Source organism: Vipera berus, assembly GCF_964194415.1.
Source record: "Vipera berus genome assembly, chromosome: W".
In the NCBI taxonomy this organism is placed as follows: Eukaryota; Metazoa; Chordata; class Lepidosauria; order Squamata; family Viperidae; genus Vipera; species Vipera berus.
Genome location: NC_138210.1, coordinates 50900330 through 50964562, shown reverse-complemented (window position 1 = coordinate 50964562; position 64233 = coordinate 50900330). Strand labels below are relative to the sequence as shown.

General features: G+C 44.6%; 2 protein-coding genes across 2 annotated transcripts in view; one reads left to right on the top strand and one right to left on the bottom strand.

Annotated features, from left to right (window-relative positions):
* Positions 1-3759: 3759 nt before the first annotated feature.
* Positions 3760-42510, top strand: LOC308676287 (matrix metalloproteinase-25-like; the record flags this gene model as incomplete). Its single annotated transcript, XM_081342100.1, has 10 exons — positions 3760-3879; positions 14117-14249; positions 15896-16040; positions 17768-18063; positions 18174-18347; positions 28895-28997; positions 32591-32673; positions 33510-33662; positions 37919-38179; positions 40944-42510. The coding sequence occupies 10 exons, from the start codon at positions 3760-3762 to the stop codon at positions 41189-41191; spliced, it is 1716 nt and encodes a 571-aa protein (XP_081198226.1). The 3' UTR covers positions 41192-42510.
* Positions 42511-45543: 3033 nt separating this feature from the next.
* Positions 45544-64233, bottom strand: part of LOC308676286 (integrin alpha-X-like) — a 72714-nt gene continuing 54024 nt past the window's right edge. Inside the window, exons 18-30 of the mRNA XM_081342099.1 lie at positions 64084-64215; positions 62030-62103; positions 60532-60673; positions 58517-58627; positions 56993-57075; positions 56823-56906; positions 56227-56299; positions 54230-54337; positions 50378-50455; positions 49228-49350; positions 48628-48726; positions 47120-47230; positions 45544-45862 (exon numbers count right to left, since the gene is read on the bottom strand). Coding sequence (XP_081198225.1) covers positions 45761-45862; positions 47120-47230; positions 48628-48726; positions 49228-49350; positions 50378-50455; positions 54230-54337; positions 56227-56299; positions 56823-56906; positions 56993-57075; positions 58517-58627; positions 60532-60673; positions 62030-62103; positions 64084-64215 — 1320 coding nt within the window. The 3' untranslated portion in view covers positions 45544-45760. The remainder of the gene's footprint in view (positions 45863-47119; positions 47231-48627; positions 48727-49227; positions 49351-50377; positions 50456-54229; positions 54338-56226; positions 56300-56822; positions 56907-56992; positions 57076-58516; positions 58628-60531; positions 60674-62029; positions 62104-64083; positions 64216-64233) is intronic.

Genomic DNA, 64233 nt, shown 5'->3' with positions numbered 1-64233 from the left:
ACATTCCAGGGGGTGCGAAAACTTGGGTTTTCAAAATTATAGTTGTATATAGTTGTATTCGTTTCCGTTATTTTGAACTTTTGTAAGGGGTGCAAGAATACATCAGAAGCGTTTTAGGGGTGCGGGGTATAGAAAAGGTTGGGAACCGCTGATCTAGCAGGACCAAGAAGGAGGGCCGTGGTGCCCCCCATTCCCTATGAAGCATCATATCCATGGAGATAAGATTAGCCCCCACTTTGACACTCTTTTCAAAAGCCCTAAAGACTGCGGACCTGGAGACCCCTGAGTGAAATGGAACCCTAGCAAGTGGTTGGTTTGATCATTGTCCCCCGAGGGTTATGTGGGTTTTGTATCGGAGTTTTTGTTTTTGTAAGCTGCCTGGAATCACCATGAGTTGGGTAGCCATATAAATTTCCTAAATACAGGTAGTCCTCGACATACGACCAGAATTGAGCCCAAAATTTCTGTTGCTAAGTGAGGCGTTTGTTCAGTGAGTTTGGGCTTGTTTTACGACCTTTCTTGCAGAATCACTGCAGTTGTTAACAACATGGTTGTTAAGTGAAACTGGCTTCCCCACTGACCGTTTGTCAGAAGGTTGCGAAAGGTGATCACCAGGACACTGCAACTGTCATAAATAGGAATCAGGTCCCAGGCACCTAAATTTTGATCATGTGACCACAGCGATGCTGCAATGGTTGTCAATGTGAAAAATTGTCATCGGTCACTTTTTTCAGTGCCTTTATAACTTCAAACGGTCACTAAACAGTCTGTTGTAAGTTGAGGACTACCTGTAAATCAATAAGCCTGCCTTTCCTCCAGCCTTCATCTCCCTTCCCCCCAACCATTTCCCAACCTGTGAGATCTGGCCTTCAGTCTCTCACCTTTCACCTTCAGCTTCCTCAAGAGGTAGCCACGTGTCAAGCCGGAAATTAAACAGGCAGGTTTGAAGGAATGCAGGTAAACAGGAGCTGTGTTGATGCATCCACCCACCCCCCACAAAAGGGAAGCAAAGTTAAACGGTCTACAAAGAAAAAAGAAAAAAAAACTTGGTTGGGCATAAGCTAAATCCCAAATATGGTATAGTATTTTTTAAAAGCATGTTTATTTACTAAACTTTTACAAAGAAAGACAAAAAAATACAACAGTGGTAGTACAATCAAAGCAAAGTAAAATGCACACAGTGGTAGTGAATGAAATGAACTCAAAAGGGTGGGTGAGAAAGATTTATACAGGATTAATATAGAAGTAGCCAAATTCTTCAATGTAATATTAAATCGGTACTATTAGGAAACTTATTTCTCCATCTTCTCATTTTTAAAACGTAAATGGATTTCAATTATTGGTAGGAAACACATTTCTTGGATCTACTTTTTAATATTTGGAGCACTGATTGTTTTGTACCTTTATAATTTCCTTTGAAAAATTCCAGCCCTGATAGAGGTAGAAATCATTTTTTAAAAAATGAAATTCCATGTTTTTATAGTATCATTCATGATTGCATTTCATGTAACTGTTTTCCCTAAAGGCTGTTCTAATATAAATTATGACTTACCGGTAATCCAAAAAGGATCCATAAAGGAGCTTAACTAAATCATCTGCATCAAAGAGACTCCAACTTTTTTATACCAACCACAGAAAAACCCTGATTCTCATCCTATTTAAAACATTATTTGAAGAACCTTGTAAACAGTAGTAGTACAATCAGAGGAAAGTAAAATACATACAGTGATAGTGAATTCACTCCAGGTAATTCACTCCAATCCTAAGAAATATATTTTAGGTTTCTTAAAATCTTGGGCCCACTGACTTTCCAAAATTGGACATTCAAATTCAATTTTTCCATGTATCATACGTATTATCCATATTAACGTTTGTCTTTTTACTTTCAAATAGAATTAAATTGTTGATTTTATTTCAACTACATGTCTTAAACATCCAAATTTTCCATGTACCTTTAAAAATGCTAAAACGTCTGAGCCATATTTGTTACCATATTTACATGTTTTAACTGTATTACACTGTCAAGCAAGTTATAGATAGTATGAACCAGTTGCCAAGCACCTGAATTTTGATCACATGATCATGGGGATGCTACAAAGGTTGTAACTGTGAAAAAAGGCCATGTCACTTTTTTCAGTAGCATTGTAATTTTGAACGTCATTAAATTGTTGTAAGTTGAGGATTATCTGTATTGATATAAGCTACATTCAGAACATAGCTTCTGAAAAAGCTTATAATACTAATCAGTTGCATTAAGGCCTTAATTGCTTGACTTCCAATGAAACATCTCCCCCATTTTCAAATTAGGATTAGTCCAATGTCATTAAGCAGCAGGAGTGACAGACTGGTAAAAAACGGCATCCACATGCCAAAAAGGGGTGGAGCCTATTTGACAATGCTGCTTTTATCCTTCTCATAAGGGTTTTCATGAGATTCCAGATCAGAATTTAATGGCTTTCCAATTAATTAATGCCCAGTTGCATCTAGCAGCTTTCAACGCTGGGAAGATCAGCTTCTGATGGTTATAAGTTAACCGAATAACTTGTGAAGTATTCAAAGGAGCAGTGTTTCTCAACCTTGACAACTCTGAAGATAGGTGGACTTCAACTCCCAGAATTCCCTGCCAGCATGAAGCACCCATTGACACTCTACACAGGATAAGTCTCTTCAATTCACTCTGGCCAAATTTCAATTCATTTTAGCCAACTGACTTTTCTTTTAATGTCTCCATGTTTGTGGAATGCAAATTTCTTACTCCTCTCTTGTGTAGAATCTCAACGGGTGCTCCATGCTGGCAGGGAATTCTGGGAGTTGAAGTCTACCCATCTTCAAGTTGTCAAGGTTGAGAAACATTGCTTTAGCTTAGGAGGAAGAAGCCCTGTTGTAAAAATCCAGGTATTTGGAGAATGTGCTCCAAAATGTAGTTTGAACCCATATCAAAACCCTTTTTAGTATCTAGCACAAGGCTTAGTGCAATGTACGAGCCAAGTCAGGGATAGAGGCGGTGATGGGGAAGGAGATTCAGATGTTGTAAACCGATTTACCAGACTGCATGGGTGAAATGCTGGTTTAAGGTTAACAGCTTCTAACCACTGTCCCTCCCACAACTTAGGCTGCAGAAGCAAGAATCCAGCAGTTTGACTGGCAGGCTTCTCTTTCACATCCTGCATTAATTTTGACTCGATGTTAAGACCCATAGAGTCTCTAATAAGACATTTTAAGTAGTAATAAATACTGTAGGAGGAAAACCATGTGAGTCTATGGTAGCCAAAAAACCCAGGGCAGTCTGGTGGCACCTTAGAACAGTACATTTTATGAAGACATAGTGTATTTGCCTTTTAATAGTATTTGTTTGCCTGGAAAGGTGCAACTGGACTTTCAGCTTTCTCAAATCTTCCTCTGTCTTCCTTTCCAGCTTTCTGACAGGCAGAAGTTCAGTAGGTAGTGAACATACCTAAGCTTCATCTGCTGAGCTCTGCCCTATAAACAATTAATCTACCAACCAGCTTCATCTTACATGCTCTGTAAATTCTGTATCCCTATCAACATTTGTTTTTGCCATTACAACCCATTCTCACTGACTAGAAAATCTGGGGGGTGGGGGGGTGTCTACTTCCCATCTTTCTCACCCCATCTTAAATTGACTAGCAGGGCGGAGAGAAGAGAGAGACAGGAAGGAGGGGAGGGGAGATAAGGGGGGGAAGAGGAGAGAGACTATATAGGACCTCCAGGCTGTGCCCGGAAACCTCACTTGCCAAGATGCTTCTACTGCTTATTTTCCTGGCATCGCTCTGCCACATCCCTCAAATCAAGGCAGGACCATCTAGAGTCCTACGATCTAGTTCCCGATCTAGTTCCCGAGACAAGATAAAAGGGCTGGTGAGTACAGATACTCTCAAGAAAGCAGGAAAAGTGGGGAAGGGTCCAAAGAGTTAGGATAAATGGTTGGGTAGTTGAGAATAATCTCTCCCCATTTCTCCTGCCCAAAGGGAGGTGGGGGAGAAGGCTGAATGTGAAGGAAGGGGAACAATATTTGGGGGAAGATGATTGGGCTTTGGGAGGCTATCATAAGGCAGAGAGGACAGATCATGAGTTGGGGAAAGAAATTGGTGCCTGGGCTTAAGAGAGGTAGGAAAAGGCAAAGGTTGCAAGATAAATATAACTCACCTGGAGGATTATAACAAAGGCTGAACGGGATTCACAGATTTGTTGTGCGTCTGTCTTTGGTAGCATTTTGTTCCTCTTTCAAGAAAGATCAGATTGACTCTTTGGAGTTTCAAGTTACAGACTGCCTACAGGCAGGAAATCATTGATCCCTAACATCATTTTCTTTCCTTTCTCTCCCCCTGTAACTCGGTGATAAATTGTGGGAAATTGGGGGCCCTGAGTGCAGTAATGTATTATCAGATTTACAGATCTTTTTGATCCTCTTTCTCGTCCAGAGGATCATAATGAGATTCAGCAGTATATGCATCTGTTTTTTCAGTACTGGCAGGGTTTGGAAATACCTGAAGCATTTGCAGTGTTTCACATCTGCAAATGTGATTTACAAACACACAAAACCTTAATAGGATGTGGTTTGATCCCGACTTAGCATCTTGCGTGAGTCAGCTGCAATTTATTCAAAAATTTAACAAACCATGGTTTTTAAAATGCTTTGGAAGCTCCCAATAAGCTCCCTGACAATGTTAAGTTCATTCAGAACCAAGTTGCCTTTCAGATCTGGGATTTGCTGACTTCCAGACTTTGGCCACGGGGAGGAGACATCTGTTAGGCTCCCAAATTCTTTGAACAGACCCTTTCACCTGTGAAAATTGCCATCATCTTTTTCCTGATGGCATATTTGGTTCTTGAAGAATTCTGATCCTCACATAGCCACTAATTTTGATCATGGGGAATGGTGATTCTTGAAACACTTGCTTGCTAAGCAACTAATAAAGGTAAAGGGATTTTGTGAAAAATTTTAGGAAGTGTACATTATGTCCTTGCCATTACTTGGAAACACTGAATGGGTTACAAGACTCTATGCCACCAACATTATTATTATTATTATTATTATTATTATTATTATTATTATTATTATTATTATTATTATTATTATTATTATTATCATTATTATTATTATTATTATGATATTATCATTATCATCACAGTCAGACAGATGCTCAGACTGGATTTGGCATTTTTGTCTACCTATCAAGTCCTTATCAAGGACCTGGGAGAATGGTAATAATAATAATAATAATAATAATAATAATAATAATAATAATAATAATAATAATAATAATAATAATAATAATAATGATGATGATGATGATGATGATGTTTCTACTGCCTTAATTGTACCGCCATTCAGAAATCCAATTTTTTATTGCTACTATATTTTAGTGTCTTTAAATATATCTCATTTTCTGTTCTTTTGGAGAAGTAGAGAAAGCTACAAGTAGGTCTTCAACTTACAATCATTTATTTAGCGACCATTCAAAGTTACGACGGCACTGAAAAAAATGACTTATGACTAGTGCTTGCATGTAAAATCTTGCAGCATCCCCATGGTCCCGGGATCAACGTTCAGGGGCTTGGTTTCTCTTCAGATCATATAAATGTTTCACCTTTTATTGAAAATTCAGGTGCTGGGCAAGTAGCATTTATTTACAAGGTGGAAATATACCTGCTGCTTGGTGCCTGAGCTATTATTGCACGGACTCCATAGCTAGAATGGAATTCCTTTGCCTTCCTAGCTTCAAGCTGAGTTGATTGCTGCTTCTCGTAATGTATAATTTGGCTCATTTGCTCGAAGAAGCCATTCTCCGTAGAAGCGCTATCAATTTTGCAGCGTACTTCATTTAGCAGGAGTGGAGGGTGGCTAAACTAGGGATAAAGAGTTTTACTTTGGGTTAATGAAACATATTTAGCCACTAAAACCTATGGTTTCCTCCCACGATTCCTAATGAACTTGCAGAATTCACTTAAAAAAAAACACCTCCTGGAAGTTGCAGCTTGGAATAATTCAGGAGCTGCTAATCACTGAATAGAAGCTGGAAGAAGAAATTATGGAGTGGATAAGTAAATAAATACTTACGATCCTGTTTTTCTATACTTTAAAAGCGCTCTTCTCTTCTACTCTCCTCGCCGTAAGAAACAGAGAAAAAGCCAGCCCAGATTTCAAATCTATTTGGAGGACAAGAGCAATAAATACTGCAAGTGTTTCAAAAGTGCCTTCTATGAAAGATTAATAACCTACTTTAGAGCTGTTGTTTTTTTTTTGTTCTGCAACCTTGATGGAAAGATAATAGAAACTGTCTCCTACCTGCCACTCCTAAAATCTCAGCCTCTCTGTCCTGTGCCTCATTTCCTTCACTTTTTTCCATTCTTTGAGAAGAGGCCATTCAAAAAAAAATTAGTATCTTTGGAAAAAATCCACTGTTTCCAGGCTTGGACTATCTTTCCCGATAACTGCAGCTGCATTTCTGTCTTTCCTTCCGGTGGAATGTAATATTGACTAGCTGCTTGACCTTTTCTTTTCTTTTCTTTAAAAAAAGACAGCTAACCCAACCAGCTGCAAACAGCAGGGGTTGTGTGCATGGATGTTATACATCAATGGATAAGATACACTGGGGGAAATTGACCCGTCCTGGAAACTGAGGCAAAAGGGTAGTTGTAGTGAGGTCACGGGGGTCTCGAGAAACCAGGGGGCGGCTCCTGGATTCTCCAGAAGCCTCCATGGAGTCAGACAAAGGAGGCTTTCAACTGGCCGGGGGGCTGTGGTAAATTGGGAATGTGTTAAACTCCCTCAAAAGCTGTTCAGAGCCACTTAGAATAGAATAGAGCTGAAAGGGACCTTGAAGGTCTTCTAGTCCAGCCCCCTGCTCAAGCAGGAGAACCTGTCCTATATCATCTCAGACAAGTGACTGTCTAGCCTCTTTTTAAAAAAAATCTCCAGTGATTTCTGGAGGCAAGCTGTTCCACTGGTTAATTGTCCTCACTGTCAGGAAGTCTCTCATTAATTCCAGGTTGCTTCTCTCTTTGGTCAGTTTCCAACCATTGTTTCTTGTCCTGCCCTCTGGTGCTTTGGTGAATAATGTGACCCCCCTCTTCTTTGTGGTAGCTCCTCAAGTACCGAAATACTGCTATCATGTCTCCCCTATTTCGTCTTTTCTTTAGACTAGCCCAGACATGTCAAACTCTCAACGTCACGTGACGTCGCGCAACGTATCGGAGCTTTTTTGCCATTGCCGGCAATGGGGTGGGCGTAGTTTCCCGATGACGCGTCCGGCCCGCGGGCCAGCAGTTTGACACCCCTGGACTAGCCAAACCCAAGTCCTGCAGCTTTTCTTTGTATGTTTTAGTCTCCAGGCCTTGGATCATCTTAGTTGCTCTTCTCTGAATTTTTTTCCAAACTCTCAACCTCTTTTTTGTGATATGGTGACCAAAATTGGCTGCAGTATTCCAGGTGTGGTCTTACTAGGGTTTTATAAAGCAGTACTAATACTTTGTGTGATATTGATTCTATGCCTCTGTTTATACAACCCAGGATTGGATTAGCTTTTTTGGCTGCTGCTACACACTGCTGGCTCATAGTCAAGTGATCATCCACTAGCACTCCAAGGTCCTTCTCACAATTTTTAAGCCAGGTCTGACCCAATCTGTACTTGTACCTTTGATTTTTCCTACCTAAATGTAAAACTTTTCTCCACACTGAAACTCATTTTGTTGGATAGGGGCCGGGCCCATTGTTCAAGTTGGTCAAGATCTTTTTGGATCCTGGGTTTGTCTTCCAGGGTGTTGGCTACTCCTGCCAGTTTGGTGTCATCTGCAAATTTGATGAGTTCCCCTTCAATTTCCTCATCTAAGTCATTGATGAAGATATTGAAGAGTACTGGGCCTAAGACAGAACCTTGTGGTGCCCCACTGCTTATTTCTCTCCATGTAGTGCCATTAAGGACTACTTGTTGAGTACAGTTTGCCAGCCAGCTACAGATCCATCTGGTGGTGATGTTGTCTATTCCACCTTTTTCTAGCTTGGCAAGGAGTAGGTTGTGGTCTACTTTATGAAATGCCTTACTGAAGTCTAAGTATATTATGTCCACAGTACTTTGCTGGTCTGTTAGTTTAGTCACTTTGTCAAAGAATGAAATAAGATTGGTTTGGCATGATCTGTTTTTAAGAAACCCGTGCCAGCTACTAGTTATAACTGTATTTGCTTCTAGTTGTTCGCAGATGTGTTTTTTGATTATCTTTTCTAGGATCTTCCCAGGTATTGATGTTAAACTGATTGGTCTGTAGTTCCCTGGGTCCATTTTTTCCCCCTTTCTTGAAGATGGGAACCACATCAGCCCTTTTCCAATCCTCAGGTACTTCCCCGGTGCGCCAGGATTTTTGAAAGATGTGGTGCAGTGTGTTGTGATTCAGGGTCAGCCTGTGGGTTCGGCAGTTGGGTCGGACGATTCAGAAGAGGAGGAGGGGGGTGTTGGAGAGCCTGCAGAGGACAGCCCTGAGGCTTTGCAGAGCCCTCAGCCAGGCCCCTCTCATCTGGTCACTACGCAGACCCAGCTGTGTGAGCCTGACAGCGTGGATGAAGATGACCCACAGCTGGCCCTGTTCAAGGACGCCCGACGCAGGAGGCAGTCAATCATTTGTAAACAGAGGAAGGCAGTGGGGCACCTCGGAAGGAGGCAGAGAGAAGCCACGCCTTGAACTGTTTAAAAGGGGAATGTGTGGGAGGGCTGGTTTTCTGAAGGCAACCGTTTGAATAGCTCCTGTTTCATGGTTCGTGTTTTGGTTTTGCTCTGTTTGCTCTGTTTTGTGTCAATAAATTTGGCAGGCTTAGTTCCAGCCTCTTGCCTTTTTGTAAAGGGGTTGTCCCTGCCTTTTCTGCAGGGCCGGTAGTAGGCTGGTACAGAACACAGTGGTTCTGAGATAACATCTGCCAGCTCCTTCAGAACTCTGGGGTGTAATCCGTCAGGCCCCGATGATTTATATTTGTCAAGGTCGGATAGGTGTTCTCTTACCATTTTCTTGCTTATTTTTAATTTTTGTTTCTAATTTGTCTTTTGCAGTGGTTTTTTGGTACGTTGGGCTAGTTTCTTTTTGTGTGAAGACTGATGCAAAGTATGAGTTAAGCAGCTCTGCTTTCTCCCTGTTGCCTGTTATTTCCTTGCCATCTTCTCTCTTTAGTGGACTTACAGTTTCCTTGACTTTTTTCTTGTTGTTAATACAGTATGTTGGAAGAAACTTTTTTTTATTATGCATAATTTCTGTTGCAAGTTTTTGTTTGTTCTGAGCCTTTGTTTTCCTGACTTCATCTTTGCATTTTCTGGCTGTCTGCTGATAATTGGCCTTAGGTATGTGCCCCTCATTACATTTTTTGTGTTTGTCCTTTTTGTCTTTCAGTTTGTCAGAGACATCTTTGTGCAGCCATGCTGGTTTCTTCTTGAATTTCTTGTTTTTCTTTTTCAGTGGTATTGTGCTGGTCTGGGCTTTTATGATCACATTTTTCAGAGTTTCCCAAGCTTCTTGGGTGTTTTTCCCCGTTAGGATTTTCATCCATGGGATCTTTCCTAGGTTCTCTCTGAGTTTGTTAAAGTCACTTCTTTTGAAGTTCAAGACACTGTTTGAATTGTTTTCGGTTGCTGGTGTTTGCATTATATTAAATTCCAATATGACATGGTCACTTTTGCCCAAGCTTCTGGTAACTTCAACTCCCTCTATCACTTCTTTTCTATTAGTTAGAATTAAGTCCAGTATAGCTTTACATCTAGTTCCCTCCTCCACCTTTTGGATGACAAAGTTGTTGGCTAGGTTGGTTAGGAATCTGTTTGAGCTCCTGCTCGCTACAGAGTTTGTCTCCCAGTTGATATCTAGATAGTTGAAGTCTCCCATTACTGCTGTGGTATGCTTCCTACATAAATTTGTTAGCTGGTTTGCAAAGAGTTTATCTATTTCTTCTGATTGGTTGGGTGGCCTGTAATATACACCTATGGTAATGTCATTTTTTCTCTCTTTTATATGGACCCATATACATTCTGGAGAGATTTTATCGTGGATCATGTGCATTTCTGTAGATATGTAGTGTTCTCTTACATATAGTGCAACACCCCCTCCTCTTTTTGTATTCCTGTTTTTTTAAAACAATTTGTATCCATCCATCAGTCCATTCCATTCATGGGTTTCGTCCCACCAGTTTTCTGTAATGCCAACTATGTCATATCCTCCCTTGTGTACTACTGCTTCTAGTTCACCCTGTTTGTTTCCCAAGCTTTGAGCATTTGTATATAAGCATTTAAAACTTTTATACCTGTTCATGAGCATGTTTCCTGCATCTCCTGATTGTTGTTTGGGTTTTTCTTTTCTCTCGTCTCTGCCTACCTCATTGTCTGATTTGTTTTCTTGGGATTTATGATTGGTTTTGGGTTCTAGAGATTCTAAATTGGTCACCCTTCCCTCTCAGTTTTAGTTTAAAGCCCCTCTGATGAGTTGGGCCAGTCCTTTTTTTTGAGTACATTTTTCCCTGTTTGCATGAGGTACAGCCCATCCCTTGCCAGGAGTCCTTCACATAGGAAATGCAGTCCATGATCCAGGAAACCAAAGTTTTCTTGGCAACCACCTTAAGCCAATGGTTTATTTCTAGAATTCTTTTTTCCCCTCAATGGGTGTTAGCCTTTCGTTCGGAATACAGATGAGAACACTACTTGTGCTACTAGCTTCTTAATTGCCTAATTGTTTGCAATCTCTCACTATTGTACTCAGGTTCTTTGTTGTGTCATTCGTCCCAATGTGGTGGAGGAGGAAAGTCAGCTTTCTTTCGTAGATTGGGGTTTGGCTAGAGTTGCCTTACTTCCTAGAGTGCTGTCTGCTGGTCATAAAGAGAGATGCAGGCAGAGAATTACCTCCAACTGTGAGTGAGTTGTTCTCTATACGGTGTATCTGGGATTATTACCTAAAGCTAAAGCATTGTCCCAAAGGTGCTTTTTAGCACGTATTATTGTGGTTTGATGTAATATGCAAACCACTTTGAATGTAAGGGTTGGCTGCACTTTTATACTTTTTTCTACCCAGTCAAATCACCAGTTGAGATTTGCAGCCGTTTGCAGGGCCCCAGAGTCCCATGACCATAGTTTATGATGTTTTTGACATATGTTTCAACCTATGCTGGCTGAGACGCCCTGAGAGTTGTAGTCTTAAAGTTGCTGAGATTGAGAAATGCCGTCACACAGAATGCTCTTGCTTTCTGTTCCCTAATGTTGGAAAGAGGCTTTGAGGAACAGCTCGTCTGGATTCTTCTGAAAGCTGAAGGCATCAGCAGGAGCCATCTCTGTCCCAAAGCAAATGGGAAGCCGTTTTAAGGCTTCCCCTCCATGCTTCTGCATCTCAGTTCTCAGTTCTTCGTAAAGAAGGAGGAACCATTGCTCTAATCTAGAGAAACAGAAGGAGAAGCAGTGATGAATCCTCTTGAGGGACAGCCCCCCAGGCAACTGGGGAGGAAAAATTGCTGTCCTGGCCCAGCCTCAAAAGGGAATCCCCAGGTGAGAACAGAAAGACATAGTAGAAACGAGAACAAGATGCTCCTTTGGGGATTTTTTTGGCTTGAATTCCCCTAGAGCAGCTTGCTTCAACTGAGCATGCTCCAGATCAGGGGTAGGCAACCTCGGCTCTTTTATGACTCATGGACTTCAACTCCCAGAATTCCTGAGTCAGCTGACTCAGGAGTTCTGGGAGTTGAAGCCCATGAGTCATAAAAGAGCTGAGGTTGCCTACCCCTGCTCCAGATAGATTGGAACTGCTACTCCCAAAATGCACAGCTAGCACGCGAGCCAGGAACTGTATTGTAGATACAGGGAATTGTAGATCCGCGGCACTGGGAGCATCCTCAACTGGAGAAGAATAACCTGTTATTTGCTAGCCAATCAAAGTAATAGAACTAATAATTATTACTACTAATGCAGTAGTAATAATACTAGTAATATAATAGTAATAATCTAGTAACAATATATATATGTGTGTGTGTGTGTGTGTCTGTATATATATATGTGTGTGTGTATATATGTATATATGTGTGTGCGTGTGTCTATGTATGTGTGTGTATGTGTATGTGTATGTATATATATGTGTGTATGTATATATGTGTACATGTGTGTGTATGTGTATGTGTATGTATATCCAAAATAGTCCTAAAAATGTGAGTCTCGGGTATATTCATATTTATTTTATTTTATTTTTATTTATAAAATAAAATAAATAAAAATATTCATATTTAAAACTAGAAACACGGATCACCAAGACTGAAAACGTATTAAAACTGAGCTTTCATCTGTGCCTGATGACATCGTCAGAGTGTAAGCCAGGATTGGGAAGTGCGTTCTTATAGTCTCTGTGATGCTAGCAGTTTAGCTAATGAGCTTGTTACGGGTCTGTTCAGCTCCCGCCCTTCCGTAATCAATTGCATCATTCCTATTTCCATCGGACTCTGTTTGAGTTTTGGTGCTCTGCCTCTCTCCACTCGTCCCGCCTGCTGGGAGCATTCGTCTTGCCACCTGCAGTCCTCTCGCTGCTCGTCTGACACTTTTGTATCGGCTGATCGTTCCTCTCTAGTGCTGGCATCGCTGTCCACGTTGGTCAAATCTCAGTGATGGACATAGCACAGAAGCGTTGTTTAAACAGGGTCCATAACATTATCTGTACTCATCCTCTTCACAACCTATTTTCCTTGTTACCTTCTGGGAGGGGGCTTCTTGGTATCCATAGCAGAACATCCAGATTCAACCATAGTTTCATTCCATACAGCATTAACCTTGTGAACTCTCAGTGTCACTGCGTGTTTTTTTAGTTTTGCCAGCTTCGCTCACACTAAAAGCATGAAGTTATTGTTAGAACCCACACATACTGACTATGCAGAGTTATGTTGTTATGCAGATTCTGATTGGGCGAGTGACAAGCAATCACGTAAAAACACTTCAGGTTATATGATGTTTTTAAATGGATGTCCTGTTTACTGGCACGTGCGTAAACAGAATTTTGTTTCTTGTTCATCTACTGAAGCTGAATATGCTTGTGTTTCAGATGCATGTAACTCTCTAACATGGTTTGATGCTTTAGTCACAGATATCTGGACACACCCGATTCGACCGATCACTGTGATGGAAGACAACGAATCTGTGGTTTATATATCGGAGAATCGCTTTACAGGTTCCAGGTCTAGACACATTGACATCCGTTACCAAAATATAAGACAAGTAGTTAAACAAGGTTTTGTTAAATTGCAGTACGTGCCTACACATGACCAGATTGCTGATATGTTGAACAAACCACTTCCTACAGCCCAACACGAGTATCTGCGCCAAAAGATGTGCCTTATCTGAGTTCTGCTTCGCTGACAAAAGAAGGGGATGTCACTGCGTGTTTTTTTAGTTTTGCCAGCTTCGCTCATTTCTGTCTGTACATTTTCCCCTGCTCTCTGCACCTGTGTTACTATCTTATCATGTAACCATAGTGAATGTCACATGTGCAGCCATGTTATGGTTTTACTCTGTCTTGTCCTACTAAGTGCACATGGCTAGAAAAAGTTTTCTCACTTTTACTTTGTATTCTGCCTGATGAGAGATGTAGTCAGTTAGGTCTTTTGTTTTCTCATTAAAGGTTTTACAGTAGAATATGCCTTGGATTTCTTTCTTTGATGTTCACCATGCATCAAATGAACCACGGTTCGTCGCCCTCTGATAGGGGAGTAATAATCCTCCCCTGTCACTCAGGCTTCTTCATTCCCTTATATATTCAAGATGGACAGTATTTAATATTTATTTGTTATGTATATGTAGGGATGTGGGTCTATACATACGTTGTATGTAGTATATTTTAGGTGTGTGTCATGTATGTGTTTCACTTTGAGAGCGGGCAACTAAATTTCATTTTTGATGTGTGCCGTTGTGCCCACAGTAAAAAATGACATTATTATCTTATCTTATCTTATCTTATCTTATCTTATCTTATCTTATCTTATCTTATCTTATCTCATCTCATCTCATCTCATCTCATCTTATCTTATCTTATCATCTTATCATCTCATCTCATCTCTGCCTATCTGCTGACTTGATGTACCATGTGAATTGTGTTCTCACAGGAATGGCTGATGCGCTATGGCTACCTCCCCCCACCGGATCCCAGAGCAGCAACTCTTCAAAGCCAAGAGGAGTTATCCGTTGCTGTTAAAACGATGCAAAGGTTTGCAGGTCTGCCTGCAACTGGGAAACTGGGTAGGTGTCTCTGTCCACTGAAGGATGCCGGCATGAATGTAGGATTACTAGACGGCTGACACATGTCCTTTTTTTGCTCTCAAGTTTTTATTATTTTTTATTTCTGTCTTGCCTGTATTGTTTTTACAAATAACTCAAGGTTGGCAAACATATCTAGCACATCTTCCTCCCCCTATTTTTCCCACAACAACAACCCTGTGAGGTGGGTTGGGTTGAGAAAGAGTGACTGGCCCAAGATCACCCAGCTCGCTTTCATGCCTAAGGCGGGACTAGAACACGTGGTCTCCCAACTTCCGATTTGCCATCGTGGATGCCGCAGACACTGGAAGGCGAGCTCCGTCTTCCGCATTCAATGTCACACCACTGGGGGACCCTGGAAAGGGTCGAAGGTCACCCTGTAGGGACGACAAACAAGGAGGTGATCCCCACTTGATCGCAGGAGGGCAGTGGCCCTTCCGCTTGATCCGGGGCAGCCCTCCAAACTGGCGACTTTTGACCAGCCATAGAAATATGGCCCATCACTAGGCTGCAGACAGCCGAAGTCAAACTTACCACCAGGCACTTCCAAAGCAGTGCGGATGAGACTGGGTGAGATCTGAGCCTCTCTTCAATCCTAACTATCTTTTTTTACCTGTATAAGCTGCCCAAAGTAGTTTCCCCCCTGTGGAGAGAGGGAAGGGAAATTCTATCCCACCCTCTAAGAGCAGCAGCGGCTGACTATACAAGGGAGTTTAAAACGCTGAAAGAATAACCTTATTTTAACTGGATTTATATATTTCTAAAATTTGGGGACCAAAAGATTTCTTACCCCTATTGAAGATTTGGGTTTTTACTTACAAAAAAAGAAGTAAAATTGGAAAAAGAATTATAAAAATTTTGGACTTAAAAAACCTTAAACAGCATTGGTGATATCTTGTGGCTAAATCTGATACTACAACCAGTTATTGTTTAAAAGAGACTTGGCTTGAAGCCCAGACTACAGATAAGACTCCTTCAACCTTGGCACATATCAGTTGTGAGAAGCTCAGCTGTGTTCTATACTCAGTGATAAAATTATTTTTATCCCCTGATTGTAAAGCTTTTAATCTAATACACCACTAAGAGAATATGGATGAAGATCAGGAACAGATTCTTTCTATGTTGAAAGCAATTCATGAAACTATTTTTACAGCCTCCGATGAAATAAGATGCTATAGAAAAGAACAAGATGTCAGCCTTTAGTGACTGTTCAACATTATACCAGCAGGGGGGAAAAGTAATTCTTGACACTTACAATGGTTGCAGCATCCCTATGGTCACGTAATCAAAATCTGGGCGCTTGGCAACTGGCTTGTATTTATGACAATTAGAGTGTTCCTGGGGTCATGTGATCCCTTTTTGCGACCTTCTGACAAGCAAAGTCAATGGAGAAGCCAGATTCATTTAACAACCATGTTACTAACTGAACAACTGCAGTGATTCGCTTAACTGTGACAAGAAGGGTTGCAAAGTGGGGTAAAATTCACTTAACAACTGTCTTGCAGAGCAACAGAAATATTGGGCTCAATTCTGGTCCTAAGTCGAGGGCAAATTGGAATTTCACATCGGAAAAGAGAAAGGGACCTTGAATTAAAATCAAAACATGGAAATTCCTCTCTCCTTTGCAGATCGTGAGACTTTGAAAATGATGAACAGGCCTCGCTGTTCTCTCCCTGATTTCATTGGCACCTCAGAGTTGATGCGACGGCGACGTAGGAAGAAACGCTACGCTCTCAGTGAAAATACCTGGAAAAAGACCGACTTAACATGGCAGTAAGTCCACTAATCCCATCTCTTTTGAAGGAGGAGTCCTGCGAATGCAGAGTTAAGCTAACCACTTCTTTGCTTCAGTTTTTGTTTTCCTGTGATTTCCAGTTCTCACAAGAATCATAATTCAGCATCTCCTCTAAATTGAAGAATGATACTTTCAGTGTGCAGGTCGTCCTCAACTTACGACAGTAATGGAGTCTGCCCACTACTTTGTAAGTAGTGACGGACATAAAGCAGATCAATCACATGACCAACCCAATTTTATGAGCTGTTTTGCAGTGGTCATTAAGCGAATCCATGGTCATTAAGTGAACAATGTGGTTTTTAAGCAAACTCATTGTTTGCTATGGGGTATTTGGCTGAAAAACAGAAATAAAAGCCATTTGGGGGCAAAAGTGTTGTAAATAGTGATCATGTGGCCGCAGGACATTGCAAATGGCTATAGGTGCAGATTGGCTGCCAAGCACCCAAAATTGCAGTCATGTGACCATGGAAAGCGGCAGCCATTGGAACTTTGCAAGTACCTTTTGAAGGGGTCCACCATAACTTCAGACAGTTGCCAAGTGACTGAACATAAGTTGAAGATTACCTGAATACACTCTTGTTAATTTCTTCTCTGCTCACTTTTGTTATCTACTTCTCATTACATAACTTACTGACTGGGCAACTGGTGGAGTTACAGGTAGTCAATGACTTATGACAAGGGTCTTCAAACTTGGCAACTTTAAGACTTGTGGACTTCAACTCCCAGAATTCCTCTGCCAGCCGGGTTGCCAAGTTTGAAGACCCCTGACTTACGAGCACAATTGAGCCCAACATTTCCACTGCTGAGCAAGATAAGTGAGTTTTGCTCCATTTTACGACCCTTCTAGCCACCATTGCTAAGTGGAGTACTGCAGTTGTTAAGTTAGTAACACGGTTATTAAGTGAATCTGGTTTCCCCATGGATTTTGCTTGTCAGAAGGTCGCAAAAAAGTGAGCACATGACCCAGGACATTGCAACCATCATAAATATGAGCCAAATGCCAAGAGTCCAAATTCTGATCACGTGACCACAGGAATGCTGCAATGGTCGTAAGTGTTACATGGTCATAAGTCACTTTTTGCCATGCCATTGTAACTTCAAAGAGTCACTAAATGAATGTCTATAAGTTGAAAATTACCTATACTCTATCAGAGCTGTTACACCCATTTGGAAAAAAGGTACTACAACTTACTGCTTCTTTTTCATTCTTTTCTTATGTCTCTCTTGTTCCTGCACCTTTATTCACTTTGCCATCTGTAATTAATTTTCATTATTCTTTTTTTCTTGTGACACTGAATATCACAAGCTGGGTAACAAAAGTGTCCTGTAAGAGGATATTGCCTACATATCCTGTTTCTGGGCTTCCAGTAAATCTTTCGTTGGACATCTTGCAAAACAAGATAGTGAACCACACAGGACTTTGTTATACTCTCATCCAGCGAGACTCATCTGGCCTTACCTTATTCCAGGGGTTCTCAACCAGGGGTGCTCGCACCCTCTTGGGGGGGTGCAAGACAATATTCCAGGGGGTGCAAAAACGTGGGTTTTAAAAATTGTAGTGTATATGTATAATTCGTTGCTGTTATTTCGAACTTTTGTAAGGGGTGCGAGAATATATCAGAAAGCGTTCTAGGGATGCGGGGTATAGAAAAGGTTGGGAGCCGCTGCCTTATTCTTTCTTTCTGTTCTTTGTTTCCCGCTCCAGCATCCGCTCCTTCCCTCATTCCTCGCAACTGTCCCGCGATCATGTCCGGAATCTCATTTTCTACGCTTTTCGAGCTTGGAGCAATTCTTCAACCTTGACCTTCAAAGAAGTGTCTTCTCAGCAAGCGGACATTGTGGTGGATTTTACGACCTCTTATCATGACGACACATACCCCTTTGATGGGCCTGGAGGCACCCTGGCCCACGCCTTCTTCCCTGGAGACTATCCCATTTCAGGCGACACCCATTTTGATAATGAAGAGACCTGGATTTATGACCCACAGAATGAATCACCAGGTATCTTCAGGATTACGACACACCACACTACGGGACTTCAGTATCTGCTAAAAATATTGTCCAAAGAACCTCAAATCTTGACTAAAATGTCCTTTTTCTCCTGATTTCAGGCCGTGGTACAGATCTATTTGCTGTAGCAGTGCATGAGTTTGGCCATTCCTTGGGACTGTCTCACTCTTCTGTTAAGGAGTCCATCATGATGCCATATTACCAAGGTCCTGTCGGTTTGCCCCACCTCTATCAACTTTCCATAGATGACGCCATGGGAATTCAGCAAATCTACGGTGAGAGGCTTTGGTCTTACCAAAAACACAATTCTTTAATGCCATCCTCTTTCTTTCTGCCTTGACTGATATTTCTCCTCCTTCTGGAGCATTTTACATGTACCAATCACTGTTTCTCTATTGCTTTCCTCTTGTGCTCTGCAATAATATGATGATTAGGAATCATGGATGTTGTACAAAACAAGTTTACGAAAACACAATTCTTTTTTTTTTTTTATTGAAAAGTTTTAAAATACAATTTTCCTTTAAAAAACCCACCTTCCCCCTCCCTACTCCCCCCCCTACCTCCCCCCAACCTCCCTCCCTCCTCCCCTCCCTCCATCCCCCCCTCCCCCCCCCGACTTCCCAGAGCTAAATACAAGGTATATATCTATAAAAAGGCAATCATAAGCAACCATATACTACCCACTATAAAATCTAAAATCCATTACTCTCTAGCTTATATAGGATAAGACACACCTTAACAATATTAACTATATATAAAAAACTAAAAGAAAAAAGAAAAAAAACGAAAGAAGACTTATTCGAATGCTACATAAAACTTCTTAACCCTATACTTGTTCTGGATAAACTCAATCCATTTTCTCCATTCCATAATATAGCGTTCTTGCGAATGATCTTTCAAATAGGCCGAAATCTTCGCCATCTCTGCCAGGTCGGAAACCTTCAAAGTCCACTCTTCTATGGTCGGCAATTCCTCTTTCTTCCAATATTGGCCTATCAAAAGTCTTGCTGCCGTAATTAGGTTCAACATCAACTTAGTGTCCACAACTGTAGCGTCTGCAATTATTCCCAACAAAAAAAGTTGCGGACAAAACTTTATCCTCTGTTTAAAAATCTTCTGCATATTCCACCAGACTTTTATCCAAAAAGCCTTGACCTTCTTACATGTCCACCATATGTGAAAATATGTTGCATCTTCATCACCACATCTCCAACATTTAGGCTGGTAATTCGGATACATACTTGCAAGCTTTTTAGGATCTAAATGCCATCTATAAAACATTTTATAAAAGTTCTCTCTTAGATTTTGAGCTTGAGTAAATTTTACGTTCCTCACCCAAATCTTTTCCCACATGTCCATTGTGATAACTTCTTGGATGTTTTGGGCCCATTTTATCATACAATCCTTAACAAGCTCTGTCTCTGAATCAATCTCTATCAATGCAAGATATATCCGTTTGATATGTGCTGATCCCTGATTTCTAACTTGCTTTATCAAATTTTCATCAGTCATTGTAAAACCATTTTTCTGGTCTTCTTTCCACCTGGCCCGTAGCTGAATATATTGAAACCAGTTTTGAACAACCTTCTCTTCTCGCAAGAGGCTATATGATTTCAAGCACCAAACATTTCTTTCCAAAGTTAAAATCTCCTTGTACGTAGTCACATCATGTTTGAAGCCAGCATGAATATTTTCTATTGCGTGTTTTGGAATTGCCCACAATGGTATCTTGCAACTCAACTTATGTCTATACTTCTTCCAAACTCTCAGCAATGCCTGTCTTAAAATATGCACCCTAAACACATTGTCTACCTTCTTATCATACAACAAATATGCATGCCAGCCAAACCACAAATCATGGCCCTCAAGATTTAATAACCTCCCTTGCGTCAAATTAATCCAATCACTTATTCCTACTAATGCAGCAGCTTCATAGTATAATTTAAAATTAGGCAGTTTAAGACCACCTCTCTCACGAGTATCCTGCATAATCTTAAGTTTAACTCGTGGTTTTTTCCCTGCCCACACAAATTTATTGATACCACGCTGCCATTCCTCCAAATTAGAATCTTTCTTAAGGATCGGTATCATTTGAAACAAAAATAAAAATTTGGGCAGGACATTCATTTTCACTGCTGCAATCCGTCCCAACAAAGACAATTGCAATTTTTGCCAACTCTCCAATTCTTTTTGAATTTTCCCCCATAGTTTTTCATAATTATTTTTATATAGCTTTGTATTAGAGGGCGACAAAATCACCCCCAAATATTTAACCCTCTTAACAATCTCAAATCCAGTTACCGTATATACTTGAGTATAAGCCGACTCGAGTATAAGCCGAGACCCCCAATTTCACCCCCAAAAACTGGAAAAAGTTATTGACTCGAGTATAAGCCGATCCGCCGTTCTGCAACCCTCTGCCGCCAGCAGAGGCTTGATCCGCCATTTTGCAAGCCTGAATACACAGGAATACCCTGTGTGTCTCCGTTCCTCCTGCCGACGTTTGGGGAGGTTTGGGCGCCTCCCCAAACCTCGGCAGGTCTCCGTTCCTCCTGCCGACCTTTGGGGAGGTTTGGGTGCCTCCCCAAACCTCCCCAAACCTCGGCAGGTCTCCGTTCCTCCGCACAGACCTGCCGACCTTTGGGGAGGTTTGGGCGCCTCCCCAAACCTCCCCAAACCTCGGCAGGTCTCCGTTCCTCCTGCCGACCTTTGGGGAGGTTTGGGCACCTCCCCAAACCTCGGCAGGTCTCCGTTCCTCCTGCCGACCTTTGGGGAGGTTTGGGCGCCTCCCCAAACCTCCCCAAACCTCGGCAGGTCTCCGTTCCTCCGCGCAGACCTGCCGACCTTTGGGGAGGTTTGGGCGCCTCCCCAAAACTCCCCAAACCTCGGCAGGTCTCCGTTCCTCCTGCCGACCTTTGGGGAGGTTTGGGCGCCTCCCCAAACCTCCCCAAACCTCGGCAGGTCTCCGTTCCTCCGCGCAGACCTGCCGACCTTTGGGGAGGTTTGGGCGCCTCCCCAAACCTCGGCAGGTCTCCGTTCCTCCTGCCGACCTTTGGGGAGGTTTGGGCGCCTCCCCAAACCTCCCCAAACCTCGGCAGGTCTCCATTCCTCCTGCCGACCTTTGGGGAGGTTTGGGCGCCTCCCCAAACCTCGGCAGGTCTCCGTTCCTCCTGCCGACCTTTGGGGAGGTTTGGGCACCTCCCCAAACCTCCCCAAACCTCGGCAGGTCTCCGTTCCTCCTGCCGACCTTTGGGGAGGTTTGGGCGCCTCCCCAAACCTCCCCAAACCTCGGCAGGTCTCTGTTCCTCCTGCCGACCTTTGGGGAGGTTTGGGCGCCTCCCCAAACCTCCCCAAACCTCGGCAGGTCTCCGTTCCTCCGCGCAGACCTGCCGACGTTTGGGGAGGTTTGGGCGCCTCCCCAAACCTCCCCAAACCTCGGCAGGTCTCCGTTCCTCCTGCCGACGTTTGGGGAGGTTTGGGCGCCTCCCCAAACCTCCCCAAACCTCGGCAGGTCTCCGTTCCTCCTGCCGAGGTTTGGGGAGGTTTGGGCGCCTCCCCAAACCTCCCCAAACCTCGGCAGGTCTCCGTTCCTCCGCGCAGACCTGCCGACCTTTGGGGAGGTTTGGGCGCCTCCCCAAACCTCCCCAAACCTCGGCAGGTCTCCGTTCCTCCTGCCGACCTTTGGGGAGGTTTGGGCGCCTCCCCAAACGTCCCCAAACCTCGGCAGGTCTCCGTTCCTCCGCGCAGACCTGCCGAGGTTTGGGGAGGTTTGGGCACCTCCCCAAACCTCGGCAGGTCTCCGTTCCTCCGCGCAGACCTGCCAAGGTTTGGGGAGGTTTGGGCGCCTCCCCAAACCTCCCCAGGTCTCCGTTCCTCCTGCCGATCTTTGGGGAGGTTTGGGCGCCTCCCCAAACCTCCCCAAACCTCGGCAGGTCTCCGTTCCTCCGCGCAGACCTGCCGACGTTTGGGGAGGTTTGGGGAGGCGCCCAAACCTCCCCAAAGGTCGGCAGGAGGAACGGAGACCTGCCGAGGTTTGGGGAGGTTTGGGGAGGCGCCCAAACCTCCCCAAACCTCGGCAGGTCTGCGCGGAGGAACGGAGACCTGCCGAGGTTTGGGGAGGTTTGGGGAGGCGCCCAAACCTCCCCAAAGATCGGCAGGAGGAACGGAGACCTGGGGAGGTTTGGGGAGGCGCCCAAACCTCCCCAAACCTCGGCAGGTCTGCGCGGAGGAACGGAGACCTGCCGAGGTTTGGGGAGGTTTGGGGAGGCGCCCAAACCTCCCCAAACCTCGGCAGGAGGAACGGAGACCTGCCGAGGTTTGGGGAGGTGCCCAAACCTCCCCAAACCTCGGCAGGTCTGCGCGGAGGAACGGAGACCTGCCGAGGTTTGGGGAGGTTTGGGGAGGCGCCCAAACCTCCCCAAAGGTCGGCAGGAGGAACGGAGACCTGCCGAGGTTTGGGGAGGTTTGGGGAGGCGCCCAAACCTCCCCAAAGGTCGGCAGGTCTGTGCGGAGGAACGGAGACCTGCCGAGGTTTGGGGAGGTTTGGGGAGGCGCCCAAACCTCCCCAAACCTCGGCAGGAGGAACGGAGACCTGCCGAGGTTTGGGGAGGTTTGGGGAGGCGCCCAAACCTCCCCAAAGGTCGGCAGGAGGAACGGAGACCTGCCGAGGTTTGGGGAGGTTTGGGGAGGCGCCCAAACCTCCCCAAAGATCGGCAGGAGGAACGGAGACCTGGGGAGGTTTGGGGAGGCGCCCAAACCTCCCCAAACCTCGGCAGGTCTGCGCGGAGGAACGGAGACCTGCCGAGGTTTGGGGAGGTTTGGGGAGGCGCCCAAACCTCCCCAAACCTCGGCAGGAGGAACGGAGACCTGCCGAGGTTTGGGGAGGTGCCCAAACCTCCCCAAACCTCGGCAGGTCTGCGCGGAGGAACGGAGACCTGCCGAGGTTTGGGGAGGTTTGGGGAGGCGCCCAAACCTCCCCAAAGGTCGGCAGGAGGAACGGAGACCTGCCGAGGTTTGGGGAGGTTTGGGGAGGCGCCCAAACCTCCCCAAACCTCGGCAGGTCTGTGCGGAGGAACGGAGACCTGCCGAGGTTTGGGGAGGTTTGGGGAGGCGCCCAAACCTCCCCAAACCTCGGCAGGAGGAACGGAGACCTGCCGAGGTTTGGGGAGGTTTGGGGAGGCGCCCAAACCTCCCCAAAGGTCGGCAGGAGGAACGGAGACCTGCCGAGGTTTGGGGAGGTTTGGGGAGGCGCCCAAACCTCCCCAAAGATCGGCAGGAGGAACGGAGACCTGGGGAGGTTTGGGGAGGCGCCCAAACCTCCCCAAACCTCGGCAGGTCTGCGCGGAGGAACGGAGACCTGCCGAGGTTTGGGGAGGTTTGGGGAGGCGCCCAAACCTCCCCAAACCTCGGCAGGAGGAACGGAGACCTGCCGAGGTTTGGGGAGGTGCCCAAACCTCCCCAAACCTCGGCAGGTCTGCGCGGAGGAACGGAGACCTGCCGAGGTTTGGGGAGGTTTGGGGAGGCGCCCAAACCTCCCCAAACGTCGGCAGGAGGAACGGAGACCTGCCGAGGTTTGGGGAGGTTTGGGGAGGCGCCCAAACCTCCCCAAACCTCGGCAGGTCTGCGCGGAGGAACGGAGACCTGCCGAGGTTTGGGGAGGCGCCCAAACCTCCCCAAACCTCGGCAGGAGGAACGGAGACCTGCCGAGGTTTGGGGAGGTTTGGGGAGGCGCCCAAACCTCCCCAAAGGTCGGCAGGAGGAACGGAGACCTGCCGAGGTTTGGGGAGGTTTGGGGAGGCGCCCAAACCTCCCCAAACGTCGGCAGGTCTGCGCGGAGGAACGGAGACCTGCCGAGGTTTGGGGAGGTTTGGGGAGGCGCCCAAACCTCCCCAAAGGTCGGCAGGAGGAACGGAGACCTGCCGAGGTTTGGGGAGGTTTGGGGAGGCGCCCAAACCTCCCCAAAGGTCGGCAGGAGGAACGGAGACCTGCCGAGGTTTGGGGAGGCGCCCAAACCTCCCCAAACGTCGGCAGGTCTGTGCGGAGGAACGGAGACCTGCCGAGGTTTGGGGAGGTTTGGGGAGGTGCGCGCGCACCTCCCCAAACCTCCCCAAACTTCGGCAGGTCTCCGGATGGTGGTGGCTTGGGAGAGGTGCGCGCAATCCCGGAAGCACCAAAGCCTCGGCCGCGCACAAGTCCTCGGTAAGTTTTTTTGTTGACTGGAGTATAAGCCGAAGTGGAATTTTTCAGCCCAAAAAGTGGGCTGAAAAATTCGGCTTATACTCAAGTATATACGGTAATCCTTCTAAGAGAGCCTTCTGTGAAACTGTCATATTTTTAGCCAAAATTTTAGTTTTCTGTGTATTTACCTTAAATCCAGAAACCTTCCCATATTGTGTTATTATCTCCATCAGGTCCACAACAGAGTGCTCTGGCTGGGTCACTGTAACAACCAGATCATCTGCAAATGCTCTCAATCTATAGTCCTGATCCCCAACTTGTATCCCCTTAATTTTTCCCGAACTCCGAATCTTAACCAATAATATCTCTAATGTTAACACAAATAACAAGGGCGATAACGGACACCCCTGCCTTGTGCCCTTCTCAATGTTACATGCTGCTGTCAGGCTATTGTTAACTATGATTCGGGCAGTTTGTTTTTGATATAATGCCCTAATCGGCTGTAAGAAATTTTCCCCAAAATCCATTTTATCTAAAACTTTCAACAAAAATTGCCAATTCAATTGATCAAAGGCCTTTTCAGCATCTAAAAAAATTAGCGCTGCAGAGATCTGGTTGTGCCTTTCCAAAAACTCTAAAACATCAACTATATGTCTCACATTATTTTTCATTTGCCTACCACTAATAAACCCCGTTTGATCCCCATGAATCACCTGTTGCAGAACCCTCATCAGTCTATTAGCCAAAACCTTAGCAAATATCTTATAATCTGTGTTCAAAAGCGATATCGGTCTGTAATTTTTAACTTGAGTAGCATCCTGGTCTTCCTTCGGAATCAAAGAGATAAAAGCTGTTCTCCAAGACGGTGGCACCTTTCCCTCCCTCTGAATTGTCTGAAACAGTTCCTTTAACGGCTTTATCATCTCAAATTGTAAATTCTTATAATAGGCTGCAGTCAAACCATCCGTACCTGGCGCTTTATCCAACTTCAGTTCCTTAATTGCTGTAAGAATTTCTTCTTCTGTAATCAGTTGATTAATCCCCTCTTTTTGTACTTGCGTAAGAACTGGGATGCTAGCATTCTCCAAATATATATCAATATCTTTTACATTAATTTCCTCTTTAGTATATAATTTCGAGTAAAAATCCACAAAAGCATCCTTAATAAGATTCTGTTGAAACACAACCCTTCCTTTATACTCAATCTTATCTATATTAGAGGCCCTTTGTTTTTTCCTCAGTCTATAAGCTAACCATCTGCCTGGCTTATTAGCGTTGCAAAAAGTATTATGCTTAGCAAACCGCAGATTGGTTGCCACTTGATCTGCCATTAATTTATCAAATTGTCCTCTTAGCAGTCTAATAGCCTCCTTAACCTTCACATCCTCTGGATTCAGAATCAAAGCCTTTTCTTTTTCCTTTATTTCATTCTCCAGTTCTTTCCTTCTAGTTTCCACTGCACGTCTATGTCTATTATTCATATATATCAACACCCCTCTCATGTATGCCTTGCTAGCATCCCAAACCATATCCATAGAGGTACCCTTATTCATATTAATCTCAGAAAAATCCTTCATCCGCTGTTTGCATTCTTCCACATTTCTCTGATTTCTAAACAAATTCTCATTTACACGCCATGAGCGCCTGTCTCTTTTCTCCTTATCAATCTCCAACCAAACTGGACTGTGGTCAGAAATAATTCTTGCACAAATCTTCACCTTTTTAGTTCTCAAAAAAAAATCATTAGTCAACAAAATAAAATCAATCCTCGAAGAAGATTGGTGTCTATCAGAATAAAAAGTATAATCCTTCTCCTGCAAATGCCTCTCACGCCAAATATCTCTCAATTCCAGGTCGTCCTTCATTTCAAAAAAAGATTTAGGCAATCTAGCATGACTTGGAATGCGCTTAAAAGCTCCAGCCTTGTCCAACTGTGCATCCAAGACACCATTCCAGTCTCCCATAAGAATAAAAGATTTATAATCCAACTGGGTAAGCTTTGTATGGAGTAAGCTAAAAAAATCCGCTTGTTGTTGATTAGGTGCATATAATCCAACTAGAAGCGTCTTTTTGCCTTCTAACAACAGCTCAATCATAACATATCTTCCATGCTTATCTACTTCAATTAAGTCTGCTGTTAAGGCACTTTTAACATAAACAACCACTCCATTTTTCTTATTCTCTGCAGAGGCAACAAATTGCGTACCCAGTCTCGAGTTCAGTAAATACTTTTGATCCAAAACTCTAATATGCGTTTCTTGCAAACATATAACATCTATCTTAAATTGTTTTAAATATTGAAAAACTTTCTTCCTCTTCTGCGGTGAATTTAGTCCATTAACATTCCAGGTTAGAAATTTAGTTGCCATGCATATCCTCCCAAAGCTCTTGGAGCACAGCTTTGATAGGGCTAATTTCTTTAGGCCGTGCTCCTCCCACAGCTTGCGTACGTTGTGAAGAATCTGAAGACTTTTGCTGATCTTGTTCTTTTATTTTCTTTGCTCGTTTTAAAGCAGCACGCGTTACTCTTTGCTCTCTAGGATCATCCAAAGAAGTTGTATCTTGATCTACTCCAGGGCCACTTTCCTCTGTTTCATCCTCTTGATGTTCTCCTTCTCCCGATCCCTTTCCAGCTTCCAGAAGTGTTGATGGGGTTGCTTTTAAGACGTTATTGTAGAAATCACGCGCTTGCTTCACAGTAATCAGCCGATACCTTTTACCTTCATGCATCACCATCAGCCCATCTGGGATCTCCCATCTGAACCTTATATCTCTTTGCTTAAGCTCATGCACGAGAAATGTATAGTCCTTCCTTCCCCTTAAAATCCTTGGAGGAATTTCTTTTAAAACCAAGACTTCTTGTTCAGCAATCACCACTTTAGCATCATAGGCAGCTTGTATAACTTGATCTCTAATCTCTCTTTTTGCAAAGTAAACCACCACATCTCTAGGCAATTTTCTCTGTCTGGCAATCCATGAATTCACCCGAAACACTTTATCCATAGCTGCTCTTATTTCAGATGCTGGCTGGTTTAATACCACTTCAAAAGCCTCAGAAATCAGCTGCTTTAAATCTTCTTTAATGTTCTCTTTTAACCCTCTGATTCTAACAGCAAACTGCATCTGGTAATATTGGGCTAGGCTTAACTCCCTTTCCATTTTGTCTCTTGCATTTTCATTCTCCCGTGCTTTTACTTCTAATATAGCGTTCCTTTGAGCCAGATCATCCATTTTTTCATCTAATTCTTCCACACATCCCGCCACTTTATGCACTGAAGACAAAATGTCTACCTTCATCACGCTGTACTTCTGTTCCATCCTCTCTTCCATTCTCTCCTCCAATTTCTCCAATTTCTCCTCCATCTGTGCAAATTTATCACCGATTGATTGATTGATTGATTCCAAAAGTTTATCCAGAGCATCTCGTAAATCCTTCGGTGTCAGCACTTCAGAAGGGTGCAACGCCTGTAGTGATGATTGTTGCACCGGCGAAGATCCACCGCTCCGAAGAGTTTTAGGGGGAGGTTTCGCCGCCATCTTTTAGTCCTCAATTATGACGCACTTTCACTTAAAGTTTAAAAAGTCCAAAAAGCTAGAAAGTATAGTAAAATAATCCTCTTCACCTTTCCCTCTTGCACCGCTCTGCCTGCTCCTTTAAATCATAGTTCTTTCCTCAGGCAGGGATGGTTCGCAGACGCCTGGCTCTGCTCCAAAAAGTTCGGAGCAGAGACGCCGGCCAGCTGGGAGCAACCCAGGCTTCGGGGGAGTTCAATCCTTCAGCCGCCCAAGCTCCAAGCTCAGGCGGCCCCGGAGAACTCTACCCCTACCTGAGACCTCACCCCCTCCTCTTCTCCCGAGGAGGGGGCTTCAATTTCGCCCGAACAGCTGATCAGCGCTGTTTCGGGCGAAAAAACAAACAGCTGAGCCGCGGGCAGCCGGGGAAGGCTGTCTTCGGCGCCGCGCCGCCACCGGAAGCGAAAACACAATTCTTTAATACTACCCTCTTTCTTTCCACCTTGACTCGTATTTCTTCTCCTTCCTGAGACATTTTACTTGTACCAACCACCGTTTCCTCTCGTGCTTTGCAATGACTATGATGATTAGTGAGCATGGATGTTGTACACAACAAGCTACTAAGTGAAGTTGAGGAAGTTGTTCTTTTCTTTCATCTTTTGACATATAGAGGTAGTCCTCGACCTACAACAGTTCATTTAGTGACCATTCAAAGTTACAATGTCACTGAAAAAGGTGATTTATGACCGTTTTCCACTCTTATGTCCATTGCAGCATCCTCGTGGTCACGCGATCAAAATTCAGACGCTTGGCGACTCCCTCATATTTATGACAGTTGCAGTGTCCCGGGATCACGTGATCCTCTTTTACAACCTTCTGATCAGCACAGTCAATGGGGAAGCCAGGATTCACTTAACAACTGTGTTACTAATGTACCAACTGCAGTGTTTCACTTAACAGCTGTGGCAAGAAAAGTCATAAAATGGGACAAAACGTACTTTCACTTAGTAACCAAAATTTTGGGTTCAACTACCTGTACATTCCTTCTCCTTTCTCATGTCAGGAAATATCTCATACTGTCTATTGCTCCATTTGATCTGTGGCCACCTCATTCTTTCTCTCCTGTTTGTAGGTAGGCGGCCTCATGGTTCATATCCAGATCAAGACATTCCGGTGCCACCGGTTCCCACAGCGCCCCCGATCCCAGGCATACCACCAGACAAGCCGAAAGAAAAGTGAGCCTCTTCTCTGATTGGTTGAGCCTACTAAGTCTCCCTTTCCTCATTGGCTCTTGTAAATGTGATGCAGCAAGAGTCCTTTCCATAGAATGGCAGCCACTGAGCCAAATCAGAGCACAATTCAATGCAGGTGGTCCTCAACTTACAACCATTTAGTGACTGTTCAAAGTTGCAACAGCACTGAAAAAAGTGACTTACAATTGGTCCTTCTACTTATAACCATTGCAGCATTCCCGTGGTCATGTGATCAAAATTTGGGTGCTTGGCAACCAGCATGTATTTACAACAGTTGCAGTAATCTGGGCAGTGGTGGGATTCAGCTGGTTCACACCACTTTGGCAGAACCGGTAGCTAATTTTTTGTTGCCCAGGCCCAGAATGGACTTCTGGAAATGTCATCCACACAGAGAACCGGAAATTCATTCTGGGCCTGAGCAACAAAAAATTAGCTACCGGTTCTGCCGAAGTGGTGTGAACCAGCTGAATCCCACCACTGATCCTGGGGCATAAAAATCGGTTGCCAGACAGACAGGGCAAAGGTTGCTGCTGCTTCTCTTTACAGGCCCACTTGGTCCTTCTCCAATGCCTCCTCTTGGAATTGTACCTGATCTTATTGCCAGTTTTCATGCGAATACAGTGTGGAACGGGACAGTTCTGCTTCTGCTTCTTAGCGAGGAACCGCTTGATCTTGAAAGTCCTATGGGACGAAATCGTCCAACGCGGCCACCGGCTACCACAACGGCAGCAGACAAAGAGTGCAACCTAGGTTTAGATTCAAAGGACCACACTAATGCCAACTGAAATAGCAGCCTAGAACAGGGCTTTTCAACCGGTGGTGTGCGTACCACTGGTGGTACTTCAGCACCTGGCAGGTGGTTCGTGATCTAGACAAGTGTAGCAGGGGCATGAGCTGAAGTGGCAGCAGTGCCGCCCAGGCCTGCTGAGGGCCCAGGATTGGCTCATGTGGCTCTAGCTGATCGGTGCTTCCAACGGCACTGGGGGTGGCCGGCAGCCGCACACAGTCTTTGGGCGGAGAGTCAGCTGGAGCTGCAGTGTTGCTGAGGCTCTGCTGAGGGCCCTGGATTGGTGCGCGCAGCTCCAGCTGATCAGCGCTTCCGGCAGCCTCTGTTATCACCAGGAGCAGCAGACAGGCCTTTGGGTGAGAGAGTCAGCTAGAGTTGCAGGGCTGCCTGGGCTTGGCAGAGGCCCCAGGATTGGTGCACTCAGCTCCAGCTGATCAGCGCTGTGTTCAGTGGCCAGCCGGGGAGTGGGTGACTGCGTGGGGGAGTGAGACCGGGGTAGCGACTGATGCTGGATCTCTCCCTGAGCCCCAGAGAATGGCGCACCCGGAAGAGAAGGAGAGAAGAGAGGAGGTTTTGGCGGGAGAGGGAGAAGGGGGGAAAAGATAATGGGGAAAGAGAAGGGGACAGAGAAAAAGAGAGGGAGAAGAGGAGAGGCATCTGTGAGAGAAACAGATCAACGAAGGAATAGGCTGTGAAAGAGAGAGAGAGGAGAGGGAGAGAGAAAAAAGGGCCGACCAGCCACCTGACCACCAAGGTAGTGGTGCATATTAATAAATATGGATAAATTCAGTACAACGCTCAGAACGGAGTTCCGGCACCTTTTTGGGATGGAAACTTGTAGGGTAGGCAAGGCAGGTTGTATGACGTGTGTGAGTTCCGGCACCTTTTTCTTTTACAAAAAAAAAGCACTGGATAAATTCATCATACATTTGTCAGTGCAAAGGGAAAGTGATTCAGCAAAGGAACCGGCACCGAAGAAATTAAAACCAGTACTTTATTCGTTGTTGTTGGGTTTTTTGGGAGGTCATCACACCTTGCTAAGCACTGATGAAACTCGAATATTGTCATGTCCTAAAAGCGGTACAATCTGTGAAAAGGTTGAAAAGCCCTGGCCTAGAAGACCCAACTGGGAATAGCCAGGAACCCAGGAAAAGAAAAAAAAAAACCTTAATGAAGAGGAGTGTGTCTTTTTGACGAGCAGAAAATGAAGGATCTATATTTTTTGATATCTTGGACCACAGCCAATGAGCAACCTACCGGACAACATGAGTAGTTAGGGCATTTGGGTCTAGCACAATTCGCCACGGCCAACTCACCACGGCTAATTCAGCACGGCCAACTCACCACACACAACTCGCCATGGGATAATTCGCCACGGCCAACTTACTGTGGGACAAAAGTTATTTAATATCGAAGAAATGGTGAAGCAGCATCATTAACGAAAGCATGTAGAAGGAGGGACCAAATGAAATGGCAGTGGCAAACATTAAGATCATTTAATAATTTTTAAAATTATTTTAAATAATGAAATAAAATGGATGAACTGGCTTGCGGCGAGTTTTCCCGCTGCAAATTGTCCTGTGGCGAGCTGGGCAAAGTGAGTTGGCCATGGCGAACTGGCAGCCGGAGTTGTCCCATTCCGAAGGCATTTAGCAGCTGGTATTGTTTTATTTTATAAGGGACGCGGTGGCTCAGTGGGTTAGGACACTGAGCTTGTCGATCAGAAGGTCAGCAGTTTGGCGGGTCGAATCCCGAGTGCCGCATAACAGAGTGAGCGCCTGTTACTCGTCCCAGCTTCTGCCAACCTAGCAGTTCAAAAGCACATAAAAATGCAAGTAGAAAAATAGGGACCACTACGGTGGGAAGGTAACAGCGTTCCGTGCGCCTTTGGTGTCTAGTCATGCCGGCCACATGACCACGGAGACGTCCTCGGACAAGCGCTGGCTCTTCGGCTTTGAAACGGAGATGAGCACCGGCCCCTTGAGTCGGAAATGACTAGCACGCATGTGCGGGGGAACCTTTACCTTTATTGTTTTATTTAAGTAGCTACCCCAAGATTAAAAAAAAAAACCTCTTGTGCTAGTCGTTTTTTTTAAAAAAAATAATTTTTCGTTCCTCTATCCTTGGGGACTTTTTTTGCTACTTTCACAAACCCTAAGAATCATCATCTGTCTTAGGTCAGCAGCGCGGAGGTCATGAGTGCATCTTGGCTGCTTATGGGTGTGTATGTGTTGTGTGGGGTTCAACAGGGAACAGACTGCTGATTTCTTCCTGCTGGTGCAATTGGGAGTTCTCAGGATCAAAAAAAGTACAAGAGGGGTAACTATAATGATCTCATGCAAAGTCCAGGGAGAGGAAGATTGATATGCATAACTATTATGGGATGCAGAGGAGGAGGAGGAGGAGGAGGAGGAGGAGGAGGAGGAGGAGGAGGAGGAGGAAGTGAGGCGCAGGGGAATTCCAGACAAGGCTTTTATTGTGCACCCTCAGGCTTCATGCATGGAATTTAGTATGGAAGGCAGCATTGTTGATTTCCCTTGGTAACTGCCCCTCCGTCTCCCCTCCGTCTCCCCTATATATTTTTTTCTTCCTACCATAAAGAAATCCATTAACAAGGGGAACAGAATAGCTTTGTCATCTTGTTTATAGGGATCAGTTTAGAAACAGCCAGTGTTAATGAGGAAAGCCAAGTTTGGTTTTAAAATCACTGGCCATATTTTGTCCTGGTGGTCTCAACCTAACCCCAATGAATTAATTGGTCCTCCTATTAATTCTCTCTCCTTTCCAGGCCTTCCTTGCCAGCATCTGAACGTTGTAAAGCCGGGTTTGATGCTATTGCTAATATTCGTGGTGAAGTTTTCTTCTTTAAAGGTAAGTCAAACAGGGCATCGTAAAAATAGTCCTTGACTTACGACCAGACCAGAACTTTTGCTGGTAAGCAAGGCAGCTGTTAAGTGAACCTCGCTCAGTTTTTATGACTCTTTTGGCCACGGTTGTTAAGTGAACCACATAGTCGTTAATTGAATCCAGCTTCCACCCATTGGCTTTGCTTGTCAGAAGCCAGCTGGGAAGGTTGCAGTCACGTGACCCTGGGACGCTGCAACCATCACAACCATGTGACCCTGGGATGCTGCAACCACCACAAATACATGCCGGTTGCCAAGTTCTTGAATTTTGAACTCTTTGCTACGGGTGTGGTTTTCTCAAAAACTAGAAGCAAATGCTGGTTGTTGGCAAAACTGTCATAAAACAGAGTCACGTGACTGCAGGATGCTGCAAACGCCTGTTAATGTAGCTGTGTTATTGAGCCGCCAAAGTTTGATCACATGACCATGGAGGGGCCCAACTGTTGAAATTTTGAATCCAGGTTGTAAGTCCTCACTTTTTGAGTTGGTCATAACTTCAGCGGTTGCGATCGGTCATAAAGCAAGGACTATCTGTAAAATGGGAAAACCCATAGTAACTGGTTGTGTGGACTTTTGGAATTGGAATACAGTGATTGCTGCGACAGGAAACTGCAGCAAACAATTGCATAATTTCCTTGTGCTACTTACTTTCTCTCCATTGGTAACACAGCAATTCTCATGAACCGTTGCTGATTTCTGGCAATACATTCTTTTTTTATTATTATTTTTGAGATATTGGGAGATTTAAAAGGAACCGGGCAGCTGCCCCCATCAACTTTGGTTTCTATTAATTTTTTGCAGCGAGACATTTTTGGAGGATGCAGCCATCCCAGAATCTGGTTTCCATGGAGCCAGCCCAGACTCTTCGCTTCTGGAATGGACTCCCCCCAGATTTTAAGGCAATTGATGCTGCGTACGAACGTGCCAACGACAGCCAGATTGTGTTCTTTATTGGTGAGTGTGGCAAGGTGGCAATGGGGGGGTGGGGTGGCAGATTTATTCGGAAGGAGAGTCTATACTAATGCAAAAGGAGGCTAAAATAGGAAAAATCAGCTTAAGATCAAGATTTTAGAGGAAAATCTTATAGGCTGAGGTCTTTCAATTAATCTGCAAGTCAGAAACCAGGAATGTATAAGTCATTCACTGTCAGGTCCAACAAAACAAGAGCGACATACAGAGTTACTTCTGAATAGTTTCTTTACTGTGGGATCCTTCGTGCTCTCTTGGTTGTTTTCTTGCAGCTGTTTTGTTACCCAAGTAGGTAACATCATCAGTGCTGGAAGGGAGTGGCTAACACTGATGACGATATGTAGTTTGGTAATGAAACGTCTGCAAGAAAACAACCAAGCTCAGAAAGCACCAAAGAGCTCAGAATTCAACCCTGAACGATAAATATTCTCTTGTGTCAAGTTTCTTTATTAGAATCTTGCCAGACTAAAACAACTATTTGCATAAATACATATTCTGTGATTGCAAATTATGGCAGTGACAGTTGGACCATAAGAAAGGCTGAGCGCCAAAGAATTGAGGCCTTTGAACTATGGTGCTGGAGAAGACTCCTGCGAGTCCCTTGGACTGCAAGGCGATCAAACCGGTCAGTCCTAGAGGAGATCAACCCTGACTGCTCTTTAGAAGGCCAGATCCTGAAGTTGAAACTCAAATACTTTGGCCACCTAATGAGAAGGAAGGACTCACTGGAGAAGAGCCTAATGCTGGGAAATATTGAGGGCAAGAGAAAAAGGGGACGACAGAGAATGAGGTGGCTGGATGGAGTCACTGAAGCAGCAGGCATGAGCTTAAATGGACTCCAGAAGATGGTAGAGGACAGGAAGGCCTGGAGGAACGTTGTCCGTGGGGTCGCGATGGGTCGGACACCACTTCGCAGCTAACAACAACAACAAATATTCTGTGAACTGCTGGGGAGGGTCCGTCTTTGCCCTCTTCCTGCCTACCAGCTCCTGTCTCTTTGCAAAGCAGCCTCTCCCTCCCTCCTGGGACTGCCAACTTCATTCCCCTACCTTGACCTACAGCTCTGGAGACATGACCCCTCTAGGAGATTGTAACCTTGGAGTAGCTAGATGTGCACTGCACATGCACGCACCATCTAGGTCTGAAGTTCGAAGAAGCCGCTTCTTTGATCTAAATCAAACAGCACATGACACACCTAAAAATGAGCACCTAGAGTAGACCATCATGAGAGGTTGCAAAAATCCAGCGTGGATCACACCATAAGTCAGGATTCTTGAGGAACAGGCTTCTGCATAGCTTTCTGGCTAACTCAGAAGGAGAGAGGGAGCAAGAAACACCTTCAAGCCTAATACCGTTTGACATATTCAAAAAATTAGGAACTGCTGGTCCAAAGAGTTTACAAAGGGTAAAAATCTCCCAGGTGCTTTTTCACGAGGCAACTGGACTTTCTTGTTTTTTTTCTATGAAGACGTTTCCCTTCTCATCCAAAAAGTTTCTTTAGCTCTGACTGGATGGTGGGGAACGGAAGGATTTATACTCCTTGCAGACAGCTGGTCATTTGCATTCTTTTAGAGAGTCGTTGAGGCCACCTGGAGGTTTATCTGTGTCGTCAGGGTCACTTGAGTAGTGCAAATGGGTGTGGAGCCTTCTTGGAACTGCTGAAAGGACTGTGATGTAGACTGGGGATATATGGTGTCCTATCCCTCCCCCTCTGTTCAGAGAGGGCTGTTCAGTTTTGACATAGACGGCCTGACGACATAGATAAACCTCCAGGTGGCCTCAGCGTCTCTCTAAAAGAATGCAAACAATCAGCTGTCTGAAAGGGGTATACATCCTTCCGTTCCCCACCATCCAGTCAGAGCTGAAGAAGCTTCTTGGATGAGAAGCAAAACCTCTTCAAAGCAGAACAAGAAAGTCCAGTTCCCTCCTGAAAAAAGCACCTTTGGGATAACTATGACCTGGATGACTGAGAATCTCCATAGATACCAAGGGTAAAACTTTATTGAAAGATCCATCTAGGTACAGCAGAAGCAAAGTCAGTTCTGAGGTTTTCCCATGAAAACCAACATAGGTAAAAAAAAAAAAACCTTTTCATCCCTGGGCGACCCACAACTCATGGTCCACCAATTGAATGCAGTATTTTTGTTTTGGGAAAAACAGTCTGCACCATTTGAAAAGTTCTCGGAAGTTGACCTGGGGGGATAACTTTGCACAGGCAACAGAAGGCTCTTGTGCATTCCTTAGCCCACCCCCCACCCCCCTTCCTAGGAATTTACAAAAAAAATAAACCCTCCCATTTCTGTTTGGCAAACTGTGAGCCAAAATCGGGTGCAGGCAACGATGAAGCCGAGTCAGCTTTGACAAATACATTAATTCACCATGCGGGGAACCCTATACCATTTCAGACAAATGGCTGTCCAGTCTCTTCTTAAAAACTTCCAGTGCTGGAGCATTCACCACTTCTGGAGGCAGGTTGTTCCACTGGTTAATTGTTCTGTCAGGAGGTTTCTCCTTAGTTCTAGGTTGCTTCTCTCCTTGACTAGTTTCCATCCGTTGCTTCTTCTCCTGCTTTCAGGTGCTCTGGAGAACAGCCTGGCTCCCTCTTCTTTGGGGCAGCCCCTGAGATATTGGAACACTGCTATCATGTCACCCCTCGCCCTTCTCTTCATTAAGCTAGTCACCCAATTCCAGCAACCGTTCCTTGTATGTTTTAGCCTCCAACCCCCTTGATCATCTTTGTTGCTCTTCTCTGTACCCTTTCTAGAGCCTCAACATCTTTTTAACATCGTGGTGACCAAAACTGGAGTTGTGTCCGACTTTTGGCGAGTGCTTTCAAGGCATGTGCTCTCCATGCTACCCCGTCAAGCACAGCTTCTTTCAGTTGTTGGATGTTCATCTTTGTATTGGTTACAATGGTAGCAAGCCAGCAAGCTCTTTGCTTGCCCCTTGTTCTTGTTCCACTAACCATTCCTAGCATCATTGGCTTCTCCAATGGCTTTGTTTGCCTGACGTGAACAAAGTAAATCGGATGTGGTGTTGTGAGCTTGGTTCCTAATGGGTCTGGTTTTACATGATTCAGCACCTTTGGGTTGGTTGCACTGCTGTCCACAGTTTATGCAGTAGTTTACGCCAGCACTACAGTTCAAAGGCATCAATTCATCTTTGGCCAGCCATTCTTAATGTCCAACTCTCGCTCTCATACATCATTATAGGGAAGACTATTGCTCTAACTAGCTTGCTTTTTGTATTTATATCAATATCTCTGCTTTTCCAGGGAGATGATAAATGATTGATAGATGATAGATAGGCAGACAGAGACATGATAGATGATGATGAAGATCGATAGATGATAGATTAAAAGATGATGAAGATAGATGATAGATAGAGATGATAGATAATGATGATGAAGATCGATAGATGATAGATTAAAAGATGATGAAGATAGATGATAGATAGATAGAGATGATAATGATGATGATCGATAGATGATAGATTAAAAGATGATGTAGATAGATAGATAGATAGATAGATAGATAGATAGATAGATAGATAGATAGATAGATAGATAGATAGATAGATAGACAGACAGACAGACAGACAGGTAGGTAGGTAGGTAGGTAGGTAGGTAGGTAGGTAGGTAGATACATAAAAAGATGATATAGATAGATAGATAGATGATAGATAGATAGATAGATAGATAGATAGATAGATAGATAGATAGATAGATAGATAGATAGATAGATAGATAGATAGATAGATAGATAGATAGATAGATAGATGGATGGATGGATGGATGGATGGATGGATGGATGGATGGATGGATAGATAGATAGATAGATAGATAGATAGATAGATAGATAGATAGATAGATAGATAGATAGATAGATAGATAGATAGATAGATAGATAGATAGATAGATAGATAGATAGGCAGGCAGGCAGGCAGGCAGGCAGGCAGGCAGGCAGGCAGGCAGGCAGGCAGGCAGGCACATAAAAAGATGAGATAGATAGACAGACAGACAGACAGACAGACAGACAGACAGACAGACAGACAGACAGATAGATAGATAGATATAGATATTTTGGGGCTAGGTATTAGATTTTGTAAATATCTGATTGAAAATATCTGATTCCTATCTGGAGAATATGGATCGAATGCATATGGCCCCAACAGAAGTTATTGATGGAATTGAATTTGCCTCTCTTCTACAGAATTAATTTCTTGCTTCCTCCTCTTTGCAGGACCCTACTACTGGGTTTTTTCTGACACTCGAGTCAATCATGGTTACCCCCGTCCCACATCCGATCTGGGACTCCCTCCTGGCACTGTAGTCGGGGCTGTGTTTGTTTGGCCTCACAATGGCAAGACGTATCTCTTAGAGAAGAACCGCTACTGGCGCTATGATGATCAGCTGGGCCACGTGGAACTGGGATATCCCAAACCGGTCAGCCTCTGGAAAGGAGTTCCTTCTGAGCTGGATGACATCACCCATTGGAATGATGGTATGTTCTGCTTTCTCAAATGCAGCGACTTTAAGATGTGTGGACTTCAACTCCCAGAATTCCCCAGCCAGCAACTTAAGAGTTGCTGAGGGTGAAAAACGCCATACTAAGGCATACAATACAGTAGGACTGTGGCCCACTACCGGGCCATGGCCTGTTTGAACACGGGCCAAGCTAGCGATGGGCTCCTCTTGTGCTTGCATGCGAAGCTCCACATGTGAACATTCTTCGCTCATGCGAGTGGGGCTATGCCCGCGAGCACAAGCACCCTCCACTTGAGTGAGTGCAGCTTCGCGCAAGCACCCACCACTCATGCGCGAGGCTCCGTTTGCTTGAGTGGACGGGGTGTGTGCCCGTCACTTGCACCATTGGAGCTCTGCGTGTACGCATGCACCTGCCACTCACACACACACCCTCCCTGCACCAGGCTGGTCCACCAAGATGAAAAGGTTGGGGCAGGGGTAGGCAAGCTTGGCTCTTTTATGACTCATGGACTTCAATTCCTAGAATTCCTGAGCCAGCCATGCTGAGGAGAAATGGAGAGGTTTCCATGCTGAGCCACGCTGGCTCAGGAATTCTGGGAGTTGAAGTCCACGAGTCATAATAGAGCCAAGCTTGCCTACCCCTGGGTTAGGGACTGCTGTTGTAGGGAGTCTGCAACAAGCCTGTTCTAGACTTTAGTTTTTCCCCCCAATAATTATTAGTGACACGGAATTGCAGAAATGCGCAGTGCAGCTCCCGCATATCAAAGCACTGAACTGTGCAGATTTTGGTACCAAGTAGAGGTGGTCCTCAACTTACAACCATTCGTTTAGTGACCGTTTGAAGTTACAACACCACTGAAAAAGGGACTTGTGACCATTTTTCACACATACGACCGTTGCAGCGTCCCCATGGTCACGTGATCAAAATTCAGAGGCTTGGCAACTGACTCGTATTTATGATGGTTGCAGTGTCCTGGAGTCACGTGATTTCCCCCGTTGTGACCTTCCGACAACCAGATTCACTTAGCAACGTAACTGTAACTAACTCAGCAACTGCAGTGATTCACTTAACAACTGTGGCCAGAAAGGTCGTAAAAGGGGGCAAAATTCACTTGACAGCTGTCTTGATTAGCAAAGGAAATGCTGAGCTCAGTTGCGGTCATAAGTCGAGGACTGCCTGTATTGAGTCTTTGACCTAACCATTGTCCCAGCAGTGCTGAGAATAACTTGCAGGTACTGAGGCTCATGTTTGAAAATAAATTCACAGAAAAAAAGCGACAGTAAAATAGAAAATCATAAGGGGGAAGACAGCCTCCAAGTCAAATGAACAAAATCCTACATCTGGGAATTCCTAGCATTTAAGTAATATAGCAAGTTTATTGTTAAACATCAAAGGATGTTCAGAAGTGATACTGCTGGGCCCTCTAGCAGGGGTCTCCAACCTTGGCAATGTTAAGACTTGTGGACACGCTGGCTGGGGAATACTGGGAGTTGAAGTCCACAAGTCTTAACATTGCCAAGATTGGAGACCCCTGCCCTATAGGCATTTTTTCCTGTCCTTTACTTGCCTTCAAAAAGCCAGTGATGGGAGGAATTGTTCCCATTCCCGTTTCAGTTAAGTCATTTGTGTCACAGACATATACATATTTTAAAGCATATTACCAAGCTCCCCCAGGGTTGTTTATCTTTATCTTTCAATTTTCTTTAAATCATCTTCCAAGCTGAAAAAGTCTTCCTCTCTTTCTACTACAGTATGCATCTAGTACAGACACGTCAAACACAAGGCCCGGGGGCCAGATCCGGCCTGCGAAGTGGTTTCATGCAGCCCGCGAAGCCATCCTGGAAACAGTGAGGGAACGGCCCCCACTGCCTTGGCCCTGGCCCAGAGACCCTCCTCCTGCCAGAGACCCTCAGATCTGTCCCACTCCTGCCCAGGCCCCCATAGGCACCCTTGATGCGAACGATGTAGAGCTGGCCACGCCCACCCAGTAGGCCATACGCACTCTAGCCACACCCACCCAGTAGGCCACGCCCACCCAGGCCACACCCACCCAGCCCCCTGAGGGCAATCGCAATGCTGATGCGGCCCTCTATGAAATTGAGTTTGACACCCCTGATCTAGTACAAGTTAAAAGAGGTGGGGAAAAGTGGTCTCAAAAATAGCCAAGGTACTTTTGCAATGTATGGCAGTGAAAGTTGGACCATAAGAAAGGCTGAGTGCCAAAGAATTGAGGCCTTTGAACTCTGGTGCTGGAGAAGACTCCTGCAAGTCCCTTGGACTGCCAGGCGATCAAACCAGTCGGTCCTAGAGGAGATCAACCCTGACTGCTCTTTAGAAAGACCAGATCCTGAAGTTGAAACTCAAATGCTTTGGCCACCTAATGAGAAGGAAGGACTCACTGGAGAAGAGCCTCATGCTGGGAAAGGCTGAGGGCAAGAGAAGAAGGGGACGACAGAGAATGAGGTGGCTGGGTGGAGTCACTGAAGCAGTAGGCGTGAGCCTAAATGGACTCCAGAAGATGGTAGAGGACAGGAAGGCCCAGAGGAACATTGTCCATGGGGTTGCGATGGGTTGGACACGACTTCGCCACTAACAACAACTTTTGACACAGTAAAATCCCGATGCATTTATTTCCACAGTGTAGTAATGGAGCCACTTCCCGTAGTAATCTCAGCCATTGTTCACTTCAGATGAGTTCCTCCAAATTCAGGGACAAAAGAAATGTCATATTCATTCATTCATTCATTCATTCATTCATTCATTCTTCTTTCCCTTGCAGACCATACATACTTCTTCAAGGATACTCACTACTGGCGCTTTAAAGGCGGCAATGTAGAGGCCGATTCAGCCCATCCACGCTCCATTCCCCGTGACCTGATGTTTTGCTCAGATCCTACCACCGTTCCCCCGAAAGGACCAAGAACTGGGCAGAGAGGGGAGGACGGCCTATGCCTCTGTGGGACCAACGGACAAAACAAAAACTCCTTCACGGCTTGGATCTTAATTCTGCTTTGGATTATATGGTGATTGCTAGGTTAGCTACACAACTATGCACTTTACATTATCATAAAGAGAAGAGGAGACGAAAGAGCGGGGAAATACGGTATTTCCTAGCAAAAGGTGCGCCGGATATTTTTCCTTTTATTCTTTTGGTGCTCTCAGTATTTGACTTTGGCTTGGCGACTTTGTTCCCATGCTCAGTTGCTGAAAAAAGAAGTGCTTAGCCTTAAAACTAACTTGGAAGCCCTGGATCCTAATCCTGAATGTGTGATTATATCGTTTCTCAGGGGTGAAGGAAATGCATTCTGCGCAAGCTCAGGGGTGCTGATCTTTCTGATTCTGTCCCGTACCAAAAAGCTTAGATTAACCATAAATTACGTGATACCCTTTCTGCTTCCTCTGAGTGGAAAGCAGATAAGGGTTTAAGCTCAGGTTTGTCTTCAGGATGTCACTAGAGGTAGGAGACAGGGGGGGGAAAAAACCCACCCCTTGCAAAAATAAGTCTAACCTGTGAATACATCAGCATATAAAGAAGAAGGATGTGAGAAAACCAGGAGTGAGGAATATCTCGGGAAAGTAACTCATCCAATTATGGTCTGTGTATATTTGACTTTGTGGGATGAACACCATTTGGGACTGTATAAGATTCAAAAATTTTCGGTCCAGAGGCTAGATTCTAAGAGAAGAGCCCAAGCATATTGGAGGGAGTTAATTTAATATGATGTAAAATCTGCTTGGAGATGAGGGGAGGGAAGAGCAGATTAATCGGGAAGAAATGAAATGTGCATCACATTTTAATAATAAAACCCAGAAGTAAACCATCCTGACTTGCCGTTGCTGTTTGGTCTCATCCCCCAAGACAAAACTAAGACTTTGGGAAGGAGCTAAGTCAGTTTCCGAGTTATGGGCTTAATTTGGTTCCTTGGTTTCTATCCTGTAGAAATAATTTGTGTGCATCTAAAGATATCGAGTTACCATTATTACTCAGCCTTGACCACCTCAAGATTTGTGGATTTCAACTCCCAAAATTCCCCAGCCAGCATTCTCGGAGTTGTAGTCAACACATTTTTTAAGTAACTGAAGTTAAGAAATATTGGGTTAGGTCACCAGGATCCCACATTATATCCCATGCCCTTGTGATTTGGTTAACAACCACTTAATAACTGCAGTGATTCACTTAACATCCATGGCAAAAAAAACAACAACAATCATAAAATCAGACGCAACTCTTAACAACCTCTTTGCTGAGCAATGAAAATTCTGGTCCCAATTGTTATCATAAGTCAAAGACTATGTGTAATGTCTTGAACCTCTGAATTAAATGTGGGATAAAAATATAATAAAAATGTGTCAGTTAAATAGGTTATTATTAAATGCAATATTAAAGAGATTCTAAACCACGCCTGGTCAATCTGTTCTGCATACTTTGCCCTCTATGAAAAAGGAACTGAAAAATCAATATATATATTTTGCAAAATATACCTTCCATTGTTGTTGCCCTTCCAGCTAATGAGGAAGACATTTGCTTGGCCTGCCTTCCTGCAAAGGCTCATGGGATGCTAGGGAAGAGTGGGAGGGGGACTTTTGCATTTCCAAAATCACAACTTTGGACCAAGGGAGTGGGTGTCATTAGGGCCAGGGATTTTTCAAAATGCGTACTTGAAGAATGATTTCCTAATTTTAGTGCACAAGAAGGGGGGAAAAATGGGTTTCCACACTGTTCTATGAAAACCTTAAAATAATGCAGCAGCTGGATGTGAATCGTGCAGAGCCCAGGAAGATGTCAACAGAAAATTGAATCATATCCCGGTGTGCTTATGAGAAGGTCCTGTTAAATTCACTTTAACTTCCTTATTTTCAAAGCAGCAGTTCTGAAATGTATTGGTACAGAAGATCAAGGTTTCTAAATACTCTTGCCACTTGTCTATTATCTCTTTCTCAACCCCTCAGCCCTGCCTCTTAGGGGAAGAAAAAAGGGAGAGAGGCTGTTCTTATCCACCAGGCAAAAAGCCATTAAGTGTGAGCTGTTTTGATTTCAATCCAGATGCAGAGAGAGCAATTAGAGGAAAGTCCCCTTATGCAAAGAACAAACCAAGGCATGGACTCTGCTTTTAAAAAGCCAGACTTCTCTAGATGCTACCAGATACAGTATAGTGTGGCTGACTTCAGAGCCCTGGGCAGGCTAGAGAGAGACAGAGAAGTGGGTTGCCCTGTTTGAATCCCGAGGTCTTTTGAATTCTCAAAACAAATTCCAGCGCTTGTGTGGTTAGGATTGGCCAAGCTGGGTAGGTTGTAGATTGTGTGTAGAGTTGTTAGCTGCGAAGTCGTGTCCGACCTATCGCGACCCCATGGACAACGTTCCTCCAGGCCTTCCTGTCCTCTACCATCTTCTGGAGTCCATTGAAGCTCACGCCTACTGCTTCAGTGACTCCATCCAGCCACCTCATTCTCTGTCGTCCCCTTCTTCTATTGCCCTCAATCTTTCCCAGCATGAGGCTCTTCTCCAGTGAGTCCTTCCTTCTCATTAGGTGGCCAAAGTATTTGAGTTTCAGCTTCAGGATCTGGCCTTCTAAAGAGCAGTCAGGGTTGATCTCTAGGACTGACCGGTTTGATCACCTTGCAGTCCAAGGGACTTGCAGGAGTCTTCTCCAGCACCATAGTTCAAAGACCTCAATTCTTTGGTGCTCAGCCTTTCTTATGGTCCAACTTTCACTGCCATACATTGCAACTGGGAAGACCATAGCCAACAAAAGTGCGTATAATCAAGGCTATGGTGTGTAGAGAGACTAACAGCTAAACTGGAGAAGTCAGCCTTTGCCGACCTCAACATACCACGTTCTGGCCCTTTGAGATATATTTGGAAGCATATATTTGGATTGAGCAGGTTGCAGAAGATCTACCTCACAAATGCAGGTGCTCCAAAGTGCCCACTTGCCTTGGAATATGAAGTCCCACCCAGTCCTTATGTGGATTACAGATAGTCCTCGACTTACGACCACAACTGAAGTTGGAATTACAGTCATAAATCATTGCAGTCATAAATAGATGCACCCATGTGACTGGAAGTAACTTTCTGGCTTTTATCATGATTATTAAGCGAATGCCAAAGTTGTTAAGTGAATGTCACAGTCATTAAGTGGGCGTTTTTGCTGGAAACCAGCAAAAAGCATCACAAAACAGTCACATGACCATGACCAGATGCCATGACCGGTCATAAAGATGACTATCCGATATGCAGTCATGTGACCGTGGAGAGGGGAACAGTGTGACAATTTAAATGGCCAGGAGTGCTTTAGGGCCATAAAGCACCTGTACTGCAGCTGTCATAACATCAAAAGAGTTATAAAACAACCCACTCACTGAGCCCTACCTGTATCCTGACTACATCCACATGACCCATTGAACCACAAACGGTCACTACTATCTAGTGCCGTGGTGGCAAACCTACGGCACGCACGCCACAGGTGGCACGCAGAGCCCTCTCTGTGGGCACGCGCACCGTCGCCCCAGTCCTAGGCCTTCAGCTGGGTTTTATAAAACTTTTTCACTTTAGGCCTCCACCACTGTGTGCAAAAAAAAAAGGTTCAATCAATCAATTTCAACTTCTCATGGGAAAAAAAAAAGATCTCGCAAAGTTGGAATTGATTGAACTTTTTAGTCCCACCCAGTCTGCTGTTACCACCATAACCACGCCCACCCAGTGGGCCATGCCCACCCAATGGGCCACACCCACCCAATGGGCCAGGCTCACCCGGCATCCGATAATACATACGTGCTTTTTGGGTTGCAGTTTGGGCACTCAGTCTCTAAAAGGTTTGCTATCACTGATCTAGTGGCTCTGAAAACCCCATCTGTGCGAGTGGTTTATGATACACTAATCCTGGAAATTGAATCAACGTGGCAAACCACAGCTAAATTATTGTGTTGTGCAAAGCTAGTGCAGTATGTGTAAACATGCTACATTAGGCAAGCGTAGCCACTGCTGGACTGTAAATGGGGAACACAGAGCAATTTCATAAGAAAGATAAAAGAGACACAGTCACTCAGAAATGACTATGGCAAAATTCTTCTCTTTGCCATCAGGTCAACCAGAGGGGTGGGCAGTGCATATGAATTTAATGATCTGAAATCTAAAATCTTCTCTTGGAGTCAGGCACTTGTAGGCACCCAAGAAAGAGACGGCTGGACTGTTCTCCTGCAATGCTACTATGCCATAAGCAGCATGTTCTGAATTCCTGCAGAAGTATTCCACAACTTCGATTCCAGAGTGGGAGCATTCACTCTCCTCTGGGTCGTTTTCCCAGTGTTACCAATTTGTTCAAACCATTTTCGTGGGGGAAAAACTGCCACCAAACTTTTGTTTTGTTTTGTTTTTTAAATATAAATTTATTTGAATTTTGAATTAGTTAATTCTACTTAGCTTCTCACCCTCTTGTCTCTCAATCCCTCCCCATCCATCCCATTCGTTTCCTAGTAATCTAGAGGTCCTGCCTCTCCATTTTTCGACCCTGTTTGAGTGGCTGTATTATTCCTGTTCCAGACAAGGCGGGAATCCTGGCTTGCAAGTTGCATCCAGATCCAGAATCCCTTCCTCCCTTAGGAAGCAGCTGAAGTTGAAGGAGCTTGGTCACTGGGAGCAGCTGCTCCAGCTGCATTTGCATCCATTTGGGGTGCACGCTTGCGTTTAAAGAATCCCAACTGGAGAGATGATAGAGGCGGGGGGGGGGGGGGGGAAGGGGGTAGAGAAGAGAGAGGAAACAGATTTAAGATGGAGAAATTGCAATGCATCTCTCAACAGCACTAAAATAATAGGATCAATAACAACAGGATCTTCTAATCTCTTTTCTAAAATGCCAAAGTAGCTGCAAAGAGCACCTAACAGGAAATCTGTTGCATCTGTTTTATCCAACAGATTTCCTTGGTTCTGAAACGATCCAGGGTGTACAATTTAAATGTGCTAATGCAGTGTTTTTCAACTTTGGAAATTTTAAGATGTGTGGGCTTCAACTCCCAGAATTCTCCAGCCAGCCACTGATCTAGCAGATCACAGATAACTTAAGAATTAAAATGCATAGGACAGATGAAGTTAATTTGTCTGGGAGTTGAAGTCCATATATCTTAACTTGGCCAAGGTTGAGAAACACTCTACTAATGTATATGACTGTACAGGTAGTCCTCAATTTACAACCATAATTGAGCCTGTCAACTAAGGGGGGAGGTTGTGACAGTCGTAAAGCAGGTCACCATATGACTGGATCCAATATTACAACCTTTTTTGTGGTGGTGGTGAAGTGAACCCATTGTTCACTATGGGCTGGTTTTAAGCCATCGTAAATTGTGGTCACGTGACCACAGGGCCCGGCAAATGGCTGTAAATGTGGGCCAGTTGCTGAGCACCCAAAATGCTGTCACATGATTGTGGAAGGGGTGATATCAGAACTTCAAAACTCAGGGCATAAGTAGCTTTTGGAGCGCCCGTTATATTTCAAACGTGACAGGTCTTAAATACTTTATGGGTTCTTTCTGCCAGACCATATTCTAAGCTACAGGAGGCTGAGATTTTCTGATGTAGTATGTGGATTGCCAAAAAATATTTCAGGGTTTAATAATACTGTGGTAAATTACAGTGTATGAGGAACACAGCCTACGTATATACTTTATTTCTATCTGAAGTTCCTGCTCAAAAAATTAGTTTGCAATCAGATAGAGCAGGGATCTTCAAACTTGGCCCTTTTATGACTTGTGGACTTCAACTCCCAGAATTCCTCAGCCAGCCCATTGAAGTCCACAAGTCATAAAAGGGCCAGGTTTGAAGATCCCCTGAGATACACAGACAGCCTCCACTGAAACAGATCTAGGTTCTGAGGTTGATTTAAAGGAGAGATGGGAATAAGGTCCCAGAAGCCCAGATCCTAGCAAGACCCACATCAAACAGCCGAAACAACCAGCACAAACCTTATACAAGACAGCCACTATAATGGCTAAAAGCACAATGCCTCCAATGGTGCTGCCAATGATGATGCGGACAGGATTGAACGGTGAAATTAACTCAATTGTTGTGGTGATCTGAAAAAGAAAAGCAATGGGAAGCTGAAGTCTGTTCCTACAACCGGTTTCCATTCTAGGAATCGGTTTACCTAGAAGCCTGCTTGCTAGATTCAACTGCAAAACTGCCCAAAAGATAGCATAAGAAAGATTTGGAGAAATTAGCCTTTGCTGAACACTCATTTTGTTATTCCCCTTTGGCATAAGCGTCCTTATGCTATGTGCCAAAAAAGGAGGAAGAACTGTAGGCAAAGGAATTGCTGGGTGCTCTCCGAACTTGGTTGTTTTCCTTTAGACGTTTTATTACCCATCTAGGTAACGTCATCAGTGCTAGAAAGGAATTGGATTCTTCTAGCAATGTTAACATTACCTAGTTCAGTAATGCAACATTGAAGAAGAAAACAGCCAAGGACTTTCACAGTTCAACCCTGATCTACAAATATTCTCTTCTGTTGGTAGGCAAATGAAAGATATGAGGTAAGAAAATGAAAAATGGATGGATTGAGTTTGCACGATGCTATTCACCATTCATTCTCTCTCCAGGGCAGAACTAGCTCAACGTACTTTTGTCCCAGTCACTTGCGTTGCATTCAGTCCACTTTCGTTCAGCTCCCATTCGTTCTTGACTCTTTCTTCATTCTCCCAAGTTCAGCTTGCTATTGCATTTCTCCTGACAAACCCCACGCTCACTTCCGCATGACAAAGATGGCAGATGCATGTTTGTTTGTTTTTTTACTAGCAGGCATTTCAGTTCCTTTCGATAAAGATCCACTCATCACGACAGAGCAGATACGATGGTGGGAAGCCAAATCCATTAGCTTCCCACCTGGTTCTTGCCCATTGCTCTCCCTTCTCTTGCATTCAATGTGTTTCAAGTCTATAAGAACAAATCCTTTCTGGGCCTCTGAGGTTGTGGAAAGGTTTCGCCCTAAGAAAGTTGGTTAGTCTTGAAGATGCCATCAGATTCCATGACTCATTTGCAGCATGGACTAACTAAGAGAGCTCTCCAAAGCAGCTGAGGGTCGGACGGAAGCAATGGGTGGAAGCTCATCCAAGAGAGAACCAGTCTGGAACTAAGGAGAAACTTCCTGCTAGTAAGAACAATTAACCAATGGAACAGCTTGCTTCATGGAGTGCACCATTGCTGGAGGCCTTCAAGAAAAGATTGGACAGACCTCAGGTGTAGGCAACCTCGGCTCTTTTATGACTCATGGACTTCAACTCCCAGAATTCCTGGGTCAGCTGACTCACCTACTAAGATTGCTGACTCAGGAATTCTGGGAGTTGAAGTCCATGAGTCATAAAAGAGCCGAGGTTGCCTACCCCTGTGACCTAGATCCCTTCCATCCCTCTGATTCTATGACTCCTTCCACTGCTCAACCATTAACTCTTTAGTCAACCAACCCTGGCTGAATTACCTGGCTGAAATGAAAGCCCTCTGCTTCGTTCAGGAAAAATCTGGTCTCATCCACCCTTATGGATGCCTCGCTGCCAACGTGGAATATTTCGGACTTCAGCTTTAGAAGTGATAAGCAAATGAAAGAGATCGATATAATTTAGTCAGTGAAAGAGATCAATATAATTTGGACTTGGAGGTGAGACAGGGACACTCCTGAGCATGTTTAGAGCGTCTGGCTTAGGTTTGGGCAATCTTTCCCTGGAAGCCTCCCCGCCCCTCCGTTATTTCCTAATAACCAATCTAATAACCAAGTTGGACTAGAAGACCTCCAAGGTCCCTTCCAGCCTATGATTTTATATTTTTAAATTTCTTTCTTCATTCCCTTTTGCTTAGCTCACCAATCGATTGACTAAAAAAGAGAGTTCATTTTTCTTATTTTCAACACATGAAATCTGAAATCAAACATCTAAGGCAGCTGTCATAAGCATTTCCTTTATAGGAATCAAGAATGAATAGGAAATTCTTTACAATGCTTTCTTTGCCCAAGGTATTTAATAGAAATATACCTTCCAAACAGAACAATGTAATAGTCCTATTATCTGACAGAGGTGTCACTTACTTTGAGAGATTCGTCTTCTCTATAAAAATCTCCAGAAAAATTGAATCTGATCCATTCTCCCTTAGCAAGACTGTTAATAAAGCAGTAAACTTTGGGGCAAGCAACAGCCCCCTGACAGCCTCTCTGTCAAAAGAAGATAAGAAAAGAGAATTTGTATTGCAGGGTCCAATCTGGGTCAGTAACCAGACCAGTGGTTGAGTCTTCTGAGCTTTGAGAGTTGTGATGGAGGCCTTCCTCAGGGAACTTCTCTCTATCAGAATGTGTGCTTCTACGCGTAGTATTTATGGACCTGATAAGCTGGTGGTAAATCAGCACTCCTGTTGACTGACAAAGGACTCGTTTCCCAGGCTTCAATAATTTCCCTGGCTATTTTTGTCTCTGCTCAGCCAACAATCTTAGTAGCTGTGAAATTGATTGTATGTCTTTGTTCATTGCATACACACAACCAGGCACCACATAAATGCTATGCACAGAATAGCTGATAATGCACATTCTGGTGAGAGAGAAGTTCCCCGAGGATGGGCTCCAGCACAGGTCTGAACGCTCGGAAAATTGAACCTCTAGTTCTGGTGACTGACCCAGATTGCATCCTGCGACATTATCCTGGAACACATATATATTCGCCTTCATTCATGAGAATTGGTGTTGCTGCTTGCTGTCACCATCTCAGACAAAAACACCTCTCAGCTTCAGTTGAGGAATTTCTTCTCATAAAAAGGTATCAGCCCAAAGGAAGGTACAATCCTTGACTTACAACCATTCGTTTAGAAACCGTTCAAAGTTAATGCAGCATTGGAAAAGGTGACTTACAATGAGTCCTCTCACTTATGACAGTTGCAGCATGGCTACAGACATGTGATCAAAATTTGGCTGCCTGGCAACCAACACGTATTTGTAACGGTTGAGATGTCCTGGTTTCATTTGGTTGACATTTGCAACCTTACCCAGCTGGCTTCCAACAAGCAAAGTCAATGAGGGAAGCCGGATTCGCTTAACAACTTAACAACTGCAGCAATTCACTTAACAACTGTGGCAAAAAAGGTCACAGAATTGGACCTGACTTGCTTAAAAAAAACCACCTTGTTTTGCCACGGAAATTCTGGTGCCAATTGTTGTCGTAAGTCAAGGACTACCTATGCCAGATTTTTACCTTGATGGGTTTTGTGACATTCTTCCTGTTGATTCCTGTTCTGAGCATAAACAACGGTGTGCAGGAGAAGTGATTTTTCTAGGGAAAAAAAGAAGAGTAATTTTGCACAAGTGGAACTTACAAGAAAATGTACCAAGTGATGCTATGAAAGAAACCGGAGTATCACAAAACATTAATGTGAACAAGTTAATGGACATTTCAAAAGGTCAATCTTATCTGGAAAAACAATACATTGTTTTTGATTAGCCCTTCTTTCTTGCATGCTGGGAAAAACAGGTTCAAAAGACAGACTCTGCCTTAATTGATGGACATCACCAGACGGTCAACACAGAAATCAGATTGACTATATGCTCTGCAGCCAAAGATGGAGAAGCTCTATACAGTCAGTAAAAACAAGACCAGGAGCTGACTGTGGCTCAGACCATGAGCTTCTTGTTGCAAAGTTTAGGCTTAAACTGAAGAAAGTAGGGAAAAGCACCAGGCCAGTCAGGTATGAATTAAATCATATCCCCATTGAATATACAGTAGAGGTGACAAATAGATTTAAGGAATTAGATCTGATAGACAGGGTGCCTGAAGAACTATGGACAGAGGTTCGCAATATTGTACAAGAGGTAGCAACCAAAACCATCCCAAAGAAAAAGAAATGCAAGAAAGCAAAATGGCTGTCTGAGGAAGTTTTGCAAATAGCTGAGGAAAGGAGGGAAGCAAAAGGCAAGGGAGAAAAAGAAAGATACGCCCAATTGAATGCAGAATTCCAGAGAATAGCTAGAAGAGATAAGAATGCCTTCTTAAATGAACAGTGCAAAGAAATAGAAGAAAACAATAGAATAGGGAGGACCAGAGATCTTTTCAAGAAAATTGGGGAGATGCAAAAATGCAAAAATGGGCATGATAAAGGACCAAAATGGCAGGGACCTAACAGAGGCAGAAGAGATTAAGAAGAGATGGCAAAATTACACAGAAGAAGAATGAGCTTAACGTCCCTGATAATCACAATGAGGTGGTCACTGACCTCGAGCCAGACATCCTAGAATGTGAAGTGAAGTGGGCCTTAGAAAAGCTGAGCAACAACAAAGCTAGTGGAGGTGACAGTATTCCAGCTGAGCTATTCAAAATCTTAAAAGACGATGCAGTAAAAGTGCTACACTCAATTTGCCAGCAAATTTGGAAAACTCAACAGTGGCCACAGGATTGGAAAAGATCAGTTTACATTCCAATTCCAAAGAAAGGCAGTGCCAAAGAATGTTCAAACTATCGCACCATTGCACTCATTTCTCATGCTAGTAAAGTTATGCTTAAAATCCTACAAGCTAGACTCCAGCAGTATGTGGATCAAGAACTACCAGAAGTACAGGCAGGATTTCGAAGAGGCAGAGGAAGTAGAGATCAAATAGCCAACATACGCTGGATCATGGAGAAAGCTAGAGAGTTCCAGAAAAACATCTACTTCTGCTTCATTGACTATGCTAAAGCCTTTGATTGTGTGGATCATAACAAACTGTGGCAAGTTCTTAAAGAGATGGGAGTACCAGAACATCTTATTTGTCTCTTGAGAAACCTATATGCGGGCCAAGAAGCAACAGTGAGAACTGGACACGGAACCACTGATTGGTTCCAAATTGGGAAAGGAGTCCGGCAAGGCTGTATACTGTCGCCTTGCCTATTTAACTTATATGCAGAGCACATCATGAGAAAGGCAGGGCTAGATGAATCAAAAGTTGGAATTAAGATTGCTGGAAGAAATATCAACAACCTAAGATATGCAGATGATACCACTCTAATGGCAGAAAGTGAAGAGGAACTGAAGAGTCTCTTGTTGCGAGTGAAGAAGGAGAGTGCAAAAGTTGGGTTGAAACTAAACATTAAGAAAACCAAGATCATGGCATCCGGCCCTCTCAATTCCTGGCAAATAGATGGGGAAGAAATGGAGGTAGTGACAGATTTTATTTTCCTGGGCTCCAAGATCACTGCAGATGGGGACTGTAGTCAAGAAATTAAAAGACGCTTGCTCCTCGGGAGGAAAGCCATGGCAAATCTAGACAGCACAGTAAAAAGCAGAGACATCACCCTGTCAACAAAAGTGCGTATAGTCAAGGCTATGGTCTTCCCAGTTGCAATGTATGGCAGTAAAAGTTGGACCATAAGAAAGGCTGAGCGCAAAAGAATTGAGGCCTTTGAACTCTGGTGCTGGAGAAGACTCCTGCGAGTCCCTTGGACTGCAAGGCGATCAAACCGGTCAGTCCTAGAGGAGATCAACCCTGACTGCTCTTTAGAAGGCCAGATCCTGAAGCTAAAACTCAAATACTTTGGCCACCTAATGAGGAGGAAGGACTCACTGGAGAAGAGCCTAATGCTGGGAAAGATTGAGGGCAAGAGAAGAAGGGGACGACAGAGAATGAGGTGGCTGGATGGAGTCACTGAAGCAGTAGGCGTGAGCTTAAATGGACTCCAGAAGATGGTAGAGGACAGGAAAGCCTGGAGGAACATTGTCCATAGGGTCGCGATGGGTCGGACACGACTTCGCAACTAACAACAACAACAACAGTTTGTTATTTCCAAAAATGTTTATATAAGCCCATTATCTTTTTGACAATAACCCTAACTTATGACATTCATCACAATTCTTTCTGGACACAGGCAGTCCTTACAACCGTTGCAGCATCCCCAAATTCAAGTGATCGAAATTCAGATGCTTGTCAACTGGCTCATATTTATGACGGTCGCAGCGTCCCAGGGTGATGTGATCAGGTTTTGCGACCTTCTGACAAGCAAAGTCAGAAAGAGCCTTGGTGGAGCAGTGGGCTAATGCCTCCTTAAATAACACCAGCTGCCTGCAATTAGTGCAGGTTCGAGTCCCACCAGGCTCAAGGTTTACTCAGCCTTCCATCCTTCCGAGGTAGGTAAAATGAGGACCCAGATTGTTGGGGGCAATAAGATGACTATGTAAAATGCCGCTTGGGGGGGGGGGAAAGCCCTAATAAGCAGGCATATACATAGAATGAAGGCTATTGCTAAGCACATTGATTTGTGCTTCTTAGATTGTAAGCCACCCTGAGTCTTCGGAGAAGGGCGGGATATAAATGGGATTAAAAAAAAAGTCAATCGGGGAGCCAGATCCACTTAACAACCCTGTTACTAACTTAACAATTGCAGTGATTTGCTTAAGAACTGTGGCAAGAAACGTTGTAAAGCAGGGCAAAACTCATTTAGCAAATGTCTCACTTAGCAACAGAAACTTGTGGCTTGCAACTGCAACGGAGCCCAACATTTCTGCTGCTAAGTGAGACATTTGCTAAATGAGTTTTGCCCCCCCCCCGTTAGAGATAGATAGATAGAAATAGAGAGATAGAGAGATACAGGTAGCCCTTGATTTACAACCGCAGTTGGAACTAGAATTTCCACCACTAAACAAGGCGGTTTTTAAGTGAGTCACACCTGATTTTACACTCTTTTCTGCCACAGTTGTTAAGTGAATCACGTAGCCATTCAGCAAATCCGGCTTCCTCTATTGACTTTGCTTGTCAGAAGCCAGTTGGGAAGGTTGCAAATGGTGATCACGCAACCCAGGACGCTGCAAACACCCTAAGGAACTATCAATTGCCAAGGGAGCTGAATTTTAATCACCTGACTGTGAGGATACTGCAATGGTTGTAAGTGTGAGGACCGGTTGTAATTCACTTTTTCCGAGGACTAGCAGCCATTTGTTTAGTGACCGTTCAAAATTCGAGGACTGTCTGTACCCTTCCAATACTAAATCTTTCCTCCAGGTTTCTAGTCTTCCTCCCCACAAACATTATCCAGATGTTCTCTCTTGCAAGCCCTCTAATCAACCAGCAATCTTCTTCTTACCACATAGCTGTAGGACGGGGTTATATTCCAAAAGAACCCCTGTTTTGTCTTCAAAGGCAGCTCAAAAGTCACATTGACTGCAGTGGAGTTTGAGTCCAAATTCCTCACCTGCCAGAAGAAAAAAAAGCAAATTGAATAAATTGGAAGACATGGAATCAGGTATGGAAGTAGATGTTGGCAGAATGAACATGTCAAGTGCTGGGACCAAACCGTTTGCAACTGAAAATAGTAGAGTGAGCAGATTGCTCTGTTACTCCGGGTAGGTTTCAATACACTTGGGCAGGGGTAGGCAACCTTGGCTCTTTTATGACTCGTGGACTTCAGCTCCCAGAATTCCTGAGCCAGCCATGCTGAGGGGAAAGGGAGAGGTTTCCAAGCTGAGCCATGTTGGCTCAGGAATTCTGGGAGTTGAAGTCCATGAGTCATAAAAGAGCCAAGGTTGCTTACCCCTGCACTTGGGTGATCTCTTCATTTTTTCCCCTCAGTTTTTTTTAATACCATTTTTCCCACAGAGACATTCTCTGTCTACCAAAAAAATAGAGAGAGACTTCTCTCTCATAAAGACCCACAGAGAGACTGTTTATTGTAAGTAGGTATGCAAAGAAAAGGGATGCGGTGGCTCAGTGGGTTAGGACGCTGAGCTTGTCGATCAGAAGGTCGGCAGTTTGGTGGGGCGAATCCCAAGTGCCGCGTAACAGAGTGAGCGCCTGTTACTCATCCCAGCTTCTGCCAACCTAGCAGTTCGAAAGCACGTAAAAATGCAAGTAGAAAAACAGGGACCACTACGGTGGGAAGGTAACAGCATTCCGTGCGCCTTTGGCGTCTAGTCATGCCGGCCACATGACCACAGAGACGTCCTCAGACAAGCGCTGGCTCTTCGGCTTTGAAACGGAGATGAGCACCGGCCCCTAGAGCTGGAAACGACTAGCACGCACGTGCGGGGGAACCTTTACCTTTACCTTTTTATGCAAAGAAAGATAGATAGCCGGAATGGTGGACAGGTTGAGTAAAGGAGTAAAGGCAGATTTATTTATGCCTTTGTTTAAACTTTATTTGTGAGTCACTCTAATCACATAATTCTGGGTGATGAACAATAAAGTAGAAACATGGTGGAAAATAAGAACACAAAACAATATAAAAATATGGAAATAGATTCAGGTAATACTCGAGTTATGACCATAATGGAAACTGCCTACAGATAGTCCTCAACTTTTCAGCAGTTTGTTTATTGACCGTTTGAAGTTACGACGAGACTGGAAAAAACTGACTTATGACTATTTTTCACACTTACAACCGTTGTAGCATCCCCATGGTCAAGTGATTTAAATTCAGATGCTGGAAAATTGACTCGCATTCATGACGGTTGCAATGTCCCTATGATCCCCCTTTTGCAACCTTCTGACAAGCAAAGTCAATGGGGAAAGCAGATTCACTTAAGAACCGTATTACTAATTTAACAACTGCAGTGATTCACTTAAGAACTGTGGCAAAAAAAGTCGTAAAAATGGGGCAAAACTCAATTGACAAATGTCTCACTTAGCATGAATTTTGGGTTCAATTGTGGTCATAAGTTGAGGACTTCCTGTATTATGGTTGTAATTCATAATGGTTCATAAAAGAGGTCAGTCACATGATTTACCTGATTTTTTTCAACCTTTTTTTGCAGCAGTCATTAAGCAAACATAACGGTTGTAAAATGAATGGCACAATCAAGGGATTGCTACAGTTGTTAAGCAAATCCATTGCTCGCTATGGTGCAGGTTTGCTAAAAACCAGAAAAAATGCCAGTTTTTGGCAAAACCATTGTAAAATGTGGCCATGTGACCGCAGGACACCGCAAACCACCATTGATGCAGCTGTGTTGCTGAACACCTGGATTGAGGTCACATGACCTGGGAGGTGGCCGACCATCAGAACTTCAGATCCGGATCTTAAGTTCTCCTTTTTTGGATCGGTCATAACTTCAGTGCTCGCTAAACCAATTGTCGTATGATTACCTCATAGCTATGCGTAAGTATTTTCTTCTCTGGGTCCTCAGTAGAGAAGTTGAGATATGCAGTGGACTGAAGCCTAGAGGGGAAAAGAGAGACCTTCATTTGGATCATGAAAGGGGAAGTCCTACGTCTTCCTTCAACAACAGCCCTGTAAAGTAGGCTGAGCTGAGAGAGTATGACTAGGCGAAAGCCGCACTAAGGTTGTCTATAATATGAAGTCCCTGCTGATAGTCCAGCACCACCCTGGTTCTTGCGCTGGGAAGGACAAACTAGGCCAGGGGTAGGCAACTTCGGCTCTTTTATGACTCGTGGACTTCAACTCCCAGAATTCCTGAGCCAGCATAGCATAGCATAGCTGGCTCAGGAATTCTGGGAGTTGAAGTCCACAAGTCATAAAAGAGCCGAGGTTGCCTACCCCTGAACTAGGCGAAAGTCAACCAGGGGGCTTCTGTGGCTGAGAATGGGCTAGAATCCCAGTTTTCCAGCTCCTACTTCAACATTTTCACCACAAACGAAGATTATTCCTGGGAAACAGGCTTTCGGGGTAGGAAATCACACACACACACACACACACACAAAGGGGGGGGAGACAGTATTACTCTTTCACTATGACGTTGACAGGATGCAAAACAGGTAGCCGGCCGGAAGCCTCGTTGTTCTCCTGCGTGTTGCTCTCATTCTGACTAGAAGAGACCAAAAAGGAGAAGGCAGTGAGGAAAAGCAATTTAGAAACTGCAGAGAGAGGCAGACACTCCGCGGGGTTCCTTACCTGTGTGCACGGATGGTAAAGTAAACAAATTTGTCAGGCCAGGTATCACCTTTGGAGGAGCGGAAGGAAACCCGGAGGAAGGCCTTCAAGAGAGAACATCAGAGAGGGCAGAGCCTATAAGAACATTCTCTTCCTGTTCAACCCCACGTTCTTTTGTCAGCCCTTCCTTCAGCTAAAACTGCTCTCCCCCCACCGTTAACTGCAGCAACCCCCCCCCCCAAATACAGGTAGTCCTCGACTTACGACCACAGTCGAGCCCAAAATTTCTGTTGCTAAGCCAGACAGCTGTTAAGTGAGTTTTGCCCCCATTTTATTCTTGCCACAATTGTTAAGTAAGTCGCTGCAGTTGCTAAGTTAGTAATACAGGCGTTAAATGAATCTGGCGTCATGGTTCCGACTAATGAGACAGATCAAAGAACAATGCAGCACTGTTTATTCTAAAAAGTCTATAATAATGAGAACGAAGCATCGGCACTCACGAATGGATGCCAAAATCTGAATTCTCCTCCCCTGAACACATCCTATCAAACACAATTCCCTCCCTTATTTGAACGTCATAAATCACATTCTCCAATTAGCTTAAAATGCAAGCTTCACTTCCGTTATCTAGCCCGCCACTCCTTATCTTATTTAAACAACCAGGTTAGCATTTTCCTCCCCCCACCCCCACCCCCAGCTTAATTTTATTCAGAGCAAACAATTTAAAGAAAAAAGCTGCCTCTTATATTGTCAGAGCAAAAACATCCAATGTTTGCAGCGTTGACATCTGGTTTTTTCCATTGACTTTGCTTGTCAGGTTACAAAAAGGGATCACGTGATCCCAGAACATTGCAACCGAGTCAGTTGCCAAGTATCTGAATTTTGATCATGTGACCATGGAGATACTGCAATGGTCACAGATGTAACAAATGGTCCTAATTCACTTTTTTCCAGTGCCATTGTAACTTCATGGGTATAACTTAAGGACTACCTGTATTTTGGGATGCCGGTTCCCATTACCTCCAAAACCTCACCACCCTACATTGTTGGTGGGAACTCAAAGAGCCTAGCTTGCAGAAATGTTACGCATTTGCCTGCTTTGGTTACGGTGTTGATTCTCTTTCCACCAATCACTGGGAGAAACGAGGAATGGAACTTGCTTATTTATATATTTACTAAATGTATGATCCACTTTGGACAGTGAGGTGGATGGCATATGAATTTAATAAGTAAATGAAAATAGTAATTTGTGCCCTGTCTCTCCATCCCTTTTCCGCTTTTCTCCCGCTGGTTTTTAAGGTTGCATCACGTCATGATTGCACTTATAAATGTACAGACTAGAAAGTTTTTCTTTGAAAACAAGAGAAATCTGAATTCACTTTCTTCTCTGCACACTAATTATGCAGAAGCAGGACACAACGGCTAGCCTCGCTTACATCGGCATCCTGCCTAGGAACATTTTATTTTTCACATTTCGCTTTCACGTACTCTTGTTCTCACGGCTCTCCTTTGCTTTTGTACTTGACTTCACTTCCCATTTCTTACCCGAGTGCCTCCTTTGAGAGCAGGTGTCCTGAAATGGCAGGAGTTATGGCGTACGGTGTCATTTCCTTGGGATCTGTGCACCTGACAAGCCAGGAACAGGGGCCAATTCGACTGGAAGCAGAGAGAGGTTTAAAAAACAAAAGTCAGATCGTGCCCAGAGAACATAAAGGAAAGTGATATACAAGAACCAGGCTAGCTGTCTTTTGCAAGCCTGCCCAGGCATCCAGAATTTCAGTAGATGCTTAGTCTGTTATACCATTGTCAAAGTACATTTAGTGGGAATGCAAAAAAATAGGGACCACTACGGTGGGAAGGTAACAGCGTTCCGTGCGCCTTTGGCGTCTAGTCATGCCGGCCACATGACCACAGAGACATCCTCAGACAAGCCGTGGGACAGGCTGGCCAGTGCGCGTAGGTGTGCATGCATACACACCCACTCGCGCTAGCGCTGCAACCGTGGAGCATGAAAACGGGCCGGCGCGACGTCTCGAGGCATGAAAATGGACCACCACCGTCCTTTGGGGCATGAAAATGGGATGCCACCATGCCTCAGGGCATGAAAACGGGACGCCACCGCACTGCGGGTCATGAAAACGGGACACCGCTGCGCCACGGGGTGCAAAAAATGACTACCGTTGTGCCTTGGGCCATGAAAACAGGATGCCGCCATGCCGTGGGGTGCAAAAACAGGATGCTGCTGTGCCTCGGGGCACGAAAACGGGCTGCTGCTGCCCTGTGGGGCGCAAAAACAGGTGCCACCATGCCGTGGGGCACGGAAACAGGGCATTATGCTGCACAAGAATCAGGTAGGGCTAGTATCAGGCGGGCGCTAGCCCCGCCCTGTTTGCATTGCAGCCCCGTGCACACGTGCACACACGCGTGTGTGTAAAATGCTTCCCCCTTCCTTTCCCTCCAGGTTTGCCAACCAAGAAAGGTTGCTGACCTCTGGACTAGAAGACCTCCAAGTCCCTAACAGAATTCTGTTATTCTGTTAACTCTATACCCAACTCATTAGATCCAGCTAATCCAATCCCTGTTATATGTTTGCTGGCAAAGTAATTTTCTTTTGGTTGGTCTTTCTTTTTCCCAATAATTAAGGGGAAATTAATATATAGCTGGTCCCTATTTTTCTACTTGCATTTTTACATGCTTTCAAACTGCTAGGTTGGCAGAAGCTGGGACAAGTAACAAGCGCTCACTCTGCTACGCGGCACTCGGAATTCGATCCGCCAAACTGCCGACCTTCTGATCGACAAGCTCAGTGTCCTAACCCACTGAGCCACCGAAGGTAACAGCGTTCCGTGCGCCTTTGGCGTCTAGTCGTGCCGGCCACATGACCACGGAGACGTCCTTGGACAAGCACTGGCTCTTCGGCTTTGAAACAGAGATGAGCACCGGCCCCTAGAGTTGGAAACGACTAGCACGCATGTGTGGGGGAACCTTTACCTTTAATATATACAGTAGCTGCATAGATTGGTTGCTTAGACTTCTATTAGCTTCAGATTGCTTTGCAAGGGAGTGGCAACAGACCGCTATGTGGGGAGCTTGCCATGGTCATCTTCGGAGGGGAATTTTTCTAGATTTCTGTCTGAATCAGATCCCTGGGGTTTCCTAATATTCTCCCATCTATCTTCCTAATATTCTCCTATCTATGCAGCTGGTTTGGCTTTTTCTAGATCAAGGAGTCCTTGGTGCTCTCTGAGCTTGGCTGCTTGCTGGCAGACATTTCATTACCCAGCTAGGTAATCTCATCAGTGCTGGTGAGTGTGGGGTTTTCTCCCTGTTTATATACAGCAGCTGTATATTTTCTACCGCTAGCTGATCTTCTATGCTGTCTGTACAGTGGCTGATCTTTTTCTAGATCATCCAACTCTGCAAGATCAGAGCTGCCAGGTAACCTTACTGGTGACACCTGAATCTTGATCTACAAACGTCCAGCATTGCCACCTTAATCCCCCCCCCATTCTTTTCCTCCCCACTATATCCCACCCCCCCAAAAAAATCATCAAACTCACTAGAAGAACTGAAGCTCCTTGGAAGGACAAAACAGAAGAGTAGTAAAAGGAAATAGCCGGCTCATATGCCAATTCTCCCAGATTTTCTAGTTTCACTGTTAGGTTTAGTATGAAATTTGGGCTCAGCTTCAGTCCTTTAGATCTGAAATACAACAATGGAAAATATTTCCTCAACGCCAAGGACCGCTGGTGACTTTCTGTCTGTCTCCACTTCCCAACATCCATAATATAGAAACGGTCGCTAAATCTACTACATGAATTACAAGGAAATGAATGTAACCCCTTCTATCCAATGGCCAATGTTAGCAGAACACAAAAGCAAATTAAAATGGGCATTTGATGGGCTGACCTTTATTGCAAACCACTAGAGTGCCCGTCTCCAGCACAAGAGGACTGACAGAAACAGATACAGGACACAATCCAAGCGATGCATCTCAGACTCATTATATAATGGGGATTGTTGGAAGAAACAACAATCACAGGCTCTGGTATTTTATCTATGATTTCACAATAATCTTGGGTCTGCCTCTCAGCTTGTGTACAGCTTCCTACCAATCAGAGGTAGCACTTCCAAGTGGATGGCCAAGGCGTATAGGGTCTCCTGCTTGAGCAAGGGGTTGGACTAGAACAGGGGTCGGCAACCTGGAAAAGGAAAAGAGCCACTGGGAACCGGTTCCATCACACATAAAAAAAGTGGGAGCCGCGTGCGTGCGTCCAGGCACGCGCATGCGCAAAAAAGTTTTTTCTTGCGCATGCACGGACGCGCGCGGTTGCCATTTTTTTTATGTGTGATGGAACCGGTTCCCGGTTGCGCGATGGCGACGGCCCGTTTGCAGAGCTACCGCCTTCGGCAGCCTGCAAACGTGCCGCGACAGCTTTCTCAAAGAGCGGCGCCGCTGCCCGTTCGCGCGGAGGTGCGCGCGCACCTCTCCAAAGGTTTGGGGAGGTGCGCGCGCACCTACGCTCGTTCGGAGAGGTGCGCGCGCACCTCTCGGAATGGGCAGCGGCGCCGCTTGTTGGGAAAGCTGCCGCGGCCCGTCTGCAGAGCTGCCGCTTTCGGCAACCTGCAAACGTGCCATGGCAGCTTTCTCAAAGAGCGGCGCCGCTGCCCGTTCCCGCAGAGGTGCGCGCGCACCTCTCCAAAGGTTTGGGGAGGTGTGCGCGCACCTCCGCCCATTCGGAGAGGTGCGCGCGCACCTCTCCAAACGGGCGGTGCCACTCTCCATTTGGAGAGGTGCGCGCGCACCACTGCCCGTTCGAAGAGGTGCGCACGCACCGGGCGGCTGGGAGCCGCAGGAGACGGCTCAAAGAGCCGCATGTGGCTCTGGAGCCGCGGTTTGCCGACCCGTGGACTAGAAGATCTCCAAGGTCCCTTCCAGTTCTATTCTGACTGTGTATCTCTTGGCTCTTGCACCATATAATGTCTTTCCATGGGATCCAAGCTTGCACCAGCGAAGGACAGAATTAAAAAAAAACATGGACGCCACACATTACTCACCCTGAGAAGTTAAAAGATACGGAAAGATCAGGAACACAAATTCCATCCTGACCGCAGTCTTTCTGGAAGGGAACCTGGTGGAATAAGAGAAACAGCAGTGAGGTGAGCCACATGGGCTAATTGACAGAATGAGCTTTCTTAAGGAGGGCCCCTACAGAAGGAGACAAAGGCATAAACTGATGTAAGGATGGGTAGAATCATATATCTAACACAGGATAACATGTATTATGAGTTCCTCAAGCATCTATATACTAAAGCTTTCGTTATGTTTGTCTGCTTGTACCTTCCACTTCACCCAAACGAGACGTTATACTGCCACAGTTTTTGAACCGAGTACCTAAAACGTGCTAACTTACAAGAATGGACAAAAATCCAGGACTCGTTTACTTCTGCAGAATTGCAATTTCCACAATGTTCAAACCAGTTTGAAGTGCATACTTGTGGCTGTTGCAGTGTCCCTGTGGTCTCCCAATTGTGACTCTTGACTCTCTCTACCACTCCCCAAGCAAAGTAAATGGGGAAGCTGACAGGAGTCAGAGGTTGCTCTTGCTCCCACTGCTTTTTTGCACAACTGTATATTTGTTTAAGTAAGTTAATATTAGTTAACTTATTGTGAAGTTTGTTTCCCCCCGCAAATATTTTTTGTCTATTTATGATGTTTACGCTTTTTAATTGATCCCTCCACCATGGGGGTAAAAACATATGGTCAGCTTATAATTTAATGTTTGTTCTGGTCACATTACCTTTCTCTCAAAGTGGTTTTATTTCTTTAGGAGGATGGCATTTTCCTGTCTTCTCATTATGAAATCTGAATGGTAGTTATCCTCTATGTCAAGTGTCTCTCAAAGTTGGCAACTTTAAGAACTTCACCTGACTGGGGAAATCTGGAGTTGAAGACCATCCATCTTAAAAGTTGTCAAGATTGAGAGACACTGCTTTTATGGACACAAGAAGAATCCATTTGATCACACAGTCATAACCAGTGACCTTTTTCAATTTAGCCCAGTTACAACATTCCAGAACCTTTCACACTTGTGAAATCCCTTCATAACTAACATGCAAGCCTGTGAGAGTTTGGGAGTAAAGCAAGCGATAAGTCAGCTGACAGATTATTTTATAGTTGATAACTCAGCTCAGGTGGAGAGGGATTTAATGGAAAGCATTTTAGAGATTCCACATTAGTGAACTTAATAAATGAGGCTGGGGACGTCCTATGGCACTTTCCAAGATTCTGTACTTATCTGAGACCCCTTTCAAAATTCCTTGCCGATATCTGTAGTTCTTGCTTCCTCAATTTTGCCATCTCTGTGGGGCAACGCAAGTGGTCCTTGACTTACAACTATTCATTTAATGACCATTCAAAGTTACAATGGCACTGAAAAAAGTGTGTTACGACTGTTGTTCACACTTATGACCATTGCAGCATCCTCATGGTCACGTAATCAAAATTTGGAAGCTTTGCAACTGACTCACATTTATGACGGTTGCAGTGTCCCGGGGTCACGTGATCACCTTTTGCGACCTTCTGACGAGCAAAGTCAATGGGGAAGTCAGATTCACTTAACAACCATGATACCAATTTAACAACTGTGGTGATTCATTTAACAACTGTGACAAGAAACTGGGGCGAAACTCACTTAGCAACTGTCTTGCTTTGCAACAGAAATTTTGGGCTCAAAATTGTGGTCGTAAATCGAGGACTATATGTACCCAAGCCTTGTGTTTATAAGAAACCTAGCTTTTGTGGGCGATGGAAAGAACCCTCTTTTGAACAGATTTGCTCATAAACATGCCTTCAAATTTGCTTCTGGAACTGAAAATGGCATGAAATAAGAATGGTGGGTAAGACAATGAGTGGACCCTTGCATTGAGATGTCGGGCAGCCATTTTCTCCCCTCCAGGCTACCATCTCAATACTGCTCCTGAGAGGAAAGATGGATTCAAATGAGACGTAGTGGACTGGCACAAAGTCAGAAATGCTCAGGACTGGCTCATGACAGAGGAGATGTTAGTTCCAGATAAAGAAAGTGAAAAGACAGAGTACAAAAAAATACCTCGATGACCGTGGAGGTTTTTGTCTCAGGATGAAAGACAGGTCGCAGATTCCTGTCAGAGACATCTGCTTGTGCCTGAACTGAGAACTTTGTCTGCAGCACAACTGGAGAGAAGGAGTCATCCAGGCAGACCTGGGACCAATTAAAAAA